At 31.5% G+C, this 59,686-nt stretch overlaps 2 protein-coding genes across 2 annotated transcripts; both read right to left on the reverse strand.

The window, feature by feature from the left end:
• Positions 1-7,281: 7,281 nt before the first annotated feature.
• Positions 7,282-38,398, reverse strand: LOC134685668 (ethanolamine kinase 1-like). Its single transcript, XM_063545628.1, has 8 exons — positions 38,258-38,398; positions 28,246-28,505; positions 27,613-27,753; positions 25,787-25,929; positions 23,988-24,071; positions 20,973-21,133; positions 11,962-12,035; positions 7,282-8,909 (listed from the first exon to the last, which is right to left on the reverse strand). The coding sequence occupies exons 1-8, from the start codon at positions 38,375-38,377 to the stop codon at positions 8,849-8,851; spliced, it is 1,044 nt and encodes a 347-aa protein (XP_063401698.1). The 5' UTR covers positions 38,378-38,398; the 3' UTR covers positions 7,282-8,848.
• A 5,508-nt stretch (positions 38,399-43,906) lies between these two features.
• Positions 43,907-45,373, reverse strand: LOC134684593 (complement C1q tumor necrosis factor-related protein 3-like). The gene is made up of 2 exons (XM_063543890.1): positions 44,992-45,373; positions 43,907-44,367 (listed from the first exon to the last, which is right to left on the reverse strand). The coding sequence occupies exons 1-2, from the start codon at positions 45,371-45,373 to the stop codon at positions 43,907-43,909; spliced, it is 843 nt and encodes a 280-aa protein (XP_063399960.1).
• Positions 45,374-59,686: the final 14,313 nt, after the last annotated feature.

The raw sequence follows: 59,686 nt of genomic DNA on the forward strand, positions 1-59,686 counted from the left end.
CTGACATGATAGGCTCAATAAACTGCATCATAGGCTCTGAAATTGTATGCATCATGACTTTCTGTTAAAACTAAAGTTCCAAAACTGGAACGTGAGGTTTACGTAAATCATTTAGATAAAATTAATCGATAAGAAAAGTCACTTGTTATTATTTCGTCTTTTATTATAATGCTCTAACAAACTATTGCAATTACTAATGGCAGATTAATTAAAAGGTTTAACTATGGAAGGAATATTTAGGTTCATTTATTAAATTTGCTAAATATTCGAACTGAGCGCAACACAAACATAAATTATGATGAGATGAAAATGGTTTCATGGTATATTTCAAACTTACTGTAGTGCTAACAATAAGGCAAACGATATTGTGCACATCCTTGACCACATAGTAGAAGCATCTCTTTTTTTTTATAAAAAGTCTTCATATACACTAACGGAAATGTTTGAGGTTAAACATAACTGTTTTAATTGAAAATACAACCTCGTTGGAATCTTCTTTTAATTTGTTCATGGACTTTCCGAATTGATTTTCCTCTAAGTTCAGTATTTTTGTGATTTTACTTTTTTATCTGTTCAGTGAACACGAACATTAACAGTCTTGTGTAAAAAGACGTTATTCGGTTGTTAATACAACCCAACAGAGAGAAATATGTTTGCACTGTGTAACTATCTATTGATCTACCTTTTATCTAAATCAGCAATCTCATGGTACATGCTAAAAATGACTACATATTCCAATTTGTGTTGAGACGATAACTTCAGGTTTCACTAAAAGTGTAATACAATGATCATTTACAATGATGTCCAGGTCAGATGGATACTACAAGACGGACATGTAGATATTACGATTATAATAGTCGAGTTATTTCTTCAAGTAGCGCAGAAATAAACATTATCTTGAAAATAGCTCCCAAATGAACGGTAAAGGTTAGATAACCCTGCCAGACAGACAGGTCGCGATATTATTTAATATTAAAAAAAAGTAAAAGTAACAAAATATTTTCAAGAGTATCTCGATTTTCCAGTAGTCAGCACTTTTTTCATGCTGTTGATGCAAGTACAAACACGGTGACTAGTCTAATTCGGTATGTCACATAATTTGAAAAAGCGATTGGATTGAGGTCAAGGTAATTGGAACATATCCGAGATCATTTGGAAAAAGACATTCTATCACTGTCAATCAAGTCGTGATGGCGACAATAGAAATTTACAAGGATGATTTCTTCTTCACCACTCGGAATTCTTGGTTTTGAAAGGTTCCTTTTTGGCAGTAACAATTTATCAAGGAAATCATAATTGGAAATGCAAACTCTAGAATGGCATAATATCTACAAGATATACATCTTCTGTTGTAGTGTTGCTATATAGAAATGGAAACTTCACAAAATGGGAGCTGAAATCATCTGTTATTGTAAAGCTGATACTCATTGTCAATGTCTTGATGCAAGTCATGAATTAATGCAATCCTAATTGTATTTGTTGCAACATTTTTCTATGTTAGGAGGAATAGATGCATTCAATAGTCTTCCAACTTTTGAAATATTTCATGAGCGAACATCATCTATGAAGGGGAACATGAAGTTAAAGATTAATAATATTAAGTTTGGAATGGGGAATACTTGTGTGAAGGGTTAAAAAGTGTAATGATTTTATAATATGGCTAAACAAATAAACTCATCATAGATACCAGGATAGAAATTTTATATTGACGACAGACGAGAGTTTCGTCTACAAAGACTCATGAGTAACGCTCAAATAAAAAAATGTTAAAAAGGCCAAATAAAGTACGAAGTTGTGGAGCTATGCACCAAATTTTTAAAAGGTTTGCCAAATACAGCTAAGGTAATATATTCCTTAGGGAGAAAAGCCTTAGTTTTTGAAAATTCAAAGTTTTTTTAACAGTTAATTTATAATTATGAACATATCAAAAAGAGACTTAAGATTGTATGTTCTTTAACAGATCTATGGAATTATTAAGTATCAACATTCGAGTCTCACCACACCAGCTGCTGGTGCCCGTCACAGGGCAGCAGCCAATAGTGCATTGGTTGGCAATTGTTACAATATACCAAGACTGCTATAACCATTTGATAACACATATATGTCATTAAATTTCAGGTGGAGAGTTGTCTCATTAGCAACAATACCATCTCCTCTGAATTTTATATTCACAATTATTCCAGACACAATGTATAGTTTACAGATTACTTAAAGTACCTGGGATATAAACTTGACAACAAACCTTTCATCTTTGATCACTGATCACTTAGCAAATAAAAGTATCCTTCATGTATTACTCATAATAAGTGAAAAATCGTGTGACAAAAACTAAACACATAAGCCCTCGTTGTCTTTAACAATTAGGTTAAGAAACAAAGGAGATAACAGATGAAAACTGTGTAACATGAGGCACCTCTATAGAGCGTATAAATATAGTCTTTTAATTTCTGAAATATAAAGCTTAATAAAAAAAGGTTAATATCACCCCGTTGTAGTATCATCCCTCCAGACATGAAAAAAAGAAAGTCAGTAAAGTCGATTTTTCAATTCCACAGTCACTGAAATGGCATAAAAAGAAAACTACAATAAACACTTTGATATTTATAATCTTTTCAAAAGTGATAAATTAACAAACAATAAATTCAAACAGCTGTTCCCTAAACCATATCTTCTCTAACCTTAGCTTGGCAGTTTAAACCTTCCTCAGAATTGAGCAAATCTCATTTATCAGTTAATGACTACTTATTAATCATGATTGATGATTGATTAGAATGACCAGCTTAACCACAATATTATTGAAATGCATTCCTTAATGTGTCATGAATTTCTCACAACTACGTGAAAATCAATTACAAAACAATAAAAAGCTATAAGAACTAAAAAATTGAGGTACTGTAAATTAAGAAATTTTAGCCAAATGTTTACCAAAGCAAGTGTCTGATTGAATATAGTGATATTAAGAACTTGCAATCGCATATCCAATACATATGTCTATATATGGATCTTTTCCTGCAATTGCAATAATTTATCTGGCATTTTTGTCCAATCTTCAAACATTGCAATAAAAGAAACACACAACAATTTCTCAATTTACATTATTCAATTACAATAATAATGTTGGATGTACCTGGTGTTTTTTATCATGATGATTGAGTTTGAAATCAATAGGGACACAGGAATGCATTTAGAAAATCGAAAATAAATATACCAATTTCCGCAATAGATCTGGAATTTTTTTAATCATGATTTACCTTAATTTGTATTTTTCTTTTTTTGAAATAATGCAATTAACAAACAGGGATAGTTGATGTTATAAATAAAAGATCAACATTCAGATAAAAAATATTATAATTTATATGATTCATTATTCATAATTAATCCAAATGAGTTAATTGATTAGTTCTAGATAGCAGGCGTGTATGCATGTCATCAACTTGGTTATTAGAAGGAAGGTTTGCAAATTATTACAGATTTACAGACAATTATCAACTCTGTAACAGAACTATATTCAACCGGGCATAGGACATTTGAGCGAAAAAGAAAAAAGCACATAGGGTCATTTGAGCGCCGACTTCATAGGACATTTGAGCGCCGGGATATTAACCTTACCTGAGTTTTCAGACAGGACATTTGAGCGAAATTTTCCCTGATAATTTTACACGAATTAAGATTTTTTTTTAAAAGTAAGAAAAAAAAGTAAGATTTAGTTATAAATATTTTTTATTTTATTTCACACCCGAGTAATTCGACCAATCATTAAAGAAGATTAATATTCAGTCAAATAAATTTGAAAATTTTGTGCAGTTTAATGATGAACAAACTGGTATAATTATTCTTACGTGTCCAACCAATCTTGAATGTTTATGCAGTGTGCCGGAAATTTTTATGGATGGTACTTACAAATATTGCCCAAAGTTCTTTAAACAGTTATATACTATTCATGGCTATAACAAAGGAAATTATGTCCCTCTTGTATTCTGCTTACTTCCTGGAAAGTCTGAAGAAATTTACGTGAATTGCTTTTCCTCAATTGTCAAGCTATGTTCCGATCAAGGTCACACACTTCAACCGAAAGCAGTACACGTCGATTTTGAAGAACGGGTAATGAAAGTTATGAAGGATTTTTTCCCGTCTATAGAGATCAAATGCTGTAGGTTTCACTTAGGCCAAGCCTGGTGGCGAAAAATCCAGAAAGTTGGACTTAGTCAACAATACAAAGAGCTTGATTCAGACATTAGTAAATGGCTTAAAGGGATTTTTGGGATAGCCTTTTTAGCTCCAGACGAAGTAGCCGACTGTTTCGTAGAAGATTTTATGGCCGTTGTACCTAACGACAAGCCTTGTATAGAATTTGCAGATTACCTGACTGATACTTATATAACAGATGAATCGTTATTTCCCCCTCATCTCTGGGCCGAAGTTCCATCCTCGTTAAAACGTACTAACAATGGGCCCGAATCATTTCATGCCCATTATAACGAGCAGTTCTATCACAGTCATCCATCAATTTATACTTTCCTTGACACTATTATCAAATTGCAATCTGTGACTTACATAAAAATTCGGAGTTTGAACATTGATGCACCGCAGAGCCGAACAGAAAAGGAGAAGGAACAGAATCTCCGGGATTTGCATTCGAAATACTGCCAGCAGGAAATTACGAGGGATTTTTATGTCAGAAGCCTGGGATATAAGTTCCAAGCCCGAACAGACTTGTAAATAATGCCGTTGCCGAGTTTTTTGTTTTATGACAGTGCTTTGTTTTTAGTGCTTTGTTTACAATTAAAAGATGTTTTAATCTTTTTGTTGGTAAACTCCTGTTTTATGACTGTGCTTTGTTTTTAGTGCTTTGTTTTTTACAATTAAAATATGTTTTGAACATGAGTTTAATGAACTATATTCGTAAGAAAATGTGGTATGATTGCCAATAAGACAATTCTCTATCCAAGACTTGTTTTCGCTCAAATGTCCTACGCTTATTCTTATTTTCGCTCAAATGTCCTAAAATTTAGGCGCTCAAATGTCCTATACTTTGGCGCTCAAACGTCCTTTTTTTTTCGCTCAAATGTCCTGTCAATGCGCTCAAATGTCCATTGCCGATTCAACCATCATACAAGTATGATGTTTAGCTATCTTTTAAACTATGATTTTAAACACCATCTTCTTTGTTTCCCAGGCAGGAATATTATTGTTTTTTGGTTTAGTTTTGTCCCCTTATTGGTTTCCACTATTTGAATTTCCTTGGAGATCAGAATTTTTGTAAATACATTTTCCCTTATAATGTATATAAATAAAATGAGATGTCAGGTATCTTCAATAAGAAATTAAAGTTACACAAATCAAAATGCACAAAAATGGTCACCTATGAACAAGTGTTGATAGAAGATGTCATGTCTAAAGGTTTGGAGTATACAATAGCAAAAAATAATCTTATTATCATAGAATTGTCAACAACACATTATTTTCTTTAAAGAGACATTAATTCTTGCCTGATAGGCTTATTCATACATATAAATACTATAAAGACATATGCTAATTAGGTTTAAAATATTAATCTATCTAAAATGTGATTTTTATAAATGTATGTAGCAGTTCTTTGCTTTCATTTTTCCTTTTTAAATTCCTAATATTGCTACTATAAAATTTGGATTTAATGCATACCTATTGTATATCACCACAATCTCTTACTTAGGTGATAGTTATTAGTAACTTCATTTTACAAATTCAGAAATCAATTTATTTGTCAGCTCTGATTTCCCATGATATTATAACTATATATCGTTACTTCTATATTCAATCAAATATTTGTCATTTCAATTAAAATAATCTATTAAAATTCACAATTTAGAATGAGAACACTGGTATTTGAGCATATGTCTTTGTAACATGTGACCTTTGTTAAACTGTTTTACAATATCTGAAACTACATATGAACTGCACATCTATAAGCTCATGATTTTCCAGGATGAAAAAAATAATTAGAAACTTTATAAAAATTTCTTATTGATATGTGTATAAACAATTCAAAATGATCAGGTGTTACAGCTTAAATGAATAGTTTAACTTTTTTTAGTTTTAAATTTGAGACAAAAATTGATAAAACAGGTATTTGACAATGAGTGAAGTAATTACATATAGTATTTTGCATTTTTACCATAATTCCAGATAACAGTGCTTGAAAGTTTTTGTAAATAATAAACATTTAGCAATTATTGTATGCATAAATTATTCTATTCCTTCAAATGACAATAAATGTTGAGATATAATACATGGATTTCTAAATATTTTGCAAAGGAATAATAAAGTACAACAAACCATGAATACACAAATTGTAAAGTATGTAATGAAATTTAGCAATAAATAAATATGCTTATTTTACAACAAAACATAACCATGATAGTTTCTAATACTGTAAATTCAGAAATTATTGCATGCATTTATTACTGCGATTTTGTCATTTTAGACTTAAATGCGATTTTAATTTTTATGAATTTGAGAAAAATCCTGTTAAGGATGTACACCTCTGAGGAGCCAAAAATTTCTAGAATTAAACTTTTTTTCTAAACCTGTTTTTTGGGTTAATATGACTGTAAAAAAATAATTAGTGAAGAAAAAATCATATGGTGGTGCACTTCTTTTTTTGCTACGGCCCTTTGAAAGTACCTAATTTTGATGATTTTCTCATTTTTCATCAGTTTTTACCTATTTTTGGGCTATAATCATGAAAAAATACATTTCTACAATTAAACTTTTTGTCATACTTTCAAAAAAGATAAAGGGGACGGATCTGAATAAATTTGAATTACAAAAACTATAGGTAGGTGTTAATATAAGAAAGTTTTATCATATTTTGATGCTTTTTTGTGCCAAATTTACCATGTTGTCCATTTTGTAAATTTGTGATTTTTCTCTGTTCTAAGTACAAATTGCATATTTTTTCAACTTCTTTGTTATAAATGATTGAAAACATATATACCTAAGAAATTTGAAAAGAAAAAAGGGATGTGGGATGAACATGTTTCTGGTAAAATCATTTTTTGTATCCCTCACCCATTTTCTGTAAATTTTGGCTAAAAACACTGACTTGATTGGTAATAGAATTTGAAAAATTGATTACTCAAAAACTACTCATTGGAAATACCCTATTTTTTCACAGAGTTGACTTTGATTATAACATTTTTTAAATTCATTCATATTTTCCACTTATATCACATGTTTTAGACATAATTCCAGAACGAGATTTCAACGAGACTGAAACGTCAGAAGAATACATCCTTAAATGCATATAAAATATTTCAAAATGCGAGTTTAAATTATTGCGTTTACAACTTAGTCGCATTTTTCGCAATAATAAAAACCTCGTATTAATTTCTGAATTTACAGCACTCTTATCACAACGATTACTACACGAGTTTAACAAGTAAAGGTTTAAAAGTATAAAAATTCAAAAAAGGGAAGTCAATCACTAACAAAATTAAAAGCTATGAATCAAGGAATTGTTTATTATAAAAAACACTAATTATGGAATATTTGAAAAACATAAACACTGTTTTGCATAACCTTTAAAATTATATATGTTGATGTAGGTCTTTCTGATCTAATTGTCATAACAACTATAATTGGGTGTTGAAAATTAAATAACCCAAATTATTGAAGCCACAAAAATGTCATGGATTTAAAAGGTTTAGTAAAATTATTAAGCCAATGATAGTTGGAAAATTAGTCTGGTTTTTCATCTTTTTCATGACCAATATGAAACAATTTATGGAAAACAAGTCAAGGATTTTGATAGAAATAATTAAGGAATGACTTTTTTTCTTTAAAATATAATTTTATAAAAAAAATCTTTAGATAAAACTTTTTTTGTCACTATTTTTTTTGTATTTATTTGTTGTGAAGATATCAATTCAATTTTGGCGAAGATTTGGCATGAAAGTGAAATCAAATACCTCACATTCTAAAGAGTCAACACTATATAATTGATGATTAAAGGATCAGACACAAGGTTTAGAATTTAGAACATCTTCATAAAATTGGTAAATATATAGATATATGAGATTAAAAAACAAGTAAAAACATGCATATTACCCCTTTGCAACAATAAAACGATTGAAGAGGAACTGGTTATACATGTATATATATATTGAGCAAACATGTCTATGGTTTACATTATTTTTTTTGTAAATACTGACTTAGTTATAGGATACATATACTACAAGATATAAAAACACTTTAGCACCAAAACTTATACAATCTAAATGATGATCTGTCTATTAGGAAAGGGCTATGAAATATGTTTACTAACCATGCTAAATCAAAATTCTAGTTGCATTTCCCAAGCCAACCAACCAACTTAACTTAAAACTACAACTTTAAAACTACTACATGCAATAACTAATGTTTTTATTTAGATTTTAAACCAATAACAATGAGAATAAAAACAATTTGTTACAGTATTACGTGTTACTCAAAAAAATCTTACACAAGTATTTATATCTTTCATAATGTAATATTATAATAAAACATATTTTTGATATTTGTATGAAGTTTGAAAACTTTGTAAATGCAACACAGATAATTTAATACAATGATACTCTTGACAATAACAGAGTGCAGTCACAGTTATAGAATTCACAAATACCTGAGTATGGTCACAATTGAAAATATTAGATTTTTAAATATAGACAAATACAAAATGTATTCAGAAAATGTAACTTTCTCAAAATGAATAACAAATATCAGTAAAAAAGAAACTCCTCTAGAAGAGTGTAAAACAAAATAAAATATTTGATATTAAAAATATAATTTAAATCCTCTACCATAAAAATATTGTCAACCCTACATTATTTCAAAGTGCTAAAAATTCTTCCTTCCTTGCAAAGTACTCATTCAATTTCATTATGGCATAGCTGAAAAGAAAAAAACAAAATCATCATAAAAACAAAACATGAACTTTCTACTCTAGTAACTATGCATATAACCATTTGCTTAGCTTGCATGTACACTCAGATGCTCAAGCATCCACATCATTTTGACCAAAAAAAATATTAATAAAGATTATGTTCGCAGCAGTTAAACTCTGAGGTATCCAAATGTAACAAGGGTGAGGATACGAGGATAACCTCCAATCATTTCCAAAGCAATATACATGGTCTTTCATTTAGGATAACATAAAGTATGTAATAAATCAAGATGGTTAAATCGCAGAAAAGTGTTTTCGGTTGTTTTAGTAAAAAGCCTACTTGTCGGCTACGGTATGCACAGAGGACGATTCACGAACCCACGGACATGTTTCATCTGAATTTTAGCCTAGAGGAGCGATGGCTTCTATACCTGACTAACAATATTACTAACAACTTAACTACCATATCTTGATATAGTTTCCTATGGCATGAAAGACGACTTGATAAAAAAAATATAATCTGTTATAGAGAGTGATAAAAATTCCTAGACTTATCAGTAAATTCCAGTTTCTATTTAGTACAAACATCAATTTTATTTTCAATAAAAAAACAAATTTCTAGTATCCCCTGCTTTGCACATATTTTATATATCCAAGGAACAACAGCAAGTACTAGAAAAAGCACCGTTTTTCCTTTTCCTTATATTTTTAATATCGGAGAGTATATAAGAGATATAAAAGCTTTAGAGCAAACACAATGGGATATCCATTATAATTCATATTTTTAAAGGTCATAATTGGTTAAATATATTTGATTTGGACTTTTTTTGAAAGTGTCAGACATTACTCATGATATAAGTTTCATAAAAATCTGACAAGAGTTATACACATGAGAGTGTTAACAAGACCTGACGAACAGACGCCAGGTTTTTCCATGTACTCTGGGACTCATTAAGGGGAGTCACTTCAGTTTTTATATTCCAAAGTGCTGCTGTAATGGGATGGATTTTGATAAATTCTGGGAAAGGGGGGTCACTTCAGTTCCTGTTTACATAAGTGCCTCTGGTAACAGGGCCAGTTAGGAGATATCAAATAAAAGATTTGGTGGGGAACTTTTACATCAAATAATTATGATTCAAATGTTGGAAGTTTAGAGAAAACAATAAAGTTCTGTTGGAAATATAGGTATATGAATTTGGTAGGTATTTTTTAAATTGAACAAAAAACTAACCAGAGCCGGATACTTGGGGTGAAAATGTGCTTACAGAAAATATGATGAAATAATACAATTTTCTGCATAAATTGGTTCAAAAATTGTTTGCCTCTCTTCGCTCTTTACTTGCCATGGACAATGACATCTTAATGTGGAGTTTTTGTTTTCGACTCCAATATTATGATTGAATTTACTAATTTGTTTATTTTGCGTCAAATAGAGATTAATGTATAGTATTTAAAGCTTGGCCTATGTAACTATGTAAACCTTGATTTTACAAGCACTGCTATGCTTAGATAGGTAAACTGAATTTGCAACGATAAAATCATTTGTTTTTCTTATGCCTACCACCAAATACAACATATTTATCTCTTAACTTAATCGGAGCTATGACTACAACTACAGTACTGCAATGCTTACCTCTTTATGAATAATAATAGAAGAATACCATTGACTAAAACACACTGTATTAAAACCTGACAAATTATACTATCATTGCACAAGAGGCTGATTTTACTATGGTTGAAAATATCCTACAATTTGTGTGAGAATATAATTTTTTCCTTCGTTTGGAAATGTTTTGGTTTAAAAAGTTAAATAAGCCTTATTATGCTTATCATGATTATATTAGGGTTAGAAAAATTTATGTCTTTTCTATTTTTATCTCATAATGATTAAATTTCCTGTCTTCCTTAAGCCTCGGTCACACCTTACCAGATAGCAAGAACGGACGCCTAACGGATGAAAATAAAAATTGTCCTTTGACAAAATTGTTATCCATTGGGAGTCCGTTGATGTAGTGACCAAATAAAACAGACGTGTAACAAGTGCATTACGGACACACAACGGATATGCAACCTACGAGAGACAGAACAGATGTCGAACGTACATCCAACGGACGAATACTGCATAAAACAGACACCTAACGGAAGCGTACCCGATAAAACGGATAACAAGATATACGGAAAAATCCGTTTCAGATCCGTTCATCATCCCTTTTATCCGTTATATGTCCAGTATGAGTTCGTTAAACATCCGTTAGACATCAGTTTTAACTGTTAAACTTCCGGTAGAAGTCCATTGCTGAATATATCATCCAGACCTCCAATGGATGTATAAAGGACACGTAACGGATACAAAATGGAAACGAAACAGACGAGTACCGTACAAAATGGACGTTCAACGGACATTTTATCCGTTGGACGTTCGTTCAAAGTTTGAAACATGCTCAAAGTTTTCCACTGGACAGAACAGATGTCGACGAATAAAACGTACGCTCAACAGACATGCAACGGATATGGAGGGACGTCTAACGTATAAGAACGGATGTTTAACGGAAACATGAACGGATTGAAAAAAAGTAATCCGTTAGGGGTCAGTTTGTGCTATTTGGTAAGGTTTGACCGCGGCTTAAGAACCAACTAATTCTACACAGACATAGATTTTTCTCCTTCATATATCCCACACAGTCTTTTACAATGATATGATATAATGTGTCTAGTCCAATGATAATATTACATACATTACAGTGTCTTAAAAGTGTCTGTTATAACACTTAAGTCATTGCGTTCAAAAATATTTTCAGTATGATTATGATACTCAAACACAGATAACAACCAATCAAAACACTAGATTTTGAGTTTAGATCCTAAATGTTGTACTCCAAGTATAAGTAAAGTTTGTGGACCGCAGGTCTATATCCCTTGTTGTTTTGGGCATGTTTTGAAACAAATAATCAAATATGCATTAATACAAATACAGCAAGCTGCATCAAATTACAACAAATTTTACAAAACCATTTTCCATGGCCTACCTAATGGTTATTTAAACTATGGTTACTACTTACTCTAAATAGTCAAAATCTATAGCGGAATATTTTGACTGTATCAAAGCCCAAACTCCCCAGAAAAAATGGGCTGCCTGAAATATAACATGGAAACAAATCTTTATTTTAGGCGTTTCACAATAATATTGTCTTATCTTCTTGTCATGTTACTGAATTTGCTGTACAAAATTATATACATCCACCTATATTATAGGTTTTTGTTGATTGTTGAATTATAGATGCTAACCTTTAGGTCATTTGAATGATCTTTGGTAGAGAGTTGTCTCATTGGCAATCATACCCCATCTTCTTGTTTAAAAAAACAATTCATTATTCTAAATCAGCAGATTATAAAGTATTTTGAGCTTGATTTCAGTTACATCTATTTCTTTGATATAGTTAATGTGTGTATTATTGTTCTGCTTTAGGAATGTTTTAAGTGTATATCAGCTTTCTAGAGTTAAAGAGGTACAAAACACTTCAGGGAGATAACTCTGAAAAAAACCCAAGTGTATGTTTAATCACATGAATCGGATGAAAGTGTAAACATGGCGCTTCCGTTTATTGAAAACCGTGTCAAAATCAGAGGAAATTTACGGAATTTACGAGAATTTGAAATGGGGGGGAAATTTTTTTGGAAAGAATATGGAAGAATTGAAGCCAAACTAGTATACTTTTTTGACATAAAATGTTGTTTTATGTACAAAACACTTGGAATGGACATCGTTTAGTGTGATTAATTTGTACAGCCTCATAATTTTTTTCAAAATTTTGCTGTTTTGGGTTTAAAAATTACGATTTGGTGTCAAACTGCAGAATTTTGAGAATTTCACCAAAATAATGCCGAAAATTAAAAAATTTTAATATTTTATGAAGAAACCAGATGCTCCGCAAGGCGTAGCTTTATACGACCGCAGAGGTTGAACCCTGAACAGTTGGGGCAAGTATGGACACAACATTCACGCTGGATTCCGCTCTAAATTTGGATTGTGATTAAATAGTTGACACAGCATAGGTTTCTGACACAGAATGAATGTATTCAAATGAACTTAAAATTTTTGTTTTCTTTTAGAGCAATTCACTATGCTGTTGAATATTAATCCTCTCAAAAAAATGTTTGAAGAAATTTTCTTTTTATTTATGAAATTTCAAATGAGAACCAGATGCTCCGCAGGGCGTAGCTTTATACGACCGCAGAGGTTGAACCCTGAAAGGTTGGGGCAAGTATGGACACAACATTCAAGCTGGATTCCGCTCTAAATTTGGATTGTGATTAAATAGTTGACACAGCATAGGTTTCTGACACAGAATAAATGTATTCAAATGAACTTAACATTTTTGTTTTCTCTTAGAGCAATTCACTATGCTGTTGAATATTAATCCTCTCAAAAAAATGTTTGAAGAAATTTTCTTTTTATTTATGAAATTTCAAATGAGAAAAATTGAACCCAATTTTTTAATCACATCCCCCTTTCCCTTATTCCAAAACTAATTTCAATTAAAATATTCTAATGGAGTTTGCAACAATTACTACTCATTTAAATACATCATAAAATATTAAGATGTAAAAAAACTGTTTGTTATCACTGAATGGTAAAGATTATTTAAATTTATCAGTTGGTAGTAAAAAGTGAATATACATTGTATATTGTATATAACAAAGATTTAAGTTGATTCTGGACAAAGAAAGATAACTCCAATTAAAAAAAATTCTTGCAGATATTTCTTGCTTACTATACTGGACAAAGAAAGATAACTCTTAATTAAAAAAAAATTTGCTATTTCACAATATTGTGAAATTAGATATTTCTTGCCATTGCACAATACTGTGAAAAGACTTGCTATTGCACAATACTTAATATAATAATTTTAGATCCTGATTTGGACCAACTTGAAAACTGGGCCCATAATCAAAAATCTAAGTACATGTTTAGATTCAGCATATCAAAGAGGCCCAAGAATTTAATTTTTGTTAAAATCAAACTTAGTTTAATTTTGGACCCTTTGCACTTTAATTTAGACCAATTTTAAAACTGGACCAAAAATTAAGAATCTACATACACAGTTAGATTTGGCATATCAAAGAACCCCAGTTATTCAATTTTTGATGAAATCAAACAATGTTTAATTTTGGACCTGGATTTGGGCCAACTTGAAAACTGGGCCAATAATCAAAAATCTAAGTACATTTTTAGATTCAGCATATCAAAGAACCCCAAGGTTTCAATTTTTGTTAAAATCAAACTAAGTTTAATTTTGGACCCTTTGGACCTTAATGTAGACCAATTGGAAAACGGGACCAAAAATTAAGAATCTACATACACAGTTAGATTCGGCATATTAAAGAACCCCAATTATTCAATTTTGATGAAATCAAACAAAGTTTAATTTTGGACCCTTTGGGCCCCTTTTTCCTTAACTGTTGGGACCAAAACTCCCAAAATCAATACCAACTTTCCTTTTATAGTCATAAACCTTGTGTTTAAATTTCATAGATTTCTATTTACTTATACTAACGCTATGGTGCGAAAACCAAGAAAAATGCTTCTTTGGGTCCCTTTTTGGCCCCTAATTCCTAAACTGTTGGGACCGAAACTCCCAAAATCAATACCAACCTTCCTTTTGTGGTCATAAACATTGTGTTTAAATTTCATTGATTTCTATATACTTTAACTAAAGTTATTGTGCGAAAACCAAGAATAATGCTTATTTGGGCCCTTTTTTGGCCCCTAATTCCTAAACTGTTCAAACCAAAACTCCCAAAATCAATCCCACCCTTTCTTTTGTGGTCATAAACCTTGTGTCAAAATTTCATTGATTTCTATTAACTTAAACTAAATTATAGTGCGAAAACCAAGAAAATGCTTATTTGGGCCCTTTTTGGCCCCTAATTCCTAAAATGTTGGGACCAAAACTTCCAAAATCAATACCAGTCTTCCTTTTACGGTCATAAACCTTGTGTTAAAATTTCATAGATTTCTATTCACTTTTACTAAAGTTAGAGTGCGAAAACTAAAAGTATTCGGACGACGACGACGACGACGACGACGACGACGACGCCAACGTGATAGCAATATACGACGAAAATTTTTTCAAAATTTGCGGTCGTATAAAAATTGAACCCATTTTTTTAATCACATCCCCCTTTCCCTTATTCCAAAACTAATTTCAATTAAAATATTCTAATGGAGTTTGCAACAATTACTACTCATTTAAATACATCATAAAATATTAAGATGTAAAAAAACTGTTTGTTATCACTGAATGGTAAAGATTATTTAAATTTATCAGTTGGTAGTAAAAAGTGAATATACATTGTATATTGTATATAACAAAGATTTAAGTTGATTCTGGACAAAGAAAGATAACTCCAATTAAAAAAAATTCTTGCAGATATTTCTTGCTTACTATACTGGACAAAGAAAGATAACTCTTAATTAAAAAAAAATTTGCTATTTCACAATATTGTGAAATTAGATATTTCTTGCCATTGCACAATACTGTGAAAAGACTTGCTATTGCACAATACTTAATATAATAATTTTAGATCCTGATTTGGACCAACTTGAAAACTGGGCCCATAATCAAAAATCTAAGTACATGTTTAGATTCAGCATATCAAAGAGGCCCAAGAATTTAATTTTTGTTAAAATCAAACTTAGTTTAATTTTGGACCCTTTGCACTTTAATTTAGACCAATTTTAAAACTGGACCAAAAATTAAGAATCTACATACACAGTTAGATTTGGCATATCAAAGAACCCCAGTTATTCAATTTTTGATGAAATCAAACAATGTTTAATTTTAGACCTGGATTTGGGCCAACTTGAAAACTGGGCCAATAATCAAAAATCTAAGTACATTTTTAGATTCAGCATATCAAAGAACCCCAAGGTTTCAATTTTTGTTAAAATCAAACTAAGTTTAATTTTGGACCCTTTGGACCTTAATGTAGACCAATTGGAAAACGGGACCAAAAATTAAGAATCTACATACACAGTTAGATTCGGCATATTAAAGAACCCCAATTATTCAATTTTGATGAAATCAAACAAAGTTTAATTTTGGACCCTTTGGGCCCCTTTTTCCTTAACTGTTGGGACCAAAACTCCCAAAATCAATACCAACTTTCCTTTTATAGTCATAAACCTTGTGTTTAAATTTCATAGATTTCTATTTACTTATACTAACGCTATGGTGCGAAAACCAAGAAAAATGCTTCTTTGGGTCCCTTTTTGGCCCCTAATTCCTAAACTGTTGGGACCAAAACTCCCAAAATCAATACCAACCTTCCTTTTGTGGTCATAAACATTGTGTTTAAATTTCATTGATTTCTATATACTTTAACTAAAGTTATTGTGCGAAAACCAAGAATAATGCTTATTTGGGCCCTTTTTTGGCCCCTAATTCCTAAACTGTTCAAACCAAAACTCCCAAAATCAATCCCACCCTTTCTTTTGTGGTCATAAACCTTGTGTCAAAATTTCATTGATTTCTATTAACTTAAACTAAATTATAGTGCGAAAACCAAGAAAATGCTTATTTGGGCCCTTTTTGGCCCCTAATTCCTAAAATGTTGGGACCAAAACTTCCAAAATCAATACCAGTCTTCCTTTTACGGTCATAAACCTTGTGTTAAAATTTCATAGATTTCTATTCACTTTTACTAAAGTTAGAGTGCGAAAACTAAAAGTATTCGGACGACGACGACGACGACGACGACGCCAACGTGATAGCAATATACGACGAAAATTTTTTCAAAATTTGCGGTCGTATAAAAATTGAACCCATTTTTTTAATCACATCCCCCTTTCCCTTATTCCAAAACTAATTTCAATTAAAATATTCTAATGGAGTTTGCAACAATTACTACTCATTTAAATACATCATAAAATATTAAGATGTAAAAAAAACTGCTTGTTATCACTGAATGGTAAAGATAATTTAAATTTATCAGTTGGTAGTAAAAAGTGAATATACATTGTATATTGTATATAACAAAGATTTAAGTTGATTCTGGACAAAGAAAGATAACTCCAATTAAAAAAAATTCTTGCAGATATTTCTTGCTTACTTTACTGGACAAAGAAAGATAACTCTTAATTAAAAAAAAATTTGCTATTTCACAATATTGTGAAATTAGATATTTCTTGCCATTGCACAATACTGTGCAATTGAAAAGACTTGCTATTGCACAATACTTAATATAATAATTTTAGATCCTGATTTGGACCAACTTGAAAACTGGGCCCATAATCAAAAATCTAAGTACATGTTTAGATTCAGCATATCAAAAAGGCCCAAGAATTTGATTTTTGTTAAAATCAAACTTAGTTTAATTTTGGACCCTTTCCACTTTAATTTAGACCAATTTTAAAACTGGACCAAAAATTAAGAATCTACATACACAGTTAGATTTGGCATATCAAAGAACCCCAATTATTCAATTTTTGATGAAATCAAACAATGTTTAATTTTGGACCTCGATTTGGGCCAACTTGAAAACTGAGCCAACAATCAAAAATCTAAGTACATTTTTAGATTCAGCATATCAAAGAACCCCAAAGTTTCAATTTTTGTTAAAATCAAACTAAGTTTAATTTTGGACCCTTTGGACCTTAATGTAGTCCAATTTGAAAACGGGACCAAAAATTAAGATTCTACATACACAGTTAGATTCGGCATATTAAAGAACCCCAATTATTCAATTTTGATGAAATCAAAACAAAGTTTAATTTTGGACCCTTTGGGCCCCTTTTTCCTTAACTGTTGGGACCAAAACTCCCAAAATCAATACCAACCTTCCTTTTATAGTCATAAACCTTGTGTTTAAATTTCATAGATTTCTATTTACTTATACTAACGCTATGGTGCGAAAACCAAGAAAAATGCTTATCTGGGTCCCTTTTTGGCCCCTAATTCCTGAACTGTTGGGACCGAAACTCCCAAAATCAATACCAACCTTCCTTTTGTGGTCATAAACATTGTGTTTAAATTTCATTGATTTCTATTTACTGTAACTAAAGTTATTGTGCGAAAAACAAGAATAATGCTTATTTGGACCCTTTTTTGGCCCCTAATTCCTATACTGTTGAAACCAAAACTCCCAAAATCAATCCCAACCTTTCTTTTGTGGTCATAAACCTTGTGTCAAAATTTCATAGATTTCTATTAACTTAAACTAAAGTTATAGTGCGAAAACCAAGAAAATGCTTATTTGGGCCCTTTTTGGCCCCTAATTCCTAAAATATTGGGACCAAAACTCCCAAAATCAATACCAGCCTTCCTTTTATGGTCATAAACCTTGTGTTAAAATTTCATAGATTTCTATTCACTTTTACTTAAGTTAGAGTGCGAAAACTAAAAGTATTCGGACGACGACGACGACAACGACGACGACGACGCCAACGTGATAGCAATATACGACGAAAATTTTTTCAAAATTTGCGGTCGTATAAAAATTATCAAAACATAAACAAAACTGTGAACATGATGTTAGTGAATGAAATAAATACACAAATAACTGCATACAAGTTTTTATTGGCATTTATTATGAAGATCTCCCACTTGAGTAATAGTAGCTAGGGAAGCCATTGTCTTGGAGTAGCTTCTGTCTGGGCAGCTATCGGTGAAAGGGTTAAGCTTCTCAATGAACAAAATGAGTGTTTCTCAAACTGCTATATATCAAATGAAATTATGAAAATTCAATGAGGCAAGTTAGTTGTAGTCAAAGTGTTTGGTACCACCTTAAATAATTTGCCTAAATTGATTTAGATTGTACATGACAGAGGCCTATTTAGATGGTTTTTCAGGAGCCCCCCCCCTTTTTTTTTTAAATTGAAGCATGACTGGAGCAAGCGCCTTCATAGGCAGTCAGTGGGTCCCTCTTATGAAAATTTCTGGATCCGACACTGATCATCTTTAAATGTGTTTTGAAATATTCCACTGATCCAGATCTAGATTTAAAGTGGGTGGATATAAATCAATGTTAAAGTGCATTTCAAGAATGTTGTTAGAAATTGTCTGTTTTTATATGCATGCATTTAGTCATTTGGGAAATTAAGTGTTGATGGCAACAGGGGTTTCACTTCATTTTGTTTGAAGGGGCTAATTAGAGATTTAAGCAGGCCCAAACCTAACAGGGGGGGTTTGGGGGGGCTTGCCCCCCCACGATTTTTTTAAAATTAGACGCAAAATCCTGTATTCTGGCGCATTCTGGGCATTAAATTATAGTTCTGAAAATGTCACTTTTACCACTAGCCCACCCCAAAATTTTAACAAAAAGGCTTAAAAACCTGCATACCTGGCATAAAACTATAGTTCTGAAAATGTCATTTCTACCACTCCCCCCACCATCAAAGATTTAAAAAAAAATTAGACACAAAATCCTGAATTCTGGGCATGGCAGAAAATTATTATTGTTCTAAAAATGTCACTTTTACAGTACCACTGTTAATGTAGGCAACCTAAAGTTTTTCTAAGTAAAAAAATTGAATTAATATCTAACATCACCAAGTCAGAAAGTATAATATTGAAATATTTTCATTTATATCACTTCAATAAGAGATTAATTATTAGAATGATTGATGGATACAATTCAATGACACTTATGTATAAAAACTTGTTATTCATGCCAAAATAGAGTTCACCAGCAACAATCGTCCTCAAAATCTGATCATCCTCAGAATAAAAAAATACTACATTGAGCATCATAATTTATTTCTGGCTATATAATTGTTGATAAAAGGTTACATGTAGTAGCAAAAACTCTGAACCTGAAAAGAGGTTAATTTTATTTAAATAGGGACATGGGACAATAAGAAAATTATGGTGCTATTTACATTTAAAACCAGATACTTGTCCTACCTTTGGGGACCCCTTAAAAAATTTGGACAGCACTTCCCCTGCATGCAGCAGTTTTAAATATCCCCCTTCCCATTATCCCGGTGGTATGAAAAGATGTGTAAAGAAAGAAAAAGAAGAAGTGCTGGCCAGGCTCATTTATAAGAAAACATGAGCTTCCACTTCTTCTAAATTTCGTTTGATAGCTTTTAAAAGGGTTACATACCTCACAACTGAAAGTATTATCACCAGAAATATATCTATGATTTGGAACGGGACCAGAAGTTCTGCCAAAGCAATTTTTCATCGATGTACCCTGTCCCCTTTTCGGATGCTCTGTAGTTGCCGGCAGATCGACGGGGTCCGTTGTAGATCACTTAAACAGTAAAACTATGTATGTATGTACGTAGATCCCTCCGTTTACGGAGCACCCCTCGAGAGCTGCGAGGGAACAGTGGAATCCGTGTACATTACTATTCATTCAATCATAACAACGATAAGCACGTGTGTCAAACAGGAAGTCTGAAATAACAGCCAATGAAAATCGTCGTTGCAACCGCATGTCGGTTAAAAATATAAACACAAATCTTCGAACTCCGTTGTAATGATTTAAATATAAAAAGATCTGATAAAAAAAATCGGACTTTTTTTTTTTTTAAGGACAACTGAACCGGCCAGAAATTGATTTGAACAGGTCAAAATGGCCGGCGGCCGGTTCTTAATGAAAACACTGCTGGCAAATATTTGATAATAAACTTGACATGCTGATTATGAAATTATGTTGTGATACATCATTCATCAGAAACCATAGCTTCGAACTAAAAAATTATAAACATTGTAGATCACCCAATCTTTGGAAAATGCATAGAACAAACATGTATATAATTTTATAAAATTTGTGGAAAAAAAGAGCTAAAATTGTGTTTAGTGGACAAGTTTTTTTTTTTTATTTCAAATGTAAAGACAAGGATAACTTCATACATTGAACATGTTGAACAGGTACAAATTTTTTGACACACCTAAATGTTTATAAATAGAAGGTTAACAATTATCTATGAAACTTATGTTTTTTCTGAAAGGACTTAATGCAAAGGTGTCAAATTTGCACTGTAATCTATTAACGGTTATACATGTTATTTCTAAAAATGAATTAATTTTCATTTCTAGAATGGTCAAATATAAGAGCTTACCAAAGCACACTTATTTACTTGTCTGTACAGCTTATCAACCTCTTCATCAGTCACAGCAGATTTAATATTGTTTTGTTTATTCCATTCTTCTAAATATGTACGTAGCCACGATAACTGGTACTCTTTGTTTGGGTACCTGCTGAAATCTACCTCATCTACACCTTAAATATAAAGGAAATATTCCTTATTCTAACATGACGTCCTTCAAACGCTTTGAGTACACACCAGTGGTAAAATATGAATATATTGCATTGGCTGTTCCGATCGTACTCCCACTTCATATGTTTTTTTATATGAATGAAGTACCCGACGTCATAGAATGTTGATGTAATAATTTAAGCATTTTACAGGAAAATACACGCTTCTGATACCGAAAATCATCACAAAAAGGAAACGTAAAAAAAGCAATGCTAAAATGTGGTATAAGCCTGTTTTTTATACATAGAAGACATATAAGTAAATTATCATTAAAATTCATCCAAATCTATCTAAATACATTATTGTAAATAGTTTGAGCATGTCACTTATTCTGTTTGCTGCGTTCTTATACGCCAATTTAAAAGTGCGTTAATTTATTGGAACGGCAAATATTTGCCTCTACCTAGAGCGCTTCGATCCAAAAGAATTGCTGTATTTGTCCTATTAGAATCGAAATAATTCATGGGGCTTGAATATATCTAGATTTTACCAAGGGTTGTTCCTTTATGCCGATATTTTACCCCTCGCTATCGCTCAGGGTAAAATATTTGTCATAAAAGGCCAACCCGTGGTAAAACCACGATATATTCAAGCCCCATGAATTATTTCTCAAGTTTAATTTTTCAGAATATATATACATACAATAAAAGGCCTCTATCATGAAGTACAATGTCATTATGGGTAGCTGAATGAACTTTATTTGAAACTAAACATAACATGATGTATACAGTAAACTGAATTATTTTCACAAGTACTTTATTTTGCTTTTAGCACTTTCTAGTCCACTTTGCAGTGATGAAATTTCAATTTTGGCTTTTCTACCTCAGGCATAGATTAACTAAACTGTATTTGGCAAAACTTTTAGGAATTTTGGTTCTCAATGCTCTTCAACTTTGAACTTTATTTGGCATTTTAAACCTGTTTGGATTCGAGCGTCACTGATGAGTCTTTAGTAGCTGAAACGCGCATCTGGCGTATATACATACTTAATTTAGTCCTGGTACATCTACGATGAGTTTATTTCCTTATATCTCAAATCATCATTTTATTATGTTTAAATTATACCATACTCTTATCTATGAGTTTTTATTCACAATTTTCTAATTTACCTAATGTAGATAGGTATGGAAAGATCCAAGTGTTACATATTCCTAACAATTTATATTCAGGTTATTTTTCTACTGGTAGCAAAGTGATGAATACAAAAAAATATACATATTTATTTGCCATTTAAGTGGTGATATATAATTTCAATTTATCAGTCAGGGGCGTTACTTAAACAAGTTAATTTTTTCTATTACTTATATAAGTATTTTTTTATTTTAAAAATAATAAAATTACTTAATAGAGTTATTTTAATTTTCAATAGAAATCAAGACTAAATGTAGTTTTCATGATTTTAAACAACATTTTATATCATAAAATAAAGAATTTATCAGATTCGAGAGGAGTATGGAGGTAAAGGTTTACTTTGAAAATAATGACAAAAATATTACTTGAATAAGTTATTTTAAACATTTTTGAAAAAAATAGCATTTACACTTATCTAAGGCACATATGTAATTGAATTAGGTTACAAATTATAAATAACTTCAGGTCTTAATTAATTCACAAGTATCTTTCTGTTTATATCAGTCTACCTTCAAGATTTTAGAGGAAAATGATAATTTAATAGTCCCAAGAGACCAATCTTTGACCCAGAAGCGGCAGTATGAAAGATAAGTGCGTGGGAAAGTTAATTAGTGTTTCTGAAGAATTAGTTTTCATATATCAAGGGAAAAATAACCAGATAACTGTGAAAATTATTTTAAGCTAGTAAAATCTGTATTCTTGAACACCTATAAAGATTATATTCAGAAAAATAACTTATATATTAAGTTATATTTAAATAAGCCTCGTTTTCAACATTACTTGTATAGGTAATTTTAATTGTTACTTGTTTAAGTAATGCCCCTGACTGTTTATAAAATTATCAAGATAGTGTAGAATTCTAATTTATTTTTGGAAATGATAATTTCGTTAAATCTTTATTCAGTTTTTCATTATTATAGGAAAGTTAATTGAATTCACCCTTAAGGGCATACAATACAGTTACAGGGGAGGTAATGACATTGATAACGTAAATTTATGCAACGTCAAACTATCATCACTTATCAGGAAAAGATTCAGTTTTTGACTGATTTTTATCATTCGAACTTCTTTAACTTATAAACGATTTCATAGACCCCTCCTTTTTAAAATGCCATTTGGTTTCATTACATGAGAAGATTATGTGTGCCGATTTTCATGAAAACGTAAAAAGTGCAATCTTTTTATATTTGATAAACATGATAAATATACAGCAAAAAATGATGTTTTTTCTACGTTTATGAACATTTGAATAATATGAGTTATTTCTGAAAAAAAAAAAAGTTATGTCTTTCTTTCGAAAGACAAAATACGGCCACAAATCAGAATTTTGAGCAAATAATACAAAAATTTGACCTCATTTTACTAAAAAAAGGAGCAGATGAAGGTATATTTTATAATACATAATAAGGTAAAAAATAGTCTATATAGAAATTTTTATCAAAATGTAAATATGGGTTCAAAACTGTATTGTATGCCCTTAAGATTTTAATCCTACTTTTATCCTTAAAAATGTTTAACCACAGACTGAACCAAACTCTTGGTGGCATCAACAAATATAGAATGTAGGCAAAAAAGAGAGCATCCTGACCTTTTTTTAAAATATTCTGAATCTGACCTGTGTTATCATTAGCTTTGATAACCTTACTGCTTCGTTAAAAATATATTTTTTCTTTTACAATACAATACCTGCATATTCACAGAAATGATTTCCTATATCATAAGGTTGGTAATTGAACATTGCATACTCGTGATCTATAAGACTTATTTTGTCTGAAAAAGAAGAGGAAAAAACAAATAAAAAATACTTATTTTACATAATTATGTACATGTACAAAATATATTTTTTTTTAATTTTCTGCATTTTAAACCTTATATTGAAGTTATTTGTAACAATTAATGCTGACACTATCAAATTAATCAAAGTTGAACACTTCTATAATTTTTAAATATGTATTTTATCATCCCATTTTTTTTTTTAATTTAAATTTACAGTAGAGTTTTCATATATCTTCAAACATATAAAATACTGCTCAAAGGGACAAAAACTCTGTTAAGATTTTATTGATATTTATATCAATCAGGGGTGCTACTTAAACAAGTGATTTCAGGATCACTTCTTCAAGTGATTTTGGCTGTGAAATATTTTTAAAAAATCTATAAATAGACACAGACTATATTTATATTACACGGAGTAATTTGAGAAGATCACTTAAATAAGTGTTTATAACTTATTCTTGATATTTTTCTTACAAGCTTAATTTTTTTATTGGTAAAAAGACAAGAATTCCATTGAAAAAACAACTATGTACATCAAGAAATTGTCTTTTGCTTGATAAGCCTGTCAGTTTTTACAATTTATTTAAAATATGCATTTTCTGGAATAATTTGTAGATCAGGACATAACCTTGAAGTATATCATTCTAACTCTAAAGAAAAATAATCAGGTTACCCAATATTGTTGACCTTTGTCTGATAGTCAGAGTAGTTAATGAATATTTGATTACAGAACAATTCCCAAGGGTACTTTTAAAAGCTTAAGTGCACTAACTTACTGCTCAAGCGCACTGGTGAAGTAAATATCAATAGAAAAAGGAATAATTGATTTATGTAGGAAAATTAAAGAAAAGTCTGTGAAAATATGGAAAATCAATGAAATTAGCATTTGAAGATCAAAGGAAACACCAAAATCACTTAAATAGGTGATAACTGAATTTATCAAATCACTGAAATAGGTGATAATGAAATCACTTGTTTAAGTAGCACCCTGACTGTATATAAGAGAAATGATTTACAGACAAAATGTTATTCTTGTACATGCTTAGTGTAAATATAAATTCCAGAGTTTTGTAAAAAAAAAAAATACTGTATGGATTTTTCTAATTGTTGAAGACCTTTTAATGCTTACATCATCTTCCTTTTACAGCCAACTGCAAAGAGTGTGTAGGCAAAGGTAATACTGTAAACCAACTTATTTTCGCAGATTCTTTATTTTGCGTTTTATTCTTTCTTGACCACTTCGCGGCTATCTAATTTCGCAATTATCTGATTTACTTGATGAAGTTTATTACGTATACTGAAAGATCACAGATTGATACATTCGCAACGATTTATATTCACGTTATTTTTCTACTCGCCAAAGTCGCAAAAATAAATCACTCGCGAAAATAAGGCTACTTCGTAAGGAAGGTAGGAGAGTAGTATACTTTACCAAATAATGACTTCAAGGTTCAGATAACAAGCAAGCTAACCAAAGACATTATCTTTGCCTACACACTCATTGCTATTGGCTGTAACTTTGGTGTATAGTTGATTCATTGGTAATTGCAATCAAACCACATTTCCTTATATTTTTTATACTTTTACAGTCAATTTACAGCCAATAGTTAACAACCCATTGTATGTACCTCAGATAGGCGAAACAAATCCATTCATATCTGATATTTTAATATGTAATACTTTTTCCATTCATCTAAACATCATCATACCTGTAGCTTGATCATAAACTAGATTTTTTAACAAGAGATCATTGTGACTCATGACAGCAGGAGCATGTAAAGATTCTATTGTCTTCTTCAGTTCTTCATATTCCTTCATCAGCCTATCTATAGATCCAACATGTTTTTTAAATCTAAGAAAAAATAACAAATCAATGCATATTTTAAGATACTGTGAAAGTACTTTAATTCGTGGGTATCAATTTTCGTGGTTTGAGCAATATTTACATGTTCGTGGGTTTTTAAATTCGTGGATTTTAGCTTTCTAAAAAAAATTAGAAAAATTAAAGCCATTAGAAACGAAGGTTACAAATAGTTTGAATTGAAGGAAATTGCAAAGTAAACATTGATCCTGTAAATCGTAGTGACAACACTAATTAACCCAAGACAAAGTGATCAACAGATTAAGGACCATCAAAGGTGTTAGTTAGGCCATAAACATGTCACCTAAAGAAATCAGTATCATAAACAAATGATTCTAGCGTATCTATAATTATCAAATAATTCTTATCAAAATCAAGCCCAGCTTTAAATAATTATTTCGCATATGTACGAGAACTATGAGGATATAAAATGAACACTTTATCATACTTGCATATCAATACCGGAAATCTGACTTTCATCGAAAAAAAACCTTGTTTTATGAAAATTAATAGATCAAAAGTTGTACAGTTTAGGTTATCAAAGATTAAATGGGTATAATCCTGCATACAATTGTAGTTCTGTTGCTGCTATTAAATTATTCTCAGTTTCGAGGTTATTCAATATATTCTCTAGATCATATACGTAGTCAAACCTTCATGGGGATCTTTCCATGTCTTGATTTGGACAATGGTTGTTTTTTTTCGTTGGACACTTAAATTCATGGATTAAGTCATCCACGAAAACCACGAAAATTGGTACCCCACGAATAAAAGTACTTTCACAGTAAATAACTGTTTATTACTTAGTTTTCTATGTTGTGTTATGTGTACTATTGTTTGTCTGTTTGTCTTTTTGATTTTAGCCATGGCGTTGTTAGTTTATTTTCCATACCCTCTGGTATCTTTCGTCCCTCTTTTAGCATAAATCTAGCATTCACCATCAGTTGCACATAGGCATTGTTTAGATTTTAATATGCTAAGACCCTAAAAGTTTTAGGATTTTAAAAGACCAATCTAATTAGTTTTCAGTAGGGCGCATTACAATTGTGCACATTTGAGGAATACATTTTTCCCCCAAGCATTCGTTTCACAGGTAACGTAGGTAAAATAAAGATAACTTGCAATAAATATGATTATGGTTAAGATGAATTTTGGACAGGTCTATTTGTCAATTTATCAGTAAGACAACTACCCAACTATATGAAATTCCAGAAGAATCATGAAATAATTCATTTTAAATTTTTTTTTTCAAGTTTACATTTCTCCCAATTTCAGTCTATCAATGGTTGTTGTTACCTAGACGGTTGAACAACACATAAACATATGATCATGACGAAACATCAGATATGAATACCTGACATTGATATGACACCACATTTAAAGTTATAGAATGAAGCATAAGTTTATGTTAAACATTGTTAAAACAAGAATGTGTCCTAAGTACACCTATGCCACATCCACACTATCATTTTATATGTTCAGTGGACCTTGAAAATGGGGTAGTCTCTAATTTGGCATTAAAATGAGAAAGATCATATCATAGGGAACATGTGAACTAAGTTTCAAGTTAATCTTACATCAACTTCATCAAAAACTACCTCGACCAAAACGTTTACCTGACCAGAAAACATAATGTCCATAAATGTGGCATAAAAATCTTATTCGGCTGACTACCTTTCATTTTTTTCCGGTTGTTCATACCCAGTTGGTGCTATAGCCAACCACTTCTCAAGTTTGGGAAATAAACCTGCAGATGGTGGAGACCCTGATTTTGGCTTCAAAGAATGTAACTTTACCATCTCCTTGGCAATTTGTCTGTAAAATAAACATAAGATGCAGATAGGACAATAATTATAGACAAACAAAATACAAGATTAGATAAATAGACATATACATGATATAAGACATATTTTAGTCTCAGAGGAAATTTTTTTTATTCGTTGTTATTGGCTTTGAACTAGTTGTCAGTAACTGCAAGTACTCTTAGATGTTTACTTTGGTGTCTTTTTTGTTGTGAGGGTGTATCAGTGCCCTTGCACATCCACTCTGGGTTGTTGTGAGATGCATTTCCACTTGTATCCCTCTGATGAGTGAGGCTTTTTTCAACTGGTTTTTAGAATTGTTCTTATGTTTTACTGTTACACCTCTGCCCAAGGTAATGAAGGTTACCGCCACATTCTGTATGTACCAGTCCCAAATCAGGAGCCTGTTATTCAGTGATTTTTGTTTATTGCTCTGTAATTTTTTTTTGGTGTGAAAGCATTGAAACATAAAAAGGTTTGCATTAAGTTATCCTGGACTACTTACACTCTGTATCTTCTAACTGATTCTGGGTCCAGTGTTTGTCCGGGAGAGAATCCATAAGCCACACCATTATTAAACTCAGCATAAAGAGGCGGACACAGCCCATGCTCTGACAGAAATATAATATTATTTTTCTCTGTATCTCTATCTATAATCAGATCTGTATTAGCACCATATATTCGTATTAGCACCACATCACAACCAAATCCTTTGTCTGCTTCATAACATCCTATCAGCTTGTTAGTTATACCTTCGGTGAAATGCTGAAATTACATATACAGCATGTACAGTACAGTCATACAATTATTTAATAAAAATAAATTTATTAAATTACAAGGTTATTCCATCAGTGTGGACTGTTATCATGGTAATTATATTTTATTTTTTACAATTTATTTAATAGTTTATCTTATTCTTAACTCCAGTATTAAAGTACACCTTCAACCCTTTTCAATGACATTGAATGAAAGCGAAAGAAGACATACATCATGTTAAATGAAAAAAAAATTTGGAACTACATTACCATGATTAACCAGTAAACATGGTAAATTAAATTGGGCAACAAACTACATGGCTATGCAAAATATATTCATGATATTAATCCAATAGAAGCCTTCTTCAAACAACAATCCTTTTTTTAAATCATGATTACTATATTTTTAACAGGTAAAATTTGTGATCCCATTATTAACTTGGAAAGGTACAACCAAATGCTCTGCAGGGCTCAGTTTTATACAATCGCAGAGGTTGAACCCTAAACGGTTTGAGATTACCTCTATTTTGGGGAATTTTAAATGACAGTCAAAATACAAACATTTGAATCATATTCTAAATTTTATCAATTTTTAATAATATATAATGTCCCGGGAGGACTTAGAGAAAATGAAGAAAGCAACAAGTATACTAGAGTACTCATTGACTGATTGTAACTGCTTTATCTGTAATGTCTTATGATTGTCAGAAAACAAATAGTCCAGTCAATATAGCAAACATTTGACCCTAACCTTGAAGTAATTGCAAAAGAAGATTTTGAAGTTTTAATCTTCAGCATCATATCCCAAATATACACAAAAAAGTCCCATAAAATCAAATTTGAGAAAACTAAAAAATCATGATTTTAAATTTCTATGGAAAAAATGATGTAGATTTGCATTGACAATGATTGAGAAGGGAGATAACTCTGCAAAAAAGACAGAAATATCAAAAAAAATATGATACGAAATTAAAACTTTACAGCTTCATTTAGCATGTTTAGCAGAATGTATTGATTCTTAATATTTTAGCCTTCTTCAAAAACAAAGTAAAACAGAGTAAAACAAACAACTCTCAAGACGTTTTCATATCTATTATCAATCTACAACCTAGATTTCATAATTCATTTGTTGACCATTAATTAGATTTTTCAGCATATCAAGGTAAAGAATCTCAAATTAAAGTAAGCAATTATTCTTCATTTTGGGGTCAAAAGTTTCTTTACACAAGGAAGATGCTGAACAAATATAATTTACAGATCAAACAATACCAATTCTAATGCAATCATTTTGTAACAATTGTTCTGATTGGATGACAGCAAGCGTAAAATTCTATATCTCCTTGTCTGTAACTAAGGAAGCCGACATTTTGAATTTCGGAATATATTGACGTTATTTCTACAAAAAAAAAAAAAAAACTCCTTTGTTGCGCCTAAAAATCTTCTTTTTATCAAATTTTATTGCATTCTGAAGCGGCATAGAAGCCAGAAAACGCCCGGTGTTTATGTTTGACGACGGAAGCATACCTATGACGTCACCTAGTGTAGGGACCAAAGAAGATAACATCTTTTCGCGGAATTTTCTTTTATGAAGATTTTACACTGAAATAATGATAGAAATTTAATTATAAACTTGTTTTGCATTAGAATAGAGATAACTGTATTGTATTTGAAGCTTTTCGGACGTCCATCGTTAGTTTTACTGTCGCAAATACCCGTTTACCTGTCTCCGCTCCGCGTCGCCAGGTGAACTAAATTTGCGACAGTAAAACTACCGATGGACGTCCTTAAAGCTTCAAATACAATACAGTTATCTCTTAAATATTCAAATTATTTTTTCAAAATGGTCACTAAGCCATAAATTTGTAATTTCTTTAATGAAAAATGTGCAAAAAAAACCACATATCCATAACACTAAGGTTTTGTCCATTTCATCATGTTCATGAGCAGAAGATTATATAATATAGTCAAATAAGAACTTACAAAAAATGTATGACCCCATCAAAGTTTCATATTTTACATGAATTTTAAGAAAAATCAAACAAAATCTTTAAAAGACTAGTTTTTGTGGAGTTATCTCCCTTTCCAATGCTAATTTCCATAAGAAATTAAAAATGCAAAATTTGAGTTTTCCTCAAGCGTGTCAAGTCAGATTATTAGGGACTTTTTTCTGTGTTTATTTGGGGCTTAATGATGTAGATTAGAAGTAAAACATTTTCTGTTGCAATTAGTTTGACTGGTTCAAACTTACTTACAGTGTTCTTGCCAGAATTTGAAAAGGGCAGGGTGCTAGTCAGAAATAGTGCAATTTAACATGTACAGTACTACCTGTGACTTTATCTTATTAATGGTGGCCATAAAAAATAGGTTCATTCTCATTTATCCAACTTTTTAAAATTTTAGGTTGTAAAGGTAAAAAAAAAGTTGGATAGATGAGATCAAAGGTAATCAAGAACAAAGGGTTTTTCAATTAGAGTTTGGGTTGAATGACAGGTGAAAAATAAGACTGAAAATTATACCTGGATTAAATTTTCTGTAGTATTATTTAGCATAGCAGGTTTAAATGTGCAACTGACACTAAGTTAATGTAATTTTAAGTATTTGAATGCATTTTAAAGTTTTTTAACCGTTAAATAAAATTTGAAATGGATAGAAAAATATCAGTCTATTGCACTTTTATTCATGAAGAGATTTGTCAATTAGATGGAGCTTTTTCTGTGTAATAGATCCTTCGTTTCATTTTTACTGTTCTATTGACCAAATGATACAAATGGGACAAAATATAATTTGAATACGTTTTACTACACAAAGACTGAACAGAACAAAATTCAAACAATATATGGACCATAATTTGCTATTGGGCTCCGTTTCCTATAACTATAGAAAAGTGATAAAATGTGAATTACTGTAAGAAAAGTTGCAACTACATCTAAAGATGCCATTATTTTTATCAACATACAAGTGTATGCTACTCTTTTCTAGAAAAAAATTTAAAATATACGAATTTCAAAGATTCTACAACCGTATTTTTGTGTCGTTTCTCGCGTTACTTATTGCTTCCGAAGAGCATAACGCTGACTGGTTTATAGATAATCGTCACCGACAAATTCGTAACTTTTGCTTTCAAATAACAAAGAACATCGACCAATAAGAATAGTGAGAAGAAAATGCAGAGAACTATAAGTATTTTTGTAGCAGATGTAAGAACAGTGGCGTGATTTTTGTGTCCGATTTCGTAACGCAATTTTTAGATGATGTAATCTGCTTTGTTGTAATAGAATTCTTAAAAACAATATGCAAATATGAACTCTCGCGAGATGTTCAAACAGGTAAATCCGAGATGATTTACATTCTTGTTTTGATCTTCGTAATAATTCAGTAAGAAAATTACATTGTCGTTATGCGTTACATTTCACACGAAACAGAACTCCAGTTATTTATTAAAATTGTTTTTGTCCTGAAGTTCTAACCATTTCTGGTCATACGTGAAACACGTGACTAACATGTGATAACGCCATTACGGCCAGATGTATGAAATACTAGGCCTTAACATTGTTTTTGTTTCCAACGGGATGTTAGCAAACATAATCTGTAGACTTGTTTCGTCTTGTTTAAAAGAGGAAAATACAATTGTCAAAGAAATTGCGCTGGTGGTCTGTTATTTTTCCTATGTGCATAATGTTACTTACGATCCGGTGTGAAAATAAATGCCCAATGACTTGACAAAATCGATTTCATATTTGACAGACGTTAGAAACACACTTCGTTTCCCGATAATGACTGTGAAGAGTCCTTGGAAAAATCAATCGAAATTACGTCTCTTATCATTGTACCAATGCTCGTTGGATTGATTTAACTTCAGCAGTAAATATTACTGGATATTTTAGGTGAATAAATATAATTTAATAACAAATACATGTTAATATACCGTTACACTTAGAATGTACAAAGTTGGAATCCTGTCACAGTTTTTAATTAATATCTTTTATTCATGTTCTGCAAACACTTATCAGAAACGCAATAAACTTGTCAAAGGAGAAGTAAACTTTTACCATGCATGACTTGAAAGGAAGTACTTTATTGATTTTAGCCCACTAAAGTAGGTTAAAATGTGGAAACCATGTAGATGGTGTACAGGTCACAAGTATCACATTGTGCCTAATTTAAAGATTTTAATTCCAAGTTAAAAGTTTTTTTCTTTACTGGATTTAAAGAATGTTACATTGCTAATGATTTGGAATAAATTGTATATAACTGGAATATCAAAACCAAATATAAATACATTTTTTTTGCTTAAACATCAAGATACAACGATTATGGTATCCTGTATCAATGGAGAAAATATGGAAAATTCTGAATAAATTGTACTAATTGTTTTTAAAACAAGGCGAAGCACATATTTAGGAGTTTTATAATACTGTTACATTTAAGATGGATTTTAAGAAAAAGTATACTGTTCAGATTATTTTAAGCAGGTTTTGCAATAAAATAAAACTAAAAAAATGCTTTCGGTTTCTAATGGTTTCCTGTCAGGTTTAAAAAAAACTTTAATATAACATTGAAAATAGATTTTAAATATTTACATGAAGCAAGTAACACTAGTAATGGTGTTTATTTATGCCTTTTGAATTATATTGTGCAAAATAAAGAAAATGAAGATTGGTTTCCTGTTTGGTTTCATGTCACGTAAACGGTGAATCAAAATGTATTAATTTTTTCTCGAAAAACTCAATTGTTCCATTCATACTATTCTAACACCAACACAACCCACAAAATTAAAAGGTTAAAATTTTAGAACTTATAAAAAAGGATACAAAAAGAAACCAAAGGCCGAATACCAAATTATGGTCCATATATCTATACTATTAAACGCTCTATAGGTACCATGTATAGTCGCATCATTAACATCCTCTCTTATGATTATTCCGTTTGTGTAATTTTGGGAGAAAAACGAAAATAAAGGCGTCTGGATATAAAATGTCAAGTTTATTAATGAATTACAAACAGTTCCGTACCATTTCGCTAGCTTCCCTTGGCCAGAGGTCAATAAAATTTCTGCAGCAGTACCTAAAGTGTTGTTTTTATAAGACTCTACAATAAGAGTTTTAATCCCAATGTCATGGTCCACTGAACATAGAAAATGATAGTGCGAGTGGGGCATTCGTGTACTGAGGACACATTCTTGTTATATAATATTTTTTAGATAATATAAAAACATACAGGAACAAATTTACTGTCAAATTTTAGAAAGACTCTATTACTAAAAAAACAACCCAATAATTAACAAAAATAAAAAGTTGGCTAAATGAGAATGCCTTATTTTAAAAAGTTGGATAAATGAGAAGACACCAAAAAATATGTTCACCATGGTGGCCCTATATGTTCATCATCATACCCCTTGTTACTTTTTTAATACACAAGGTATTAATCAAAAACTAGTCAAGGATCTTAAATGCATTGAAGTGTTAAAATTATGTATTATACAGGTCATGTGTCTCAGGTAAAATATACATGTATGTGTTTGTCAAATTTATTAACTGTGATTATAACAAGAAAATCAAAAATTAAATGAAATAATAAAACTAATTGAACAAATAGCCTATTAGTTTTGATATTATCCCTTTTCTATGATTTTTAAAAAATTAAAGTTAAAGTTATTTTTTTATATGTATTAAGTCTAATTTTTGGTAAGTGAAGAATAAATGAATATCACTCAAATATAACTGAAAACATTTACAGTGCCTGTCTTTTTCTATTGAAATGTGTTTCTCAAATTAATTTTCTAAAATCAAAATGGTTTATTATTGTAGATAGACTGATCTGCATTCAAGATTGTCTTTAGGCCATTCTATCCTTTTAAGGAATTTTATAATGTCAACTATTTTCTATTTCTAAATAATGACCCTTTATTCTCTACCTATTGACACAATCAAGTTTACAGTTTTTATCATAAGTTTTTATTCTTAGATTTTTCTTTAATTTTTTTTTTATCAAGGACTTCAAAGGGTTATATTAATTCATTCAAGTCCCTGCAATTATTAACTTTATCTAAAAGGCCTAGGTCAAGTGACATATATATTCTTTGCAAATGTATACCAAGAATATGTACCATGCCAGTCCAGCACTTTCAACAATATAATACACCAAAAAATATGAATTAATTAATAGACCATAAAAGTGTCGCCATCTTTAGAAGTGTACTTTATTTTTCCTGGAAACAAATTTTGACAGAAATTAACTAAACTGAAAATAACATATTTGATAAGTTTCAAGACAATTTCTTTAAATAATTTCTTTTCATAAGATTCACTTTATTCAGATATAAGAACATTTATCATTATGATTAGCATTTTTAATAATAATTTATCAAATTTTGATGATAACTAGGTGGGCATTTGGAAAATAAGTCTCTTCAGTGATTGTTTGTGCACAACTCTTGTTTTGAGATTTTTTAAAAAATTAGATAAACAAAATTAGTTTTTTCCTAAACCATATATATACATGAAATGATACTTGTATTTTTCCAGAATAATATTACATGTATTAGATGTTATCAAAATTTATTGCAAAAGGATTGATATTGATCATCTTATTTTGTTAAGAAACTGACTTCCTTTCTCAATTTTATTGTTTAATTACTTTCTTGGGTTTTTTTAAATGTCATTGGCATGATTTTTAGTTATTATTAATAGGAATAATTCATTTAATATAAATGCATAATAAAACATCATGTACATTAACCTTTTACTAAAAAAAATACTTAAGTCTTACCAAGAAGAAATTAAAAGAATAAGTAACAAAAAATAATCAGGAATGAAAACAAGAGTGCACACACTGAAATGTCTCGACTTCTTTACTAATCCTTGATACTATCTTGATAGACCTAAATATAAAGCTTTATTACAACTGTCACATAAACTCAACATTAACCAAGAAAATGAAACATTGATCAATGAACCATGAAAATGAGGTCAAGGTCTGATGAACCATGCCAGGCAGACATGCACAGCTAACAATTCTTCAATATTACAAATACAGTTGACTTATTGCTTATAAATAATGAAAAACAGACCAAAACACAAACACTTAAAACTTAGCAATGGACAGTGAAAATAAGGTCAAGGTCAAATGAAACCTGCGTAATCGACATATAGATCATAAAATATTTCCATATACCAAATATTGTTGACCTAATGCATAAAGTATTAGAAAAATAGACTAAAACTAAAAAACTTAACTTTGACCACTGAACCATGAAAATGAGGTCAAGGTCAGATGACACCTGTCAGCTAGACATGTACACCTGACAATCATTCCATACACCAAATATAGTAGACCTATTGCATATAGTATAAGAAAAACAGACCAAAACACAAAAACTTAACTATAACCACTGAACCATGAAAATGAGGTCAAGGTCAGGTGACACCTGCCAGTTGGACATGTACACCTTATAGTCCTTCCATACACCTAATATACTAGACCTATTGCTTATAGTATCTGCGATATGGACTTGACCACGAAAACTTAACCTTGTTCACTGATTCATGAAATGAGGTCGAGGTCAAGTGAAAACTGTCTGACAGGCATGAGGACCTTGCAAGGTATGCATATACCAAATATAGTTATCCAATTACCGGTACTTATAATAAGAGAGATTTTATTACAAAAAATCTTAACTTTTTTTTCAAGTAGTCACTGAACCATGAAAATGAGGTCAAGGACATTGGACATGTGACTGACGGAAAGTTCGTAACATGAGGCATATATATACAAAGTATGAAGCATCCAGGTCTTCTACCTTCTAAAATATAAAGCTTTTAAGAAGTGAGCTAACACCGCCGCCGCCGGATAACTATCCCTATGTCGAGCTTTCTGCAACAAAAGTTGCAGGCTCGACAAAAACCAAACATAAATAAAAAAATTCAAGACAAAAAAAATTATAATAAATTGAGTAAAACAATATTTTATTCTACATTTTCAATAAAGGTGAAATGTCAATTTTAAAAGAAACCTGAGTTACCTGTACAGGTAAATTTTAATGAAACATACCAACTAAAAACTTCAACCCTGATTGATTTTAACAGGTATTTTAAACATAATCAGATAAAACATCTATCTCTCTGTAGATGTCATTAAAAAAAGGGTAATTGTTTAACCCTATTTATACATTTAAGCATATACATGTAAAAGATAAAATTGAGTAGTTAATTCAATACTTTTTGAACAAACTCCTCTGTGTAACTTTTTGAAGTTCATGTGGCTACATGTACTCCCTCTGTTACAACTTAATTTAGGCATGTAAATTTATGTTTGAGGGGCACACTTATAGTAAGTGTTAACAACAAACATGATAAACTTACGAATGTTTTAATACACAACAGGTACGTTTTCATATTTTGACAGTATGAACATATATGAGGGGGAGGACTGCTATAAATGGGCAGAAACGACAGAAAAAAGGCAAGGGCCTCAATAAAAAAGGGGTGCTGTGCCTTGTTCAAACTTTCTAGCTAAAAGAGGGGGATAGGACCTTTATCAGGACCCCGGGATCAGGTGTTTTTAAGCACAGGATTTAGGGATTGACCCTTTCGGGATCTGGGAATTCTTTATTCAAATTTCAGGACTTCAGGATTATGTGTTTTTTAAGCCCAGGATTTTGTGTTTTAAAGCCCAGGATTTCGGGATCAGAACCCCTCCTAAAACACTGACTTATTATAAATTTATAAGTTTGACTGGACTAAAATGAAATAAAATAAAATTGAGAATGGAAATGGGGAATGTGTCAAAGAGACAACAACCCGACCAATTAAAAAAACAACAACAGAAGGTCACCAACAGGTCTTCAATGTAGAGAGAAATTCCCGCACCCTGAGGCGTCCTTCAGCTGGCCCCTAAACAAATATATACTGTATGAATAGTACATATGTACTTGAAGTCGTATACCTACCATTCAAGGACTGTATAGCCAGTCAAGGTCACTAAAAACTTCTATAGTCGTAGTAAGACCACAACTATATCTTTGAATGAACTTTGTCTTGATCATCATGACATTAGTTATACATTAATATGCATTTTGACAAAATAATTAGGCCTAACAAAACACTAAAGAAACCCTGTTTACATTCAAAGAATATCACTTTCATACTTTAGTGTGAAACATTTTTAAAACAAACTTATTTATAGCAATGCACACTTACTAAAACACAAAACCAATAAAAAGAGTGATAGTGTGTGTGGGGGCAGGGGGAGGCTATTGTAAAGAAAGCAATTCTGTAAATGGAAGCGAATGTGATTTGGGGCAAACAAACCCGAATTTGTATTCTTATAGAAACACCCAATGTTACGAAAACCTATGTCCAAACTTGATATTCATACCTGCCAACTGTCACTATTTGTGGGGGATTTCCCCCATGGAGGCGCCCCCAAATTGAAATTTTGAAATAGCAATTTTGTCAACAATTTAAACCAAACAATTAATTTTACAATGACTTTCTGAAAAGTAAGAAGAAGCAAGCCAAAAAACAACATTAAAATGTATTAGCAGCCCCTTTGAAGGTTTTTAAGGACTATGACAGCCATCTTGCACACAAAATCCCCATCGGCATTTTGAAAAGTTGGCAGGTATGGATATTATCACTCGTTAGTGATAAATCACACGTCAGCGATAAAGAGATAAACGAAGCAAACCGGGTCAACGAACCTCAGAGGCGTGCAAAATAGCTGCAAATGCGACGAAATAAGTGATGACAACTGCTTACAAACCTTAAATTTTATGTTATCTGTTTTCCATTGAGGTCGTATTACATCTAAAATAGCTTGTGCACTTTTTTCAAGATTGTTTTCATCAAGGCTAATATTCAGCTGTTCATGTTGTCGTGCCATGATTGTAAAATACAAAGTCAAAATAGGTCAGACATGAATTATATCCGCATATAGATGATATAGGATTCGTCCAGAATTTTATAAGACTAATCTATTATAACGTCAGTATCATTGCCGTACGCCTAGTGCGTAAAAATGTATGTTAAAAGAGTAAGAGGCAAACAAACTTAAAGTATAATCATTGCTATCTATCATTTCTGATTATTTATTTATTTAAAATAATTCAGTATTAATCTATATATATATATTTTTTTAATACAATCTTAAATGATAGACTTGACAAATATTTATTACAAAACAGTCTAATTACTGAGTTTCAAATTGGCTTTGTTAAAAAGTCCAGAACATCTGATCATATGTTTTTGCTTAAAAATCTGATTGACTCGGTACTTTCCACAGGTAAAAAATTGTATGCCTGTTTTATAGATTTTAAAAAGGCGTTTGATTCAGTCATACATAGTGGTATTAAATATAAACTATTACAGATGGGATTAGGAGGAAATTTTTACAACATTATAAAGAACATGTACAATGTTAGCTCAACTTGTGTCAAAGCTGGGAAAATTTTAACTGACTCTTTTAGAGATAAATTAGGGGTTCGACAAGGTGATAACCTAAGCCCTAATCTTTTCAAAATTTTTATAAATGACTTTCCATCATATATTGATAATGTTGATGATGATCTGATTTTGGGTGATACTAATATTAATTGTTTAATGTATGCTGATGATATTGTTTTGCTCTCTACCACATCATATGGTCTTCAATCTAAGTTAAAAAATGTTGATAAGTTTTGCTCTGACTGGTGCTTAAACATAAACACCAATTAAACAAAAAAATTAGTATTTAATAAGCAAGGTAGACTTATCAATGAAAAATTTACTCTTCTGCAAGTTGAACTGGAATGTGTACAGCACTACAAGTATTTAGGCCTTATATTTTCGGCTTCAGGAGTCTTCTCTCATGCAAGACAGGAATTGTACAAAAAGAGTCTAAAAGGCTATTATAAATTATGCAAAGATGTTATTCGTTCACATCCAAAAATTACTACCAGTCTACATCTATTTGATCACATGATCAAACCTATTTCTTTATATTCCTCTGAAATTTGGGGTACATTTAACCCAAAGAGTAGTAAATTTAGAAATGATATAGTCTTAGATAAAATTTATTCAGATCTTGAACCAGATAAATTACACATGAAAATAACAAAATTTATTTTGGGTGTAAACAGAAAGAGCAGCAATTTTGCTGTACTCTCTGAACTAGGTAGATTTCCTATTTATATTAGTATTGTGAAAAATTTACTGAATTATTATTTTAGAATTGAAAATATGCCTGAGGACTCTTTATTATATAAAGCCTTACAAACCTCTAAAGATTTAGATGATAAAAATCACAATAGTTGGTATAGCAGTGGCAGACACTTATGTAAAATTATTGACCTGCCTAGTAACTTATTAATTTTAGTAAATACAAATTCAGAAAATGTTTACTTAATTGTTTAAAAGTATCCTATGTCAAATCTTGGGAAAATGCTTATAGCCAAAATAGCCAAGGAAAACTAAGAACATATTGTCAGTTTAAAACATCATTTTGTAAAGAAAATTATTTAAATATCTTGAAAAATTTTGATTTGAGAAAAGCTATCACAAAATTCAGGATTTCATCTCATAGACTAAAAATTGAAACTGGGAGATATTCCAAATTAGAAGTTCATCAAAGAATTTGTGATAAATGCGATTTAAATAAAGTGGAAGATGAACTTCATTTTCTTATAGAATGTCCTGTATACTCTAAGGATAGAGGCATGTTATTTGATCTGATATTTAAAGAATGTAAAAATTTTTACTCCTTGGATATGGTCAATAAATTTATTTGGCTATTAAACTGTGAGTCTATTAATATTTTAAAACAACTTGGCTATTTCTTATCAAAACACCTGCCTTGAGTAAACATTTATAATATAACACTGGGATACTGTAAGTAATATTTTAAATGTCTAACTTTTTAAAGCATACTGTTTTGTTGTTTTGCTTTATTGTATTTGTAATTGTTTGTAACTATATATTGTCATGAATGTATATGCACTATGCCCCTTAAAAGATATTCTATTCTATTCTATTCTATACTAGAGACCTATAAATTTGGTTGATTATATAGGAAACCAATGAATCATGACTGGAGTAGGTCCCTTAGGTCACTGAGTAAGCGCGCCCCCCCCCTTTTTATGAAAAGTTCTGGATCCGCCACTGCCGATTGTGTACTAGTTTGTCTGTTTGTCTTTTTTTTAACATGTCGTTGTAAGTTGTAAGTTCATATTCGACTTTAGAGTTTGAATGTTCCTCTGGTATATTTTGCCTCTCTTTTACTAAGTTTCTCTATATTTAGTAAATCATGCTTTGAAATCTAAACATAATATATAGTAGTCTCATGTATGTGAACGTTTATTTTTCTGTAATAGTTGTTTAGATTGCTGTTTAGCCATGATGTGGTCAGTGTCTTTCTTAAACTTAGAAATGGTTAGTGTCAGGTCCACTTTTGCTTCATATGTTTTAGTAGTATTAAAGATTTAAAAATAAACAAACAGACTGAATTCACTTCTATATCATTTGATCTTTTGTGGAGAGTTGTTGCATTGGCAAAATACCCCAAATTATTAGTTTGATGAGAAAATTACAGATTGAAGCTTTATTTTATTTGACAGATTATAAATATGAAAGGACGATAAACAACTTAAAATAAAACCTACTAAAACTAATCACTTTTGATTATATATTTTCATTTTTTACGAGATCAATGCATGGCGACAGATGTTGTATTAACTTTTTACTTGTTATTGTAAGGAAACATAGGACAATTGTAAAGGTAAAGTGAACACACTATATATATTTAATATATAAATCCCTGTTACTCAAATGAAACCCATTTTGTAATAGAAAAAATAACTCCATGTTAGATTAATATTAACCTAGAAGTGAATTGGATATTTGCTTTATAAGAGATTTCACAATCGAAGAAAGTGGTGATCCAAATCATAAAATATTTGAGTAAAAATGCAGACGCTAAATGCAACAATTACAATGTATATTATAACCTTCGTGTTCCATATCTTTTTTTTTAAATTTTGATTAAATGTCAACATTTATTGATATATGGCAAGTTTGAAAACCTCTAAAAATTTACACGCAGTTCAATCTATGATGCATTGGCTATGAATATTTACATTAGACTAGTACCTAAGCTAAACCAATCAAATAAAAGTATTTTTTTAAAGCAAATTTTTTTATACAAATTAAATCTAATCACGCTTGGAATTTTGAAAATATGCAACAGAGAGCTATTGTGATTAATATTGTGTTTTTATGCCCCATTTACATGTATAGGCATTATGTTTGTATGCCCCATTTATAGGCATTATGTTTTCTAGTCTGTACATCCGTTTGTTCGTCCGTCCGTTCGTTCCGTCGTTCTTCCGTCCGTCCGTCCGTCCGTCCGTCCGTTCGTTCGTTCGTTCGTTCGTCTGTCCCGCTTCTGGTTAAAGTTTTGGATCGAGGTATTTTTTGATGAATTTGAAGTCCAATCAACTTGAAACTTAGTAAACAAGTTCTCTATATGCTATTATCTTTCTAATTGTAATGCCAACTTAGAGATTTTATCCCATTTTCACGGTCCACTGAACATAGAAAATTATAGTGCGGGTGGGGCATCCGTGTACTTGGGACACATTCTTGTTTCAATATTGTTTTATCTCGATATAATTCAGTCGCACAATAACAAGAGGTATAACATCATTATACTTATAACAACTTTTGTCTGTTAGAAAAAAGGGGTAGCAGGTAGCCATTTTTGTGAATTACAACCGAAGTAGTAATTAGTTTTCATAAAAAAAAATATGATAAAATTAAGAATGAAAATCATCGTTGAATGTTTCAAAGAGACAACAACCGACCAAAGCATTATCATGGTTCGTCATTGTGTTTTGTCTGTACATAATTACACCCGTCTTTTCTTATATATATACTGGCTTCTTTTTTTCCTAATTTCCTTTTTAAGAATTTCAATCGCTCATTATACCTCCTCTGTGAGTGATTTTGCGGTCGGCTAAAGCAATTTTATTTATTACTTTATCTGTTTTTCTGGGTTTTTCAAACTGATTGTTTTACTTGTTAATGTCTCATAACACATTTAAAACGGCTCTTCCTTAAAAAAATACCAAAGATAGCAATTTAGAAAATACTTGTCTTCATATTTCCTCTAAGCCTAATGATATGATGGTGTCGTCTTCTTTCCGTTTAGTTCAATCCTGGCACATATAATACATGTTTTGCACCTGATAACTCGAAGACAATCTTGTTTTCGCATTATACCGTATTGCATCTCTCTAGTCGCTCATCAACTCACTGATAACACGAAAACATTGGAGAAAAAAGGAAATAGCCTCACTGAGTTGTTCACATTATTATTCGTCTAAGAATTTCTACACTAAAAAAAACAACCAATCAACAAAATACAATAATAATATTACACTATCATATATGTACGAGCTCATTCATTACAAAGCGATGATAAGTATAGTAATGAATGTTTCTGCCAAGAAGATATAAATATAAGACATTTTCTTTAATGGTCCCGAATTTTCAATAACTTCTGAAATGAATATACTGCTCAATACTAATCAATATTTGATATATAAAAATTAAAGTTGTCTTAGTGATCAGAATTAGCCGACTATACGGTATGCTTTTTTTTTGTAGTTGAAGTCCATACGTTTGGAAATATTTACTAACATTCAAATCATTTGAACTTCGGGGGCAGTCGTCTCATTAAAATCATAACACATCCCCCTTACATGTATGTTTTATACCGGTACGGAATATTAATAAGGTCTGTGTTCTTATTTGCAATTAAATAAATCGTTTTGCCTATCGTGTCTAACTTATGTGTGTCTGCGTTCCCGATTGCCATTGAAAAAGAAAAGATTTCCAATCGTCTATTACAGAGACTGGTCTGTGAGACTTATTTCATCTTCCCCACCGTGAAGTAGATACACCAATAAGAGAAATTCTTCATATACTTAATCACATTTTATTATTTGAGAGTGAAACAATTGAAAGGTAACATTGACGCATATAACGATTTATCTATGCATCTTGGATTATAACCTCATATGAAAATTTCGTCAGTTCTGGTGCTTTTAGTGTATTTAAAAGCTTCAATTTGCTGCATTACATTAGCTGGTCATATTTGGTCGCTAGCTCTAGCGTCAACTATAAGGTATGAAAATTGGTATCCAATGCATCAGTTGTACACACATTGCCATAAGATTAGGAACGAATGCAAAACAACTACTATATTTTTCCTCTTCAAATTTATTCAAAGGTTCAAACCCGATTATAAGAGAATCTAATCACTATTCATATTTCAAAATCGAAAATTCGGAGGAAAACAATTCATTGTTCGTTTAAAAAAAACATATTTCATTATCTTGTCACTACTTCTGAAATTCATTAAAGGTAAATCAGTAGACTACGCGGATCCAATGCTTGCTCCACTAAATGACGTACGCATTAGATCGTCACTGCGAACTGTTCCTTTGCCATGTGGATAATTTGAATGTGTACGTATAACACAAGCATCCCCCTGATTTAAAACTAAAATGGCAACCCCTGTTGACCCTGTGTAAGCATTTTGAGTAGCTCTGTTGTTATCAACAAATATGCTTCCGCGGGATACATCGTTGATAGAGATTTCAAAAGAATCATAGCCGCCAATCTCCATAAATATGGAATATGTAAAAAGGTACACTCCTGCGATAGGCACAGAGAATGCTCCAGTATATCGATTGTAGCTGCTACCCACGTTAGTTTCCACATGATCAAAGATGAGACTATGATGTGGCCCAATGTTGTTTTCGTTATGAGTCATATAGGCATAAAACCCCACGGTTGATTCAGTAGTGGATGCAGGAGCACCAAGTATACTTTTTGCTACAGACAAAGAAGAAAAATCATGTTTGAAACCATTGAATATCATACATCTCTTTCATATCATATTTTAATAATATGTAATTACGATTAGCTTATTTTATCTTCAAAATTGAATTTCGTTATCTAAATATCACAAATACAGATAGAACTAGATTTGTCATTGCTAGCCGTGAATAGCGGATGGTGCCCTCGTCCCCCTATTGTCAGGGTAACTGCAGCCATTTTGAAAATTCAAAGGTCGAACGATGAATCTGCAAATAACCTTTTTTTAAAGTTTCATTAAGTATGGAGCATTTTGAAATTTTTGCTTTTTATATGGTAACAGCGGCCATTTTGAACATGCCATGTAACATTTCTGTAAATTTTCAGAAAGTTTTGAGATATATGATATGATTACCAATAAGACCAATATCCATCGGAGTTCAAATGACATGAATGTAGTTAGCACGTCCCTTAGATATAGAACTACCTGCATTTTATTATTTTTCCCCATTTATTATTTAAACTTAGTTTACCAAAAGCAAACAATTATTTTGACTGAGGACACAACATATGGTCAATTCACATGTGTAAAAATTAATGTTAAAACAATAAAAAAAAAGTCAGACCTTTATTTCTATTTACCTGTATTATCATTGTCTTCCCGCTTCTGGTTGTTAACCATCATTTCGTTTTCTTCAGCTTCTGTCGGGAATTTATTGTTCAGTTTATCTCTCTCTTTGCTTAGATTTCCAGGATTAGAGTGTCTAGAAACGGCATCGGAGTCAAATTGTTGACGTGTTTTGTTGTTGAAAATATCAGATTGGCTGATGCTTCTATCCGTTTGGTACAAGTTGCACAGGTATGATAATTGTTCAACACTTTCTATAAGTCTTGCTGTCTTTTTTTGCTCTTTCTTCAATGTTCTCTCCACGTGTTTCAAACGATTGATTTCTTTCTGTTGCTGCAGAAGAGTTTCCTCGACTTTTGTTATTGTCTGCAAATGACGGCGGTGTTCATTTTCCATTTTCTTGAATTTAGAATGAAATTTAGTCGTCAATAATTCCTCTAACAGCCTAACTTGCTCAAATGAAATCATACTATTTGGGCCGTTTAGTATGCTCTTCAGTTCTTCACTTTTGAATGTAGACTTTACAGTCTTTAAAAGTAAACACATAGAAGAAATCTGCCAAAATAAATTCATTTTAGCACCAATTGTGTCAATGCCCTAATTCACTCGAAACAATAAGTATAAAGAAGATAAACTATTAAAGGTGAAGTGGAATTCTATATTTAAATGATATAGGCATAACTGTGTATAGTTATACAGACAATTCACCTAAAAGCACGTATATTTTTGTACTGGATTGCATGTATAAATCTGTTCGGACAAGTCTTGACAATCTGTTTCCTTATTGAACTATAGCCAACAAAATGCTTGAAGAAACATATCTTCAAGCTATACTATACTATATAAAAACTATATTAAACACACATTGAACATCTCGACGTTGCCTAATATGCACTTTTAGGTGTTTCGAACGTCGATATCACTCTGCTCAACTCTTCATCAAATTGCATATCACGGCTTTGTGAAATCAAATACGTTGACCTGGCTCTTATAACTTTGACCTGGACATATCATCGACGTCACTATAATTGAACAATGATAAGTTTGGTCAATTTATTCTATCATGCAAAGACTATATAGATATTGTGAAATATCAGGTACATTGTAGCCAACACAATATGAAGTCTTTTTTAACACGTTCGCTGCGCTCAATCGATATTTTCTTTCATACTATGACTCGCAGCTGATATTTTACAATATCAATAAAGAGACCATCTGATAGTTGGTATTGTAAAGGGGATACGATACAGTTTTTATCCTGTATTTACAAGTTCATGAAAATTTGCATATAGGGTATTTTTTACCTGATTAAATCAAATACGTAATAAAAAATATACCTTCATGTGCTACTTTTTGAGTAAAATGAGGTCGAAATTTTATACATTTGCTCAAAATCCAGATTTGTGGCCGTAATTTCTTTTTAACCGCCTTATAGTCCATTCAATAATACATGCAAAACACCAGAGATATACGTACATTGTGTAGGTTCGTATTTTGATGGAGACCTAGGTGTTAAATTGTATTGGATATGTGTGAACTCTATGTATTTCTTTTAAACGTTCAAGTTGTGTTCCGGCTAAGATTTAAATATCGGTTCTAGTATCGAATCATTATATAATAATATGCTTGTATAAACGCTGGTTTACAAAAATACCGGTACGTTTATGAATCTGTTCCAAATCATATCAACTTAATTAATGCAGATGTTAAAGAAACAGTAAATGTTTTAATTTAATGTTTTTTACATGTCAATTTTGATTAAACGCCTTTCCCCTATTTTTTTTTTAGATATAAACGATTTTTTTCTCTATTTTGCTCGTTATTAATCCTCAGGATTCCCAACATAATTGTTGACCGAAGCGTTCCGTAGACTCCACATGAGAGTTATATTCCCTTCTAAAATGAATGAAATGTAATTGTAACTGGTACGTCATAAGTTATAGAGACTTTTGAATTTAGTTTTTTTTTTGGTCCATCAAGTAGAAAATTAGGTCAAGATCAAAGGTCAAGTTCATGATCTTTCTTAAACCGTATACGATGACGACAAATACTTTTTTTGTTACAAATCTGTTAGTTGTGACCTGTTTTGATTCAAAAGGTTCGTTGACATTTGATGAGAGTTTCTTCACCTCTAAAACATAGACTAAGTTGTGTTGGTCATGGAATAGAAATCATGTCTCGTATATAGTGAGACCAAAGTCGTTGGATTTGAGGTCCGCACTTAAAGACCTTGAAATTCAGTTCAAGGTTAAAGGTAAATTTGATGTTCTAGAATTTGATGTATGCTATAGACTCATATGTATACATGATAAAGTCATGTGGTCTTTTGTATGAGGTTGGTACACATATGATCTTGAAAAGGTCAATCAGATTTAACTTTTGGTAGAAACTGCTTGTCTTCATTATCTTAAGCAACAGTATAAAGAAACAATGGCAATTGTCAATGGCAGTCAGCAGGGTTGAAGAACATCAGTTGTTCGACCTGTTAGTCAAATGCGTTTTGTTTAAATATACTTTTTTCACTTTTGTGGTCTTTTGGAAAATGTTGTTTGTGCTGTTTTAAGACCCTTCTACAACGAAATTAGTTTTATATGATCACGTATAAATGAAATTAACGGTACTAATTTTCTTGCACCAGATGCGCATTTCGACAATACATGTCTCTTCAGTGATGCTCGTGGCCAAAATATTTGAAATCCAACCTTATATAAAAGATGAAGAGCTATAATCCAAAAGGTCCAAAAGGTATAGCCAAATCCATGAAAGAAATCAGAGCTTTGCACGAGGGAGATACATATATATATATAACAATTGCGGTTTTTATCCAACGCAATCATATGTTTGAACGTAGTTTTCAATTTAGACTCGTTTATATGTTTTCCTTTGGGCTTGTATCATATTTTCCCTCCGGTTTATATGATCCGTTCATCCTATATTGACTCTTAAAATTCAAGAGTCTATTTAAAAAATGATTGTACTTTTTTCTAAAAATGAGGGTACTTTTCATATGGCCTTCCAAATACCGTTTCGATCCCTGACATCACTGAATAGACATTTATTGTCGAAATTCGGATCTGGTATAACATCGTGGCCACAAGTTGATTTTTATCTGTTTAGTATTAAATTTATATTAAGATCCATTTTGTTACATCTTGTGATCAATTTAGTTGGCAATCGCCAATGGCAGTCAGCAGGGTTGAAGAACATCAGTTGTTTGACCTGTAAGTCAAATGCGTTTTGTTTAAATATACTTTTTCACTTTTGTGGTCTTTTGGAAAATGTTGTTTGTGCTGTTTTTAGACCCTTCAACAACGAAATTTGTTTTACATGCACACGTATAAAAATTGCGGTTTTTATCCAACGCAATCATAGGTTTGAACGTAGTTTTTAATTTAGACTCGTTTATATTTTTTCGTTTGGGCTTGTATCATATTTTCCACCGGTTTATATGATCCGTTCACCCTATATTGACTCTTAAAACTCAAGAGTCTATTTAAAAAATGAGGGTATTTTTTTTCTAAAAATGAGGGTACTTTTCATATGGCCTTCCAAATACCGTTTCGATCCCTAACATCACTGAAGAGACATTTATTGTCGAAATCCGGATCTGGTGTACTAAAAAAATATTGACACCGTATGTTTGTGGCATAACATCGTGGCCACAAGTTAATTTTTATCTGTTTAGTATTAAATTATATCAAGATCCATTGTGTTACATCTTCTGATCAATTCATTTGGCAATCGCCAATGGCAGTCAGCAGGGTTAAAGAACATCAGTTGTTCGACCTGTTAGTCAAATGCGTTTTGGTTAAATATACTTTTTCACTATTTTTGGTCATTTGGAAAATGTTGTTTGTGCTGTTTTTAGACCCTTCTACAACAAAATTTGTTTTACATGCACACGTATAAAAATTGCGGATTTTATCCAACGCAATCATAGGTTTGAACGTAGTTTTCAATCTAGACTCATTTATATTTTTCGTTTGGGCTTGTATCATATTTTCCCTCCGGTTTATATGATCCGTTCATCCTATATTGACTTTTAAAATTCAAGAGTCTATTTAAAAAATGAGGGTACTTTTCATATGGCCTTCCAAATACCGTTTCGATCCCTAACATCACTGAAGAGACATTTATTGTCGAAATCCGGATCTGGTGTACTAAAAACATATTGACACCGTATGTTTGTGGCATAACATCGTGGCCACAAGTTAATTTTTATCTGTTTAGTATTAAATTATATCAAGATCCATTTTGTAACATCTTCTGATCAATTTATTTGGCAATCGCCAATGGCAGTCAGCAGGGTTAAAGAACATCAGTTGTTCGACCTGTTAGTCAAATGCGTTTTGGTTAAATATACTTTTTCACTATTTTTGGTCATTTGGAAAATGTTGTTTGTGCTGTTTTTAGACCCTTCTACAACAAAATTTGTTTTACATGCACACGTATAAAAATTGCGGATTTTATCCAACGCAATCATAGGTTTGAACGTAGTTTTCAATCTAGACTCATTTATATTTTTCGTTTGGGCTTGTATCATATTTTCCCTCCGGTTTATATGATCCGTTCATCCTATATTGACTTTTAAAATTCAAGAGTCTATTTAAAAAATGAGGGTACTTTTCATATGGCCTTCCAAATACCGTTTCGATCCCTAACATCACTGAAGAGACATTTATTGTCGAAATCCGGATCTGGTGTACTAAAAACATATTGACACCGTATGTTTGTGGCATAACATCGTGGCCACAAGTTAATTTTTATCTGTTTAGTATTAAATTATATCAAGATCCATTTTGTAACATCTTCTGATCAATTTATTTGGCAATCGCCAATGGCAGTCAGCAGGGTTAAAGAACATCAGTTGTTCGACCTGTTAGTCAAATGCGTTTTGGTTAAATATACTTTTTCACTATTTTTGGTCATTTGGAAAATGTTGTTTGTGCTGTTTTTAGACCCTTCTACAACAAAATTTGTTTTACATGCACACGTATAAAAATTGCGGTTTTTATCCAACGCAATCATAGGTTTGAACGTAGTTTTCAATTTAGACTCGTTTATATTTTTCGTTTGGGCTTGTATCATATTTTCCCTCCGGTTTATATGATCCGTTCATCCTATATTGACTTTTAAAATTCAAGAGTCTATTTAAAAAATGAGGGTACTTTTCATATGGCCTTCCAAATACCGTTTCGATCCCTAACATCACTGAAGAGACATTTATTGTCGAAATCCGGATCTGGTGTACTAAAAACATATTGACACCGTATGTTTGTGGCATAACATCGTGGCCACAAGTTAATTTTTATCTGTTTAGTATTAAATTATATCAAGATCCATTTTGTAACATCTTCTGATCAATTTATTTGGCAATCGCCAATGGCAGTCAGCAGGGTTAAAGAACATCAGTTGTTCGACCTGTTAGTCAAATGCGTTTTGGTTAAATATACTTTTTCACTATTTTTGGTCATTTGGAAAATGTTGTTTGTGCTGTTTTTAGACCCTTCTACAACAAAATTTGTTTTACATGCACACGTATAAAAATTGCGGTTTTTATCCAACGCAATCATAGGTTTGAACGTAGTTTTCAATTTAGACTCGTTTATATATTTATATATATTAACGTAACGTCACAAGTCGTTACTATTAACGATAACAATTATGTCTGATGAACCGCTGGAGATGCGGTGAAAGCGCTAACAGAAACAATGATCGATTTATGATGTGATTTTTTGTGTTTTTTACTTTTTAAAATATATATATATATTTCTCTAACTCTATGGAAATTTATCCCTTTCCGAACCCATTGTATAAAAAAAATTAATCAACGTGTGGTTGCTGGTGATCTCAAAAGATCATTGGATGATTTTAAGGGTCATGACCTTTTTAGCTAACTGAATGAATCAAAATAGGATAACAGGTGTTAACGAAATTGACAACTTCGTGCAATGTGAAAGGCACTCGAAGGGGATTTTCGGTTAACAAAAAAAGAAAATGTCTTTTTAATCATTAGAGAAACAGATTCTTACATAGTTACTCGTGGATTATCGGATTTATCCAATCTCGATAGTTAAATTATAAATTTTAAAGTCCTCGCCGAGGCGGCTCGGACTTTAAAATTGATAATTTAACTATCTCGATTGGATACATCCGATAATCCACTGGTATCAATGTAAGAATCTATATATATTAGATCATCTCAAATCAGCTATTATTTGACACTATAAATCACTTCTTATCTCCATTAGCTGATGCAAAAAGTGCTTTAAACATTATATTTTCAAAATCAATACATGATTAGCTATTATTTGAGACTGGACACACTGTTTTTTTTCCATCCAAATATTTCTATGTTATGTGAATTTTGGAGGTTCTGGTGGATCGTAAATTGAATTATCTTTCAATTTATTAAAAAAAAAATTTAAATTTTTTTTTTTTTTTTTTTTTATTGTTTATTATAGTGTCACATATTGATTGAAACAAGACATTCACACAATATACATATAAATACATACAACAATCAATATCCAGCCAAAAAATGACTTATGAGACACTTGATTCTTAAAACCAAAATATATACAAAAATATACTATTTAAACTTGTAAGTAATCACATAAAAGTTTTATCTAAATGGAACAAGTAGCTTAAAATATAAATAATTCTTAGTTTAAAAAAAAAAAAAAAAAAGATATGTATTAACTATGAAATATGAAATACTATAAAATTGGGTAAAAATCTTATAAATAAATGCATTAAAAATTGATTAATGAAAAATATTACTGTAAAAATAGTTTTCTACGTAAATAAAATTTATGTAAACATTTGCAAAAATAATACTGGATATTGGTACAATTCATAATTTCAATAAATTTTCTGTTTGAATTAAAATCTTGAAAGTTTTCAATAAGTTTTGAGCATTCATTAAACAAATTGTATCGAAGATCGTCATATAATGAGCATTCCATTAGAAAATGTTTTTCTGTTTCTATGCTGTTGGTTTCGCAAAGCACACATATTCGGTCTTCAATGGGTGTAGGCGGCCTGTAGTTTCTTCCCGTCTCACACGCAAGTGGAAGTGAACCGGAGCGAAACAGAGCCATTGTACGTCGCTCAGTTTTGGAAATGTTCAAACGGACGTATTGTTCGGTTTTCACACTTTGTTTGTATTGCCTATAAGTTCGTAATTTGTTTCCGTTCTGTGAGTTATGTCGATCATTAAAGACTTCCTCGTTCCATTCCGTGTTATCTAATACAGTTATTTTTTCGCTAATTGTACGCATTACAGTTTTTGTAGATACAGATAAATCGTACACAAGATCTCTCACATTTAGCAAATCAACAGTTTTGTGCACTTGGAAAGCCCAACCCTTTCTATACCTTGAAGTCCATTTAAGTATTTTAGTACAGTTTCTATGTTGATCAGAGCGTAAAAGTCTACACAAAAGCCTACAGAAGTTAATTCGCTGTTTTGTAAAGCACGACGTCCAGCCCATATCGCCGCGTGATGCTAAATTAGACGTTCGTTTTCCTACGGACAAAAAGAATTTACAGGCCCGGTTCTGAATTGTCGATATGGCACTAAACGCTTTAGTTCCCCAAATACCACTACCATAGAGAAGAACAGGCTCTACCATTGATGTATACAGTTTAGTGTAAACTTTATATGTCATTCCACCTAACATAGACGCCTTTGTCATTAAAGCTCCAAGGGCACGACTAGCCGCTTTTGATAACTCCGTTACATGTTTTTTAAAAGTCAAGTACTCGTCCATCCAGACACCTAAGTATTTGTAGGATTCACAGTAATCAATATTATTGCCTGAACAATTGAAAATCCGATCTGACCTTGCAATTGATTGATTTCGGAAATGTACGATTTTGGTTTTGTTAATGTTAATTGAAAGTTTCCATGTAGCACACCAGTCCGATACGACATCTAGCATTCGTTGTAAACTATTTTCGTCGGGTGCGATTAAGGCGATATCGTCCGCATATAATAAAATACTCAAATGAAAATCATCAACCTTCACTCCACAGTTTAACGCATTAATGCGGTCCGCTAAGTCATTTATGTAAAGAGAAAACAATGTCGGTGAAAGGATACATCCCTGTTTTACTCCGGCTTCAACGTTGAACCACTGAGTAAGGTCATTATTAACACGAACGGTACAATTAACATCATCATACAGTGACTGAATTGCGAATAAAAACTTCCCCCTTACTCCTGCACGTTGCAGTTTATACCATAAAAAGCTATGCTCAACCGTATCAAATGCTTTTTTCATGTCAACGAAACATGTAAACGTGGATTTTCTTGATATTTTACGATCATTTATGATTGAGTATAGCGAATGTATATGCTCCTCACAGCTTCTGCCTCGTCGAAATCCATTTTGTTCGTCACATAAAATTTTGTTATCTTCAAGCCATTTACTTAAACGATAATTTAAAATGTTACAATAAATTTTACAAGGCACCGAAATCAAAGTTATTCCCCTGTAGTTGAGCGGGTTTCTATTGTCATCGGATCCGTGTTTGAAAATCGGGTTTATAATACCACTTTTCCACTGAATTGGAACTTTGCCGAGATTGAAACAGCCCATAATAATTTGGTGTAATAAGTCAATAGCTGTGTCATTCTTTAATACTTCAGCCGGGATGTCGTCAATTCCTGTAGCTTTCCGTGATTTGGCACGTATGACTGCATCGAGAACCTCAGTTCTGGAAATAGATGCATTAAGCGTAGTTACATCAATTTCAATATTAAAGTTCGCAGAATCAAGTTCAGTTTCGACACCGGTTTTTCGCTTAAATAATGAATGAAAATCGGTCTTCCACTTATTCATAACATCGTTTCTGTTTGTATTAACTGAACCGTTCTCATCAACAATTGCCATTGGAATACAAGGTTTACGCTCGTTGGCAATACCCAATTTACCAATAGATTTCCAGAAATCACGCTGATTGGTTTCACACAGTTTATTTTCAAGTATATGGCGTTCATTGGCTTGATATTTTCTTTTAAATTTTCGGTTTAGACGGTCAAAAGTTTTTCTTTCGGAACAGTATTCTTTTTTATATTTTTGCTTTAAAGATTTATTCACATAATTAAAATGTGTCTTGAATGTTTTGTGTCGTTAGTTTGCTGTACCATTGACGTTATGAACTGCGTTTTATTTAAATCATGTTAATAATCAAGTAAATATATTATCTATGTTGACATGCTTTCTCTTGGTGTATTTGTCTGTACAATCGACGAGTCAGCTCTTATAATGCTTTCTCTGTCATGTATTCATCAGTTGCATATTTGCTTAACATGATTCGCTAGTTCCGGTTTCAAACGTGGTCTGTTTTCTGGTCAAACTTCTGTTTCTTTAGAAAATTCCTCAGATTTCCATTTTGACCATTTATGTCTTCTTATTTCATCAGAGGCTATGATAATAAAGTCGTTTTTATTTCATCTGTGTTCCAATTTCTATCATAACAATATATTGGGTTATAATATCGTGTATAGCAGATTGTTGTCGGTGTTTTCGAGTTCCATTTCTGCGATACATGGATTTTGCCATTTTTGTCAGGAAATCTTAATTAATCTGTGTTTTATTTATTGTATATGCTCAAACTAATTAAAATTAAAGGTCTCTGATTCGTTATGCTCACATGACCGTCTACTAGTTCGCTAGTTTTGATATGTCTGAATTGTAATCAGACTAGCATCTGCATTACCGATCGCGATAACTCAACTGTAAAAGAGTGTTAACTGGATATTTAAAAAAAGGGAATCAGATTTATTCTTTATATCTTACTATTAACATTATATTCACGATTTATATAGGCATATTCGATGATATCGTCAAGAGGAAAATCTCTTTAGGCTAAAGTTGATTATTCTCAACATAACTTTATAACTTTATGAAAGATGTTTGTTATGATTGGTCCTTGATGTGAAATCTAAGATGCGAAATGTGGATTCCAATTCATCAGATGTGCACACATTCCCATACATAATTAGAAACAAAAACAAAACAAATAGCATATTCTTGACTCCAATATTAATTCCATGGTTCAAATCAAATGGTTAAAGAGTCTAGTATTATTAACTTCAGACTTTAAGTTTCACAGAAAAAAAACACATTTTATATCAAGCAAATAAAGAATCCGTTTTAAACTATCTTTTAATTGCTATGGAAATATATTAGTAAAGCAGTAGACTATGTTGATCCAATTCTTGCTCCACTAAATGAAGTACGCATTAGATCATCGCTACGAACTGATCCTTTGACATGTTGATACCTTGAATGGGTACGTATAACACAGGCATCTCCTCGGTTCAGAACTTAAATGGCCACGCCTGTTGATCCAGTGTAAGCGTTTTGTTGGTCGGTGTTGTTATCCCGCGGGCTATATCGTTGACAGCGATTTCAAATGACCCATAGCTGTGATGTTCCATAAATACAGTATATGTAAAAAGGTAAACTCCTGTGATTGGCACCGAGAATGCTCCAGTATATCGATTGTAACTGCTTTCCAAGTTGGTGTCTACACGATCAAATATTAGACTATGGTGTGGCCCAATGTTATTTACATTATGAGTCAGAAAGGCGTAAAAAGCAACAGTTGGTTCTGCAGCCGATGCAGAAGCTCCAAGTATAACTTGTGCTACAAAATAGAATAAACTTTTGTTTATAACGATCACTTTCATAATATTGTGTCTTTTTATGTTTAGATTTACACTTTTATTCAGTGTATGATGAAGGCTTGTGACTGTCAAAACGTTTAAAACCGCTGCATTTTTTTTTTTGCACCTGTCCTAAATCAGGAACATACTGTTCATTGGTTGTCATTTGTTAATGAGGTACTTTTAAAAGTGTTTCTTGTTTCTCGTTTTGTTTATTGATTAGACAATTGGGTTTCAAATTTAAATGGTTTTACACTGGTCATTTGGGGGACCTTTATTGCTTTCTATTTGGTATTTGCCAAGCCTCCGTGTTGAAGGCCGTATACTTTAATCTATAAGGGTTTATCTTTTACAAATATTTACTTGAATACAGAGTTGTCTCATTCCACATATTCTTATATCTATTAACCCTCTTGCAGCCGTTGTTGTACCAGGTCACATACATTTTGTATCTTTATTCGATATATGTAGTTATCAAATGTACCAGACTTTTAATGTGATACACCAGATGCGCGTTTCGTCTACATAAGACTCGTCAGTGACGCTCAGATAAAAAAAAATACAAAGCCAAACAAGTAGGACCTTTATTGTCACTATTTAACGATTTTTTTTGCAATTAGGATTTAATGGTAAAACTACATCTATATCTAAAAAGATTTTGTCAACTTTCACAAAAATGTCTGGGGCCGTGTCAAAGTTGTGAAAAGAAAACTCCGGCAAAATTCGTTTTGTTTCAATTTCTCACATATGCTTTAAATGCTTCAAATGCCAAACTCAAATTGACATTTTCATCTGTTTATATGGCTTTAAGATTACTTATAACACGCATGTATCGTTTGTACTTTTGCCATTAATAATAAATTATAATAAATGGTTTAACACTAGTAATTTTTGGGGCCCTTTATATATATATATAGCTTGCTGTTCGGTGTGAGCCAATGTTCTGTTTTGGAGACCGCACCTTGACCTATAATCATGATTTACTTTTATAAATTGTGACTTGGACGGAGAGTTGTCTCATTGGCACTCATACTACATCTTCCTATATCTAGTACAACAACTTCATGGTGATTGCCACCTGTTTACATATTGATCATCAAGTATTGTCACATATTGCTTTGAAACATGCTTATGATAATTCGTGTTCATATAAATGTAGTCTCACTGAAGAGCTTAAAAAGTACCAACTTATATCATGGGCTGTTTTTGGTTTTTGTGTCAGTTATAAATTAAGTGAGTAGATATTGATAATTATGGTAAATATAGTCTGTTTTGGTAAGAATTAGTTTTTTTTCTTTCTTAACTGTTAAAAAAGGAAGAGTTTTGAGTGTTGATACAACGTGGTTCATTCATCTATGTAAAAGTATCAAAAGGAAAATTTCAATAGTAAAAATATCAAAAATCAGAACCTTATTTTTATTTACCCATATTACCATTTTCTTCCCGCTTTTGATTCCCAACAGTCATTGTGTTTTCTTCATATTCGACATTACTGAAGTTGTCGCCATCTTTGTCTAGATTTCTAGGATTGGATTGTTAAAAAACGGATTCCGATTCGAAATTTTGACGAGTTTTAGTGCGGAAAATATCTGAATGGTTGGTGCTTCTATCGTTTTGGTACATGTATGTGTTGCACATGAATGTTAAACGCTCAACAGTTTTTATAAGTTTTGCCGTCTTCTTTCGTTCTACCTGCAAAGTCCCCTCCACGTGTTTCAAACGATTGATTTCTTTATTTTGCTGCAGAATAATTTCCTCGATTTTCTGCGACTGAAGGAGGTGTTCATATTCCATTTCCCTGAATTTTGATTGAAATTTAGTCGTCAATATTTCCTCTAACTGCCTCAATTTATCGAATGATATTGTACCATCCTGGTCGCTTAGTCGGCTCTCGGTATCTTCACTTTTGAGTGTAGACTTTGCAGTCTTTAACAGTAAGCACATAAAAGAAATCTGCCAAAATAAATTCATGTTGGTACCAATTGTGTCAATGCCGTAATTCACTTGAAACAATCAGTGGCAACAGATAAAAGAGTGAAGGTTAAGTTCTATTTTAAAATGATAAACGCATAGCTATATATAGTTATACAACTATTCACTAAAAATCACGTACTTTATCATTGTACTAGATTGTTTATTTATTTCGAAGTTACTGCGAGCAAAACTAAACCAACATTTTGAATTGCCTCTTATTTCGCCATGTAGATAGATTAGAAATGTTTTAAATTCGGACAAACTTATGAGGTAGAATTTAAGTATAACTCCTTTTGCTCAAGTCTTACCGATTTTTTTTCTTACCGAATTCTTAATTTTGAATTATATAAACGCTGTAATTCAATACCTTTTGAATATAAAAATAAGGAGATGATTGTCAATGAGACCACTATCAACCAAAGTTCAAATAAAGTGGATGTTAGCAACTATAGGCAAGTGCGACGTAAAATGCTGTCTATGATAACTTTTTAAAAAAATGAAACAAAAAACGGTTGTGCGAGTTGCAACATTAATTTTAGTTGTTTTTTAAAAGCACTTTAGCTTGAAACAGATACATGTACAAGCTACACTATTCAATAGAAAGACCACATTAGACATTTAAAACACCTTGAGGTGACTTCGCATGGCTTTTATCTACACTTACAACTAACCACCTTAAATCGCATTTAATAAATAAATATAGTTTTTTAGGGGGCAAGTTGTCAAAAGACTAAGGACTAGTTTAAACTACAGTTAAAATGTATTGACAATCCGCGCTTGTTGAGTTTTAATTTTTACCATCTAAAGTGAGTGGTATGTTATAATATTATTTTTTATCCTCCCCCTCCCCCCGAATCTGTTAGAAAGGGATATGGAAAATGTGATATATATTATAAAAAATTCAGTTGAAATAAATCAGACTGAAAAGAACAGATATACTATTAATAGAGGTACATTTAGCGTCTAGTTTTCTTTACCTCATCATCGCTTTAGTGAGTGATAATCTTTTAACGTGTGTAACAATATTTTGATTATTCAAACACGTTACCAAAATTATTTTTTAATAGATTCCATAAATGTGTAATTTGTATTACGGTTTTTGATGATAGCCTCCTGTTACATGTACCGATCACTGCATATTTGAGTTGCTCCAAATCAGCCTTCAAAAAATCTTTCCATTTTTATATCAAATGTACATGTACATGTATCAAGATTGCACTTACAAGAATAGTATATGATTATATTCTCGCATCGTGTTGCATGTCTGACTTTAGTTCGATCACCACAGTAAAATGGAAAAAGATGCAAGTACAATTTGGTTATAAAGACGCAGTTTCCATTAAACACGTGAATTAATAGTAAATGACCTGATTTGCTAAGTGAAAACATTAAATATGATGGAATTTGTCAATATTTGTCAATATATCACATTAACAGCTCCTATGAACATAAAATAGACACATGACAGATCGATGTTCGATCTCTAGTCACCTGATTGGCGCGGATCTTCTTAAATGATAAGTAGGTTAATTACTAACTGAATTTATAATTTGTTCACAATGTGCCTTAAAATTAATAACTGTAGCATTACCATGAATTAGAGTTGTCTCATTGACACTCATTCCACATGTTCTTATATCAAAAGAGTGCAATATGTTTTACAAGAATGCAAAGACATGTATTAATTTTTCTTGTGGCGACGTCTTTTACGAACATTGTGGAATTTGTGTCGTAAAATTTTATTGATTTTGCAATTATATGAGATTCCTGAATATTCATGAAATACTGGTAACAATTATGTGAAAAAAAACGCCTAAACTTGTCAAGACTTTTGTAAATTGTCTTGAATTATATAATTACCCGTTGGCGATTTTAGAACATATTGATTTACATGCAATATAATTTCGACTTTTGAAATGGTTACAACGGCGTACAATATATTTTGCCTATAAGTTTCAAGTCCTTTGAAACATACAGTAGTCAAAATCAAAAGTTGCCCGCGTCACACTGTCCCGATTTTTATATACGATGGACATCCGAATGCGAAAATTGTA

This window comes from Mytilus trossulus, chromosome 9, assembly GCF_036588685.1.
Source record: "Mytilus trossulus isolate FHL-02 chromosome 9, PNRI_Mtr1.1.1.hap1, whole genome shotgun sequence".
NCBI lineage: Eukaryota > Metazoa > Mollusca > Bivalvia > Mytilida > Mytilidae > Mytilus > Mytilus trossulus.

What these genes read in the sequence shown, in the direction of transcription:
- LOC134685668 (XM_063545628.1), bottom strand. Translation starts at nt 38,377, where the DNA reads ATGGCACGACAACATGAACAGCTGAATATTAGCCTTGATGAAAACAAT. An exon ending in TCAGTTAGAAGATACAGAGT is followed by an intron (nt 27,754 to 28,245) that starts GTAAGTAGTCCA and finishes TTTATTTTACAG; the next exon opens with ACAAATTGCCAAGGAGATGG. An exon ending in TCATTTCTGTGAATATGCAG is followed by an intron (nt 21,134 to 23,987) that starts GTATTGTATTGT and finishes TTTATATTTAAG; the next exon opens with GTGTAGATGAGGTAGATTTC.
- LOC134684593 (XM_063543890.1), bottom strand. Translation starts at nt 45,373, where the DNA reads ATGGAAAATGAACACCGCCGTCATTTGCAGACAATAACAAAAGTCGAG. An exon ending in GGAAGACAATGATAATACAG is followed by an intron (nt 44,368 to 44,991) that starts GTAAATAGAAAT and finishes CTTTGTCTGTAG; the next exon opens with CAAAAAGTATACTTGGTGCT.